This window comes from Humulus lupulus, chromosome 9 (assembly GCF_963169125.1).
Source record: "Humulus lupulus chromosome 9, drHumLupu1.1, whole genome shotgun sequence".
NCBI classification, from domain to species: Eukaryota; Viridiplantae; Streptophyta; class Magnoliopsida; order Rosales; family Cannabaceae; genus Humulus; species Humulus lupulus.
The window spans coordinates 130298290-130370378 of record NC_084801.1 but is presented as its reverse complement, the minus strand read 5'-3'; the positions used below and the strand labels follow the sequence as shown (position 1 = coordinate 130370378).

General features: G+C 40.2%; 2 long non-coding RNA genes across 2 annotated transcripts; both read right to left on the bottom strand.

Moving 5' to 3' along the window:
* Positions 1 to 37559: 37559 nt before the first annotated feature.
* On the bottom strand, positions 37560 to 38864 carry LOC133802061 (uncharacterized). Its single transcript, XR_009877132.1, has 2 exons — positions 38803 to 38864; positions 37560 to 37811 (listed from the first exon to the last, which is right to left on the bottom strand). It is a non-coding gene; the product is annotated as an uncharacterized LOC133802061 (long non-coding RNA).
* A 17198-nt stretch (positions 38865 to 56062) lies between these two features.
* On the bottom strand, positions 56063 to 56886 carry LOC133801849 (uncharacterized). The gene is made up of 2 exons (XR_009877022.1): positions 56501 to 56886; positions 56063 to 56368 (listed from the first exon to the last, which is right to left on the bottom strand). It is a non-coding gene; the product is annotated as an uncharacterized LOC133801849 (long non-coding RNA).
* Between the last annotated feature and the right edge of the window lie 15203 nt (positions 56887 to 72089).

Below are 72089 nucleotides of genomic sequence, written 5' to 3'. Positions count from 1 at the left end.
CCTCTGTATAAGCGTACCTAGCGCTGACCATCACTTAACGTGCTAAGTACGTTCTAGAATAATAAGTCAATACTAGGATATGGGACTAATAAGTCACCTCAGATCCCTTAGTCCTATCCTTTGTTTAAGTGTACCTGGCGCTTCTGGTTAGCCTAACCAAAATGACCAACTCTCAACGCGCTATTGCTTCCCTTGACTAATAAGTGAAGCCTTTCTCAATAAGATAATGTAAACAAGCATATATTATATGTCAAATATCTAGATACAAAAAATTCATCATGCTTAATGCATAATCACAAGCATAATCATAATCTTGCACATACTCATGCATTCATGCCCTATTCATGTTCCTGTTCAACAATTCGGGAATCACAAGCATAATAATAATCATGCATATTTACAGAGACTCAAGCTCTAATCAATTCTATATTCAACATTCAGGCCAAGCCATAATCACATGTATCATATACTGGGTGCAGTTTTCTTACCTTTAGTCCAACCATAGATTACCAATAAATGACCCTCAAACATGATCTTGTTTCCGAGCCCCTAGTGATAACCTAGTCACAACCATAATATAGAATCTCGTCAATAATGAGTAAATAAAGGCTTCTAGACCAAGTCCTAGCCTCCGAGACGTCGACTCCTACCAAACCAGGTAGTAGGATTGATCCCAAGCCCTTAGCTTTAAGTTCCCATCACTAAAATCCCATTTTGGCCATTTTCCCCTTTTGGGTCGCAACCCCAAAAACCTGAGCCACGGCCTACTCAAGAGAAGGGGCTAACCCCTTCTCTGTCTATGTCGCAGGCCGCAGCATGCCTAAAAGGTGCCACGACCCAAGGTGCCCCAACAACCAAACCCTCCTCCTTCTTCGAGCCTGGGCCGCGGTACACAAGAAAAGGGTCACAATCCAACCACAATCACAGCCAAAAACTATGTTTTCCCCCATTTTAAATCCTCCCAAAAACCTATCCAAACGTACCCAAATCTCAAAAACAAAGTTTCCAATCATCTCAATGGCACAAAATCGTCAAACCCCAAGCTTCAAATCATTCAAAATCTCCTCAAAACATAAAATCCAAATTCAAAGCTTAAAAACTCAAAAGCTTAAAACTTAATGCTTGGATTACCTCTGATTGAGTTGGTTCCCAACTAAATCCTCTGGCTAACATCATTCTAATCTTTCTTAGAATCGTTATGACTCTAACTTTGCTTGAATTCAAGTCCTAAAACTCGAGTTTCCTTCGAAAATGCAACAAAACGCCAAATGAGAGAACGAGAGAGTGAAAGAACCGTATGTTCTTTTTATTTCTTCTGTCAGGTTACTTCAAGCTTAAGTAACCTCAAGCAAATTCAAATGCTTGGGGTACCCAAAACGTCCTCGGGGGCCAAATAGTCAAAATCCCCAGAATTCCCTCTTGATCTCACTAACTCCAAACATATCATCAAATATTTTTTCCCATTACTCAATAACCCGATAATGTACTAAATACCCAGTATACCCCTTGTCTCACACCGAGTCAAGTATGGGTCCCCTTGTGACTTTCCCACTAGCTTGCTTCCTAGGATCATGTCATGTCGTGTAACCCAAATATACTCACATAATAATGTGGTCTCACACATATATCACATATATGCTAAATATACCCATAACAGGCCAAATTATGAAAATTGTCCTTTTAATCATAAATGGGCCACATGCATATTTAATTCACTTGAACATGCATATGAAGTCATATTATAATATAACTCACATAATCATATAATGATACACATATATATCACATAATCACATAATTTCTATAATTTGCCATCCTGGCCCCTTAATCAAGGCCCTAAGCCTTGATAGGTAATTAGGATGTTACAACTATCCTCTCCTTACAGAAATTTCATCATCGAAATTTTACTTGAATAGCTCGGGATATAGATCCCACCTATCTGATTCCAGTATCCAGGTCTCTCCCTCGACCTTATTGTTTCTGTATAATACCTTAACCAAAGATATAACTTCATTCCTGAGAACCTTGTTCTTTCTATCTCATATCTGGACTGGCTGCTCCTCACAGGATAACTCAGCCTCCAATTCCAAATCCTCATAACTCAACACATGAGTCTTGTCTAACACATGTTTCCTCAATATGGAAATATGAAATACATTGTATACGGCCAACAATGTCGAAGATAAGGCCAATCTATAGGCCACCTGACCGATCCTGTAACGCCCCAAAATCAGTAATACGGCTTAAGGGCCTTGATTAGTGTGCCAGGAGGGCATAATTGGTTTATGTGTGAATTTATTAGTTTAATGCATGATTATATGATAAGCATTCTTGAATGGTTATATGAATATATATGAAATGCATGTCTGCGAGTATTAGTATGCATGTAGTCCCCGTTTAGCTTAACGGGGTATATTTGTAATTTTAGCCCGTTGAGGGCGTAAATGTGATTATATGTTATAATTGTGAGGACCACATTATTATGTGAGTAAATCTGCAGCATGCGACTTGAGGCGATCTTAGGGAGCTAGTTAGCAGGAAAGTCACAACGGGACCTAATACTTGACTTGGGGCAAGTCAAGGGGTATTTCGGGTATGAGATGATTATTTGGGTTATCGAGTTATGGAAATAAATAATCAGAGATATATTTGAGGTTAGGAAGCTTAGGCAGGAATATTGGGGAATTTTACCATTTTGTCCTCGGGGACGTTTCTGGTACCGCGAGCCTCGGGATTGATTTAATTGCTTAAGGGTAGATAGATAAAACTTAGGAAACAATGGAAACATTAGGAACCAACCCTTTCCTCTCTCTCTCTCCTTCTCTCTTCTTCTCTCTCAAGGAAAATCACTGAAAATTAAGGGGGTTTGGCTGGAAATTCAGAGGTTTGAGCTGAGGATTTGGAGGATTAACTTAGTGGAATCTAGGGAATCAAACTAGAAACTAAGGTAAGCATTGAATTACATTTTGATCAGTTGATTATGAGATTTTGGGGCTGAATTCTAAGAGTTCTTAGGTTCTTAATTTCAAGGTTGAATTAAGGTAGAAAGCTTAGGAGTTAGCTCAGAATTTGCTTAGAGAAGTGGTTCAGCAATGAAGGTAAGCTTGAATTTATGATCTAATGTTTGAATTCTGGTGTTTTCATGGCTGGTTTTTATGTTCTTGAGCTTTTGGGTTTCATAAATGAAAATGGGATTTTGATGAGTTTCTAAGCTAGGTCTTTGCTGGATTATGTTGCTAGAATCATGTTAGAAGTTTTGTGATCAATGGGTTTTGGAATTAGGATGGTTTTGAGCAAGGTTGGGATGTTAAAAATGGTGGATTTTCTAGGCACTAGGGGCTGGGTCACGGCTCTATTCTAGAGTGTCGCGGCCTTGCGGAGCAAAGAAGAGCCAGGGAGGCTCTGCGGTAAGGAAGTGCTGCGGTGCCACAGGGTAGGGCCGCGGTGCGTGTCTGTGATTAGAGGGGCCTAGCCTCTGTTTTAGGGGGCGGGTCGCGGCACAAGTTTCTAGGACCGCAGCCCTTAAGGGTATTTTTGGTTATTTGGAGGTTTTAAGCGCGGGAACCTAACCTAGGGTGCCCAAGATCGATTCCACCACTGTGCTTGGTGGAATTCGATGTCCCAGAAGCTAGAACTTTACCCAGAAACCTTTATTCAAATATTAATGAAATCCCTTATCTTGGTTGTGATTAGGTAAAAGCTAGGGCCCGGGAGACGGATCGTGCTCAAGGGGCATTTCTCGTAATCGGAACGTTTCGAAATTAAAGGTAAGAAAAATGCACCCGATTGCGAATTTATAATGGGACTAAGGGTTACCTGTTTTGTATGCCTTATAGAGGATGGTATTATGCCATGTAAATAGTAGACAAATGGCCTAAGAGTACCGGAGTTTACATTAGCGCACAGGGCGTGGCTCGACCACTGGTAGCTGAGGACAGCTTATTATGCATTGAGCTCGGTTTAAGCGGGCTGGAGTCAGTGGGGTAAACAGAGGGTGCGACCTAAGGGTGTCGACCCTATTTATTGTGTGATCTGGTTGTTGTGGTTGATTTTTGAATATGATATGCTGAATGGCTAAGTGTTAGCTTGTGAATTCATGTTTATGCCAATGAGTTATATGTTTATTAGGGATTGCTAAACGTTTAAACATGCTTAAAGAGTTTATGATTATTATCAGTACTTGTGTTATGATATTATGCTTTCTTGCTGGGCCCTGGCTCACGGGTGCTTCGTGGTGCAGGTAAAGGCAAGGGCAAGCTTGATTAGCCCTGATTCAGAGAGCTCTAGGAGCAGAATGTACATGAACAACTGCTCAGCCGCCACGGTTGAGGGGAGACAGGTACAGGAGAACCATAAACCTATGGCTAGTGGTTGTTTGTGCTCTGGAAATTTTGTAAACTGATTTTTAAACGATGTTCCTTTTGGGATCCCATGTGTAAAAATGTTTAGTTATATGAAAAATATCTTTTGAGACGAAAACCTTTTAACCTTGGCGCATTAATGATTTTTGCAAACACGTTTTTTTTAACTAAATGACTTGATTAGCAAGTCCTGTACCTTTATAAGTACACAGTGTAGCAGTCTTGGCTATCCAGGGAGTTACAGATCCTATCCAAGATTTCAAACGGTCCTACAAATCTAGGGCTCAACTTGCCCTTATCTCCTCACCCCTTTCCATGGTGATACTCTAAGGAAGATATTGTCTTCCACTTGGAACTCCACGTTCCTGCTTTTCAAATTAACATAAATTTTCTATCTATTCTAAGAAGTGAGCATCCGAGCTCTACTCCTTTCAATAGTCTCAATGGTCCTCTGAACTACCTCAAAATCCAAATATTTCCTCTCACCCATCTCATCCTAATGAATGGGCGATCTATACTTCCTATCCTACAGCATCTCATAAGGTGCCCCTTCAATAACCAGATAACCCTCTCTAATTTACCATCAGACTTAGGATAATAAGTTGTACCAAACTCCAGCTGTATACTCATCGCCTTCTGTAACCTTCCCAAAAACTTGGAAGAAAAAAATAGGGTCCCCATCTAATAAGATAGACCTAGAATTCCATGAAGGCGTACTATCTCTCTCACATAGAGATCAACATACTACTCAACTATATTGCTCATCCTTACTGATAAAAGTAAGCTGACTTTGTATACCGGTCCATAATAACCCAAACTGAATCAAACTGGCCCATTATCCTGGGCAACCCCATCACAGAATTCATCATGATGTCATCATACTTCCACTATGGAATACTCAAAGGCTATAATGGCCTTACTGGTTTCTAATACTTTGTCTTGACTTGCTAACAGGCCAGAAACTTTGCCACGTACTCAAGTATGTCCCTCTTCATCCCAAACCACCACTATAAGACTTTTAGATCTTGATATATCCTCTTGGTGCCTGAATGTAGAGAATTAGGGGTAGTATGAGATTCATCCGGAATCTCCCGTTTAATCCCAGTGTCCATCGGATCCCAAGTCTGATCCTTATACCTCAAAAAACTCATGCCTGACACTATATAGTCCTTAGCTAATCCATCTAAGACATTCCCCCTAATCCTTCCCATCTGTGGGTTACTCAATTATTTTCCTTTGATCCTCTCTAAAATAGTAAACTCAAGGGTAATGCTGGCCAAGTGGTCCACCAGTAACTCTACTCTAGTTCTAGTCATATCATTCAACTGATGTGATGCATAGGCAGTCACCTTTTCTATCAATGACGTAACAATCCTTAAGAACTCTTTCACAAAACACATATAATACCCTGCTAATCCAAGGAAACTTCTTATCTCTGAGGCATTCCTTGGCCTTGGCCAATCTCTGGTTGAGAGTATACCAAAGTATCGTCGATACAGATGATCACAAAAAAATTCAAATAATCCTTAAACACCCTATTCATCTATTCATCAAAACAATTGGGGCATTAGCCAAACCCAAAAGACATGACTCAGTACTCCTAGTGCCCATATCTGATATAAAAGACAGTCTTGTGCTTCTCCTTCTCCCTGATCTTCAGCTGGTAATAACCAGATCGAAGATCCACCTTGGAGAATACCATCTTACTCAATAACTGAACCTTTAGTTCCTACAGCTCTACTGAAGCCATTCAATACAGTGCCCTACACCTAGTTTCGTCCCTGACACCAACATAATCACCATTCTATCTCTTGGTGTAGAGGTAACCCTGACAAACCCCTGGAAATACATCCAAAAACTCATAGACTAATCCAGCCTGTTCTGGTACCACTGGCACGACCTGAGTGGTATCCACCACACTAGCTAAGAGTCATATGCATCCTCTTGAAATAGGTCTCTAACTCTAAGTACAGATGTCACAAGTATATGGGATCCATGCGCAGTGCCAACAAATACAAGGGTTTCTCACCCTCAAGTCCAAGGGCTACTATCTTTCCCTTGAAATCTAACACTACCCCATACTTGGCTAACCAATCAATATCCAGGATCATATCAAAGTCAGTCACAACAAACTCTATCAAATCAACTAATGAGTCCTTTTCCACAATAATCTAACACATCTCTAAAATTACCAATAGGGTACTAAATTCTCATCACAACATAACCACGTAATCTTCATATAAAGTCTATGTCTCTACTAAATGCAACAGAACAAAGAAAAACATGGCACCAAAACCAATCATCATAATACAAGAATCAGGACTAGGAAGATGACTTGCCACTGCTGAGGTACCAGCCTCAGTTTCAGTCTCTGACTGGTCAGAGCGAACACTCAAGCTAGAGTTGAGCTGTCCGTCCCCTTTAGCTTATCCTTCCTTAGCCCTGGGAATTCCCTCTTGAAGTCCCTAACCATCCCACACAAGAAACATTCCTTTGCTTGGCATTCTCCCAAATGACGTCTCTTACACCAAGTGCATTTTGGGTAGACTTTCCAATACTCATCCTCGCCTTGATGGTCTATCTGAGCACTTTGGATCCCCTTTTCTAATCCAGAGGTACCGGATACTTAACTTTTCTTTCCTGATCATTGGGGCCTCTTCCCCTGCCTGATCCAATAAATGGAGGTATCACTACCTGAGCTTCGCGCTCTCCAACATTCTTCTTCAAAATCTCATTTCCTATGCCCTCAACAACAAGGGCCTTCCCTACCACCTGCGCATAGGTAGAGATCTCATGTACTGGGGCGATTCTAACACCTTGAACTATTCTGGGATTCAATCCCTGGGTAAATCACTCATTCTGAGCCACATCCGTGGGTACCATATCAAAGCAAACTTGGCCAACCCATCAAATTTGTTAACATGCTCTGTTAATGTTGCATTTCCCTTAACTAGGTTCAGAAACACATTTGTCTTAGCAGTCTTAACATCATCATAGTAATATCTCTCATTAAACAACTCCCTAAATTCCTCCCAAATCATTTCATTTGTATCTCGTGTCTGGGATACCACTTCCCATCACATTCGAGCATCTTCCCGTAACACATATATAGTATAGATCACCCTATCGTGACGCACCACCCTCATACCGCCAAGGATGGAACTGATCATGCCCATCCAATGCTCAGCTCTAAATGGATCTAGGCCTCTCTAAAAAGCTGGAGGGTAATATTCCTGGAATCTTTCACATAAAAATTCCCACCTGTTCTCAACCCTAGGCTAAGCTAAAATTGATGCCACTCCTGGCATAACAAAGGAAGATGTGTTTCCTGATAGGAACCTGCTATTTTAAACACCTAATCTCCTCCTCTTGCCTCTGCAATCTTAATTGCATATCTATAAACACCCACTGCCAATTCTGAGGGGCAGGTGGAGGGCTCAGGCCCTGGCTGTAATTCCCAGCCTCAGTATAAACACCACATGATCCCATTAACTGCCTTGGGTACATAACCTCTGATTTAGTCTGCAATCAATAACTTGATCCATTAAACATGATCATCACATTTACGAGCCTTCCCATGGAAAATAATTACACAACACCACATTCATATACCGTTGTAGTGCAAAATACAAGCCCATAAAATTCATGCATCAATCAGCAAGCTCTGCTCTTTCCAACAAACATATCATGCTCTAAACTCCAGCATGCAGATAACACATTCACATATTCATTGACCAGGTAATAACATAATCATATCAATAGTCAAGAGCCAGGTCCTATTAGAATATCTCCTGCTTCCTAATAAGGCATGTAGGTAAAGCATATATATCTTATTTAAGCAGTTAAACACATAACCACATAAATAGTCACCATACCCTCAGTGGAGCTTGTCTTTAGTGACGAGCGTACATGCCCATCTTATCTTCAGGAACCCTTAAACTTGGCACGCTCTGATACCAAGTTGTAATGCTCAACTACTTATGGACTGTTACACTATGTATTTTGAATAGTGCAAAACTCGCTAAACAAGTCATTTGGCCATAATCGTGTAACTAAACGTGATTAACAGTTAGGGTTAAAAAATTTGGTCAAAGATACAAATGATTCACTAAAATGTTTACTGTATACATGGGATCCCAAAATACATTTAAAAGGTTAATACAATAAAAGAGTTACAACCTGCTGACCTAAGCGGCAAGATAATGTTTAACCCTAGTTCCTCTTTAAACCCTCGACTGTGGTGGTCGAGCAGCTGCATATGTACACACCGCCACTTAAGCTCTCCAAGTAAAGGATGGTCCAACTTTGTTTTCTCTTTACCTGCACCATATAGCCCCCATGAGCCAAGGCTCTGCAAGAAAACTTAAACATGCTTATAAGTAGTTATAAGATATTACCAAATCATAATAAGCATGCCTAGCAGTAATAAAACTACTCGTGCATGTATACCATTCATATAAATGACTACAATGTCATATGGGGCCAATTTCCCTAGATAATTGATCAATAAATCATATCGGGGCATAATGCCCAAAATACATGATTATGGAATCATACTGGCTCAACGCCCTAGGATATGGGACTAATGAGTCACTCCGAGGCCCTTTGCCCTGTCCTCTGTATAACTAGCTTTAGAGCTGATCTAGCATACCTGACACTAACTTTTTCCTCAACCGATAGGTCAGTCAAGCGTATAAGCGCTCCTGGTTAGGCCAAATCATATGGACCAGCGCTCAGTGTGCTATCGCCATGCTTGAATAATAAGTCAACGCCTTACGACCAACACTTAGTGTGTTAATGTTGTCCTTGACTAATAAGTCAATGCTTTACAACCAACACTCACTGTGGTAATGTTGTCCTTGACTAATAAGTCAATTCTTTACGACCAGTGCTTGACGCAATTGTCGACCTTGACTAATAAGTCAATGCTAGGATATGGAACTAATAAGTCACCCTGGGGCCCTTAGCCCTATCCTCTGTATAAGCGTACCTGACATTGACCAGCACTAACCGAGCTAAGGTCATTCTTGACTAATAAGTCAATGTTAGGATATGGAACTAATAAGTCACCCCATGTCCCTTAGTCTTATCCCATGTTTAAGCGTACCTGGCGCTTCTGGTTAGCCTAACCTAAACTACAAGCGCTTAGTGCACTATTGCCGCCCTTGACTAATAAGTCAAGCCTTTCTCAATAAGATAATGCAAACATGCATATATCATATGTCAAATATCAAGATACAAAGCATTCAGCATGCTTAATTCATAATCACAAGCATAATCATAATCATCCACATACTCAGGCGTTCATTCCCTATTCATGTTCCTATTCAACAATTCAGGAATCACAAGCATTATAATAATCATGCACATTTACAGAGACTCAAGATCTCATCAATTCTATATTCAACATTCAGGCCAAGCCATAATCATATGTATCACAAATTGGGTGCAGTTTTCTTACCTTTAGTCCAAGCACAGGTTACCAATAAATGACCCTCGAGCACGATCCCTTTTTTGAGCCCCTAATGATAACCTAGTCACAACCATAATATAGAATCTCATCAATAATGAGTAAATAAAGACTTCCGGACCAAGACCTAGCCTCCAGGACGTCGAATCCTACCAAACCGGGTAGTAGGATTGATCTTGAGCCCTTAGGTTTAAGTTCCCATCACTAAAAACCTATTTTGGCAATTTTTCCCCTTTTGGGTCGCGACCCCAAAAACTTGAGTCGTGGCCTGCTCAAGAACAGGAGCTAACCCATTCTCTCTCTGTGCCATGGGCCGTGCAATGCCTAAAAGGTTATGTGGCCCAAGGTTCCCCAACAGCCAAATCCTCTTGCTACTTCAAGCCTAGGCTGCGGCACACAAGAAAAGGGTCATGGCCCAACCACGAACATAGTCAAAAACTCCTCTCTTTTTTTCCCATTTTAAATCCTCCGAAAAACCTATCCAAACATACCCAAATCTCAAAAACAAAGTTCCCAATCATCTCAATGGCAGAAAATCGTCAAAACCCAAGCTTCAAATCATTCAAAAACTCCTCAAAACGTAAAATCCGAATTCAAAGCTTAAAATCTAAAAAAATTTAAACTTAAAGCTTGGATTAGCTCTGATTGAGTAGTTTTACAACTAAATCCTCTAGCTAATAAGCTTCCAATCTTTCTTAGAATCGTTATGACTCTAAACTTGCTTGAATCCAAGTCCTAAAACTCGAGTTTCCTTCAAAAATGCTATTGAACGCCAGATGAGAGAACGGGAGGGAGAAAGAATCGTACGTTCTTTTTATTGAAAAGGGGGTTTCTTCGTTCTTTTATCTTTTGATGTTATGTTAAATAATTTTATGTTTTCTGTTTTCTGTCTTATTTTGTTTGTTCTGTTGTTGATGTCTCTGTTCTTGTCAGTATGTTTTGGTTGTATTGAGAGGATTATGTTTGTTTAGTAGTGCTTAGCATAGGGCTCGATGATGATCACTTGCATCCATATTACTCCATCCTCATTTCCTTTTGTCATTGCATCTTCCACGCTTTTCTTTGGTGTTAATGATGTTGCAAAGTGAATTGATTGTGTTGTTTTCAATATTATGTGCATTACCTTCTCCCATATTTTCTTGATCCTCTAGAGCTAGTTAATGTCTTATGAAAGTTTAAGTTTCTAGAATTGCTTAGTGTGGCCCTTGAGGCGAAATCCTAGATGACACTACACCACGGACATGATTTAGGCCATTTTTGGACATTTGAGCCTTTCCAACTAACCCATTATATTTTTGTCCCTAGTCACCCCTTTTGAGCTTATTTTCCTATTTTCTTGTTCACCCATGATCATCTTCCCTACAACACCTAATCCTTCATTTACCTCCCTAACCATCTCAATTTATTTAGGATATACATTTGAGAGTAGGTGAGTGGGGAGTGTGAGCACTTCAACTACTGTGGTGAGCCATTTCATGTTCTTATTCTTAGTGGCCACATTGGGGACAATGTTGGGTTTGAGTTTGGGGGGAGAGTGAGTCTCAGGTGATATTTCTCTTGCCTTGTGTATATATTTTGTCAATAACAGTTTTAAAAACAATCTGTATAAAGCAAAATATAAAGAGTGCATCCCCATTGAAAAAAAAAACAGAGAAAGAAATTTCGAAAAATATATATATATAAAAAAAAACAATAATAGGTTTTGAAACTAAGTTTGGGGGTGTAGCATCTTTGAAAAAAAAAGTGAAGAAGTTGTGTTGAAGTTTTCTTTATTTCCTAGTTGTGTGGAGTTAAATAATGGCAAGAGAAATATAAAAATGTCAATATTGTGGGTGAATCTTTGGGGAATTGTTTGTGAGCTTGTAATTGATCCTAGATAAATTGAGATGTTAGGGTATTTTGAGCCAAAGATACTACCTTTTATCCTACCCTACCCGAAGCCAAACATTATAAGCTAGTTAAAGTCCTATTGATCTTGGGTGTAGTGTTAGTCTACATTAGTGGAGAGGGTCTCACTAAGTCAACATATGGAAGCAAGCATTAAGCTTTAGGATCGAGGTGTAATCTTTTCTAGGGAATCAAGATTGTTTGGGAAGGTTTATGCACATTCTATTGGTGGGAACAATTGACATATGCATTTGTGGCATCATTAGCACTCGAGATTTGACTGAGAGCATTGGCAAGAGGCACACTCATCACTATCATCATCATATCCCACCATCATTTTAATAAATTTCTGAGAGCATTTCCTTTGCTAAGCAAAATCCTAAGATAGCATATCCTCTCGATTGTGTGTGTTGTTGTTGAGTCGGTTTTGTTGTGTGTCTTTTCTTTCTTTCTTTTTGAGTCATCACTCGAGGGCGAGCAATGTTTTAAGTTGGGGGGTGTGATAACTCTATGATATAGAGTTATTTATTTGACTTTTACACTTAATTATGCATAAAAAGAGTGATGATTTTGGTGTTTGTTTGTTAATTTTAAGTTGTTATCTATCTATATAATTAGTTGATCTAATATTGGAGTCTTACAATATTTTGGGTTTAAATTGAAATTAAATAACTAATCTTGTTCTAGTTTTCTGTGTAAAAAGGGAATCAAGCGATCCATGGAAGGATTGAAGAAGAAAAATTGGAAGTTTGGTTTGGAAGCAAAAGCTGAAACTTTCCAGATTGCTAAAATTCATGCTGGAGCTCACTTGCTGATGTGGAAAATTAAAGGCAGCTGTGTCATTTCCTTTTAATTCGTGACCAGGTGGCATAGGTCCATAAATGGCGCCAGCTGGAGTTATTTTGGGCAGAAAAGTGGTCCAATTTAGTGGGCCTAAGTGGAGGAAAATAAGGTGGGCTTTCTAATTGGAGACATGATGTTTTGTACCCTAATTTGGGAAAAAAGGAGAGTACCAGCCGTATCACCTAAGAGCAGCCATTGAAGAACTATCATCAGAAAAAGAAAAAAAAGTACAAAAAACAGAGAAAAAAAGAGAAGTACAATTGTTGAAGGGGAACAAGAAGGACAAGGAGGATTCACACACCAACTATATCAGATTTGTCCCATTTACTCTTCTTCTTTGATTTTTGTATTTCCTAATTTTGAATAGTTATTTTAGAACTCATGGATATCAATTTTCTATTTCAGATGTTGGACACTAATTTAGCTATGAGCTAAGCTTTTTTGAGACTTGAATGGTTAAAGAACCCTATGTCGTAGTTATTAAAGTTTAAATGCATATTTACGTAAATTCACCATTGTTCATTCAAGTATTGTTCATGATTATTGTTTGTTGTTGTTTGGCCAACAATGGCAGATTATTAAGCTAGATTTAATTCTGGAAAGGTTGAATGTAGTAGTTTGTACTTGAATGATGCAAGAGCATAACCATTGTTAGGTTGTTCTTAGTGAGTAGAATAGGAATATTTTACTTACCTTGCATAACTTTTGAGAATTGGTGATGTTATTTGTGTTCTTAAGTCTGATTTGATATAGGAATATATTTAATTGGATGGTAGAACTATATTCACGAGTTTTGGAAAAATCTCGTGAGCATATTGGGAATTCTAGTTAACTTTGGTGCAATTTGCTAAATTTAATGCTATAGCATTCTGGGCAGTTTTTGACATAGGGAGATTTAGCTATTCAAGTCCAATTTTTCCATTGATAATTCTTCTTGCTGTTATTTCTCTAGAACTTGTAGTTAATTTTAAGCATATTGTAATTTCTTTCATTTTATTTTAGTTTCAACAACCACTCAATTCAATTTCTTAAATTTCTAAGTTGTAATTAATTGGTGTTTACATTGAACTTTTTAATACCAATCCCTGTGGACACGATTCACTTATCATTATATTCCTTGTGTTGGACTGTGTACACTTGCACATATAATTTTCACAACACCAGTCAAAAGACTGAGAAGGTAGTGACCAACAGGAAAGAGGAAAAGACCGCCTAGTTCATCATGAGAAATCGCTGCCACATCCCAACCAGTAGTGTAGTGGAAAAGAGCTGATCCCACACAATAAATCGTCTTAGAAAGAAAAATTGAAAAGTAAAGTGTTCGACCGGCTAGGAGGACATGTCGCCCGGAAAGATTTGAGAGATGTAATTTGCAACAAGAGGAAGATCGTCCAGGTCAAAGGGCAAGATCTTACCAGCCCTGGCGATCAAGTAGAAATACTTAACGAGAATGCCCCAGATGGAAATTCCTAACCAGGAGGTCAAAATACTGGAACCTCATCAGTTGCACCAGCCATCCTAGCCCAGCTTGACCCACTAGCAGCTGTGGTGGAAGGCAACAATCATCCGGGCTAGAAGAAGTAGATCATATGAGTCGCAGTCCCTTTTGTGCTCGGATTGGAATGGCCCAGCCGCCAACAAAATATAAAGCATTGGTGCTATTGGTATATACATAAAAAGAAGATTCGATTAGATATGTTGGAAAATTCAAGGATTAGATGGAACTGCTCAGGGTGAGCAATGATTATCGTTGTAGAGTCTTTCCGACTACGCTGTCAGATACTGCCTAGGAATGGTATTGGAAGTTTAAACTAGATTCCATTACCTCATGGGAAACCTTCAGGAAAGAGTTTTCTTGAAAATTTAACGCTACCTGGACCCCACCAGTCTATGCAAATCACCTCGCAGACATCAAGCAAGGAAAGGATGAATCTCTGAAGAATTACATACAGAGATTCATGAGAGAAGCCAACAAGGTGACTGCTGTAGGTGATGAGGGAATGATGGTTGCCATCTCCTCTGGAATCACTTACCAAAGCCCTTTGTGGGATAGTATTCATCAAAACCAAATTTCAATACTTCAACAATTTCATGGCCGGGTGGACAAATATATGAAATTGGATGATTCAATTGAAAAAGAGGAGATTGGCATAAATAACTCGGGCGGATCATCTGATCCCCCCAAGGCTGGTAGGAACGACCAAAATGGTGGAAAGAAACATTGGAACAGCGGATCTGACCCCCATGATGAGAAAAAGGCAAATTCAGGACCAAACGTCAAGCCAACCAAGTATGAACCTCGGTTCACAAATTACACAACTCTCTCAGCTAGCCAGGCAGAGATTTATCTCATCACTAATCAGGGAGTTCCCTACTGGAAACCTCCACCTATCAAAAGAGAAATTAGTAAGAGGGATATGAATAAGTTTTATCATTTCCATGGAGATTATGGTCATGATACAAACAAATAAAATCACCTCAAAGATGAGATAGAATTTCTTCTCTTGTTGGGCAAGTTGAAAAAGTTCCGGGCATAGAAAACCCAAGGAGGAGGAAGCACCAACATTCCTGGGTTTAAATGACAACGATCTCCATCCTTACAAATCAAGCCTGTGAACTTTACCTTAGACACTATATGTGGAGGACCACACCGGTCGGTGATACTAACAAAGCAAGGGAATGGCATGCTCGGACACTTTGGCATTAGATAGATGCATCATCAGATGTCATGACTACTGAGGAGTGATCTCTAAAGAATCCTCAGTACAAAAATGAGGAACTCACTTTCTCAGAGGATGATGTCAGGCACGTTAGGTATCCTCACAATGACCAGCTCGTCATTACGGTAAAAATCGCAAAAATGAAAGTAAAAACAGATTGTTTTGATATGGGAAGCTCGGTGGACATTATGTACAAGTCATCTTTCAAAAAGATGAAGTTGTCAATGAATGACTTGAAGCCTTGCTCTCAAGTTATTTATGAGTTCACTGGGGAAGTTTTATCACCATTCGAAACAATCTAATTGGCGGTCACAGCTGGAGATGCTCCTAGGCATGCAATAGTAATGACGAAGTTTTTGATAGTAGACTGCTCATCGGCATACAATGTGGTGATTGGTCAGCCACTACTCATGGCTCTACATGAAGTGGTGTCCATATGGCACCTTTCTATGAAGTTCCCAACCAGTGCAGGCATGGGATGTGTCCAAGGAAACCAAAGGGAAGCTAGGGAGTGTTACATTGCTTCAGTGGTTAAGGCACGAAAGGGGTAAATATGATTGTGTGTGTGGAGAGAGAGAGAGAGAGAAGAAGTAGTTGAAGAGATGGATGTCAACCAAGATGACATTGTGAATGTTACCAACTAGGAAGGTATTTTTAAAGTTACCGACAAGGAGAGAACTCCTGGTGTTACTAAGCAGCAAACCTCATCTGGTGAGGAAGCCACCAAATAGGGTGTTGCCCAAAGCGAGGGAGTAGACATTGATCCTTGCTTTGGGGATTTGGATAGTGGAGTAGGACCTATTGAAGACTTAGATGAAGTCCCAATAGATGAAAATGGCCCAACCAAAGTGATCAAGGTTGGAAAGAATCTAAAGGTAGAAGTGAGAGCATAGCTGGTAGGATTCTTGCAAAGGAATCAAGACGTTTTCTCCTGGTCTCACAAGGATATGGTGGGTATCTCACCAACTGTGATCAGCCACGTGCTCAATGTAGATGAAAACTACCAGTAGTACAATAGAAGAGAAGGTTGCTTAACAAGGAGAGAGTAAAAGCTCTAAAGGAAGAATTCAAGCGCCTAAAGGAAAATGGGTTCATCAGGGACACTTACTACCCAGCCTAGGTTTCTAACCTAGTGTTAGTACCCAAGTCCAATGGAAAGTGTAGGACTTGCATGGACTTCACCGATCTGAATAAAGCATGTCCCAAGGACTATTTTCCTCTGCCCAGGATAGACCAGTTGGTTATGCAATTTCTGGTCATGAAAATTTGTCCTCCATGGACGCTTACTCTAGGTATAATCACCCTCCCGACGAGGAGCATACCAGCTTCCAAACAGATATAGGATTATACTATTATAAGGTTATGCCATCCAGCTTGAAGAATGTAGGTGTCACCTACTAGCATTTAGTGAATGGCATATTCCATGACATGATCGACAAAAATATGGAGGTATAAGTCGATGACATGCTGGACAAGTTAAAAGAAGCTAGTGGGCATGTACAAGATCTAGGGGAGTGCTTTGCAATACTTAGAAAGTATCACATGAAGTTGAACCCCCTTAAATGCTCATTTGGAGTAGGTTTTGGAAAACTTCTTGGGTTCATTGTTAACTCACGTGGGATTGAGGCCAATCCTAAGAAGATTATGGCACTCATAGAAATGAAGTACTCGACCAGAACTAAAGATGTACAGAGTTTGACTGGGCGAATTGTTGGTCTAAGTATGTTTATTTCCAAATCAATGGACAAGTGTGTCCCATTTTTTACCTTACTAAGAGGAAGCAAGACATTTGAATGGACGGAGGAATGTGAGCAAGCTTTCCAAGCAATAAAGAAACATTTGGCTAAACCTCCAGTTCTCTTAAAACCAATAGATGGAGAGGATCTCTTCATTTACTTAGCAATCACAGAGCATGCTATCAGTGCTGCTCTAGTACAAGAAGAAAATAAAGTACATCATTCGGTCTACTACGTCAACAAGTGGTTGATAGGAGCAGAATCAAGATACCCACTGATTGAGAAGTTGGCATATTTTAGTGCTCGCATCTCATAAATCACTACGATACTTCCAAGCACATCCCATTAAAGTGCTTACCGAACAGCCCTTACGACAAGTTTTGCAAAAGTCGGAAACCTTTGGTCGGCTTCTTAAATGAGCTGTTCAATTAGGCCAATTCAAAATCAAATATCAACTTAGTCAGCCATTAAAGCACAAGCTTTGGTGAACTTCATTGCTTAATGCATCAGAATTTTTATACTCCTGACCAGCAAGAAAATGTAGCAGGGCAAAGGAAAATTTTTCTTGCCTGGCAACTGTTTGTGGATGGATCCTCGAATGAACATCATTCAGGAGAAGGTCTTATACTGATCACACCCAAGCAACATCAAATCCATTGCGCGTTAAGGTTTAGATTCAATGCTTCCAATAATGAGGTGGAATACAAAGCCTTCCTAGCGAGATTACGACTGGCCAGAGATGTTCATGCCCGATCAGTCAAAATAAATAGTGATTCTCAACTGGTGGTCCACCAAATTTTGGGGGAGTATCAAGCCAGAAGTCTGCGCATGGTGGCCTACTTGAATAAATACAAGGACTTGCTAGCACAGTTTGAAGAGTACACAATCAAGCTGATACACTGAGAGCAAAACTCCAACGCAGATTCCTTGGCAAAAATTTTCAGTGTGAAAGATGCTGACACTTTGAATATAGTACCTATGACAGTCAGAATCCTGTGATCCACAGGGGGAAAGACTGGGTAAAATTTTGTGTAATCCCACATCGCCTAGGGAAGGTCAAGTGTGATGATTCTAAGACTGTGTAGGTATGGGACTACATAATTGAAGAGGGCTTAAATGAATTGATGGGTACTACCTATGCCAACAAGATGCATCTTCTTTTTGGTAACCCGTCACTTGAGAACTCCAAAGTTAAGCATGCTTGACCTAGAGTAGTCTCATGATGGGTGACCTCCTGAGAAGTTTTCCTAGGAGGCGTGGGAGTGAGGACAAAGAACGCTGGAAAGACTCGTGTTGGTTTGCATGGTCAGTCGTCATTCCAGGAAGCAACCATAGTGACGTGGGGCATTATAGTACCAGTCGAATACTTGGCAAAACCAAGTATCACTAAGCAAGAAGCAATGCCCATCACAATATTTAACACTTGGATGACACCCATCATCACATACCTTGAACAAGGCACCTTACCAGACAACTGCAGTGATGCAAAGAATATGATGAGACAAGCTGCCCGATATGTCATTATGGATAGAGTGTTATATAGAAGAGGGTACTCTATGCCGTTACTTAGATGCATGACACCTGACCAGTCAAAAAACTTGCTAGCTGAAGTGCATGAAGGATATTGCAGAGATCACACTGGGGGGCAAAGTCTTTCTAAAAAGATTTTGCGACAAGGATTTTTCTAGCCTACAATGAATGAAGATTCCATATAATATGTGAAACGATGTGATAAATGTCAGAAATTTTCTAAGATACCCAGAGCAACTCCAAATGTTTTGAAGCAAATGCAAAGTCTATGGCCTTTTGCAGTATGGGGAATTGATCTGATCGGGAGACTACCCAAAGGAAAAGGAGAAGTACAGTTCGTAGTATTGTTGTGGATTATTTCACTAAATGGACTGAAGCTGAACCCCTAGTAACAATCACCTCAAAAAACGCATTAGATTTGTAGTGAAAATTATCATATGTCTCTATGGTCTACCACAAAAGATAGTGTCTGAAAATGGCACTCAATTTGATAGCAACTTACTTACTGATTTTTGTACTAGACATGGCATCACAAAGAGTTTCTCCTCAGTAGCTCACCCGCAAGCGAATAGGAAAGTTGAAGCAGTCAACAAGACGTTGAAGGATACTCTAAAGAAGCGCCTTGAACAAGCCAAAGGCTCCTGGACAGAGGAGTTACCAGAGGTCCTCTGGTGGTACAGAACCACTGCCCGGACAGCAATTGGTCATACTATTTTTTCCTTGGCATATGGATATGAAGCTATGTTGTCAGTTGAGATTGACCCCCCATCCCAATGGAGAAGCACATAAGAGCAGGAAGAGAACCACCAATTGCAAGTTGAATCTTTGGACTTTAACAAAGAAAAATGAGAAAATGGGAGATTGAGAGTTGCTACCCATCAACAAAAGGTGGCCCGCTATTTTAATTCTAGAGTTAGAGATCAAAAGTTCCAGATCAGAGATTTGATCCTTCGAAAGGTGCTCATTAATGACCCAGCAGCTGGAGTGCTAGGACCAAACTTGGAAGAGTCATATCAGATTGTGCAAGTTTTTCCACCCAACACTTAAACACTTTCTTGATTGTGGAGAGCTAATCAAAAACTATTGGAATGGCAAGCACCTGAGGAAATATTATCAATAAATATCGCTTACAGAGCAGTAGCTTAGTTTGAAGTATTTTACTTGTTATTTAAGTTTGTTTATGAGCTGGGTATTAGCTGAGCAGTCATTTATTTTCTTTGAAATTTTTTTATTTGTTTAAAGACTCGTTATTAGACACGTTTTTTTCCTTTTTTAATTTACGAGTAACAAAAGAGATCACGTGCAGCGTGGTCAAATCTTGCTACAATTTATGCATATGTGTCGATTATTTTTATACTTGAACATGTTCAACTAGTTAGTTAATTCGAAAAATTGTCAACTGGTCTAAAAAACCAAGCAGTGTTTGACTGACCGGTATTCACTTGGTCAAGCAGACTGACAGTATTTAACTTGTCATGTATTCTAGCAATGTTCAACTGCTCGGATGTTTTCCTTATATTCGATGTGTTTCACGTGCACTGCTCGAACAGATTCGGTCAAGTAGGAAGTGACCAAGGATCTTTTAACCCTCGATCACTTGGGGGGAACATGGGGTATACTAGTATATAATTCAACACAAGCAATTAGAGCACGAGTTAAAATATTTGTTTGTAGGCTCACTAGTAAATTTTTGAAGTCAAAAAAGGCCATTAAGCTAACTTGTTCGACAAAGCCTAAGTAACTTGGAATTTTTCAAAATTTGAAGTTAGAAGCAGATATTCATATGAAAATAAAAATTATGCTCATAAAATGTTAGAGCAATAAGAGTGTGAGAAAGTATATTAGTATGGACTTATGAAATGTCTATAATATCTAAGTTAGAAAACTAAGTACTCATGCAAAAATACAAGGCATAAATCAAAGTGACTTTACTATTCACAAAAGACTTAGAGTGCTTTAAGAAAATTAAATTAAATGCAAAACAGCTCAGCCGTACGAGAAAAATATCAAAGCTTCTAAGCAGCAATAGTCTTCACAAAAGCATAAAAAGTAAAGTATTGATCAAGTGCAAAGTTCTACTGGTCGGGTAGGAAGTTCACTGGTTGAGCACACTTGTCCCTTGCTAGTCAACTCCATCATCAATATCTAGGACCTCATCTGGTTGAAATGATAGAGCAGGAGAGAAAGGCACAGTGCCAGCTTAAAGAGCTACCTCCTCAGTGGCCTTGGCTTCACATTTGGTGAGCTCTTCGACCTTTGCCTCTTCAGAAAGAAAGTCAAGGTTGAGAGGCTTGTTTAGCTTCCTTGTCCTGTTTCAACTTTTCATTTTCTTGAGTCTTTTTCTCAAGCTGGTTGGTCAATGTCTTGTTGGCCTGGATCTGTTTGCAATTTTCATTAGCCAACTCCTTCAAAGATCTATCCCAGTCGGCAACTATTTTCTCTGCCTACTGAGTTTTTTCTTGGAGATCCTTTTCAGATTTAGCCAGGCTTTCAATCTTTGCCAGGGCTTCCACCAATTGATCATTCAAGACCTTGACCAGCTCCTTATAGTCGATTACTCAGCATTGAGCATGACTAATAGTCATGAGTCCTTGAGATAAATAATAGAAAATTACTTAGAATAAGATCAATCAACAAGGAAGTGTGTAATTTTTATGATAAGATACTTACACTCATTACTTCTGCAAGGCCTTTGAGGAGGACAAATGATATCGCCCAATAACTCCTAAGCGATCGCAGTAGTAATCGGGCTATGTCGTATCCACAAAGAGGTAAAATACAAGTAAAAAGAAAGATTAGTAAATCAGAAATAATAAACTTTGAAAAAGAATACTAACATTAAATAAACAAAATCGAGGAATTAGAATCAGAAAGAAAATATGGAAGGCATAAGCTTCATTCATGCAAACATATATATATTTTAATAAAATTGATTCATTCTACTCAACTATAATTCTACACCATTAATTATAGTTGGAAAATATATATAATAAAGCTCACCTTAAAATATGTTCTTTAATTAAATTATACTAACTTCTAATTTTAGAAACCCATCATATTATATACCTCAGAGCGATAAAATACCAATGGCAGAATGCAGTAAAAAGCATATAATATAACAAATATCCTAAATTAAATTAAGAGCCTAAATTACATAAGAAGAGCATGACTAGACTTATGTAAAAGACACTAATAAATTTAGAATAAAAATTAGAAGAAAATAAATTTAATAGTAACAAAGATATAGAAATGAAGAACAAAATAAAGAATCAATATATTAAAAATATAATGTGAAACATGAACTTAACTCTAGCCTTTCCACAAGAGAATTTAGCCTAAAATAGGCATTGTTTTCACTCATAGAAATATAAAAGTAAAATAGGAAAATTAAGAAATAAATGTTTTTCTCTCCAACAATACTCTCTACTCTTCCTTCCACAATCTGATACAAAATGGGACAAGTGGGACACGTGTCGACCTTGGATTGGCTTTGGAAAAGGCTGCAGGTTGAGTGGGGGACACGGTCAGAACGTGGCAGGCGGCTGGTCGAGCGCGTGGGGAGCAGCTGCAGGCGGCTGGGGGACAGAAGGCCACGTGGCGCGTTCTGACAGGCTTAGCAGGAGGCGTGGCAGCGCGTCAGGAGGTGGCAGGTGTGGCAGACGTGCGTCAGGCGGCTCGGCATGGCTCGTGGCTCGGCTCGGCTTGGCTTGGCTCGGCTGGGCTGCTGAATACTTTGGGCCCGGGCCGTTTGGGCCTAATTTTGTCAAAAATTTCATTTTCTTCATTATTTCTTCAATTTTAATTCTTTCTTTCTTCTTTCTTTTCCTTTGTGTCAAAATACATTTTATTTCCTTAAAATTAAACAATAATTAAATTAAAATTAATATTTTCAAATATAAAATATATGACAATAAATCCATGAAATTATTAATTAAAACTTAATTTATTTTAAACTTTAAAACTAATAAAATGATATTTTTGAGCACTAATCAACAACTTCAACGCTCTGTCGAGTAGAGTCTCAAAGGTCTAAGTTGACTTTTCATGGTAAAGAGTCTGGTCTAATAACTCTTTGCCATACTCACCAGCAACACGAAGGGGCTCACTTAAGACGGCTAGTTGGGTAGTTTTCTTTGGGTCAGAAGGTGGAATAGACGAAGGAGTCAAGCGTGGGATAGTAGCCAACTGGTCGGATGGTCTCCCCTGGTCGGGCAGGATAGTCCTCACAACCTTGCTTGGGGGATTCACGCTGTTACCCCTACCACTTTTCCTCTTCTGAGCAGAGGGAGTGTTAAATTTCCTTAACATGTATGGATCTGCAAAAAAGTAAAGCAAAAACTCGGTTAGTGAAAACAAGAAATAAGTAAACGAAAAGTGCTATTGTGACCACATGATTCTACAAAATCCTATCACAATCATTCTCAAAGTTATCTGGAACAAGATAAATTATGGTTACTTTTAGTAGAAAAACCTGACTTTAGAATTTCATCGAAAATGTCATCCTCATCCTCTGACGAGCAGCTATCTCCTCTAAGGACTTCAATGCTTTTTCCTTTCCTAGACCTGGTAGGGAAGGCAGGTCGATGAGGATCCTCAAGAAGAGGTTCTATAATGATAAGGTCACCCAGTCGGTGTGGTTGGGGAGATGGTTCAGGAGAGAATCGGTCAGTTACTACTTCGGTATCCGCATTTGACTGGTCGGTCGTGATTACTTCATCAATAGTACTGCCCACAACAATGTCTTGGTTATTCTATAACAACCCCGCCAATCGAAGGTTATCCAAGTTGACCAACTGCTCAACATCCTTCTCCTCAATGGGCATGTTAGCAAGAAGCTTTGCCAGGTCATGCATCTCTCTAGTCAGGAGAGGTCGGTAAAAAGGTCCTACATGCGTAAAAGCCAAATTGTTGGCTTTAATATCTGAAGTAAGAAAGTATTCTGTATAGTACTTTCCAGGATTCTATTTATGGGCAATGCCATGAAGGTACTTAATCCCTTATTGCCTATGAAAGAGGTGGGAAAAACTTGTGTTCTTGTGGCTAGGATTAGTCCTAAAATCGAATAATTAATGTACCTCATGGGGAGTAGGTGGATTCCAGCCCTGGAAGTGATAAATAATGTACAAAGCATACAAGGCTTGTATCCTGTTTGGAGCTATCTAGAATGGAGAAACATTAAAGTAATCTGCCGCTGATCGAAAGAAAAAATGCAAAGGGATAGTGGCCCCTACATAGATGTGGTATCTAGACCAGGCGCAATACGCTCCTCCAGGATTATTGGCTCTCTGGTAAGGGTGCGGGCATATCACACTCACTCCTTAAAGGCCTAAAGTTTTGGTATACCTATCGAGCATTTTGGAGTTTAGCTTGGAAGCTTTAGCTACAAACCAAGACGGCACACGATCTTCCTCTTTCCTTGGTTTGAGTACATCAGTTCTTTGGATCTCTGTTGCAAAATTATGGGCAGCATTTTTCTTCGGTTTGCTAACTTTTTGGACTTGGCGGGGAGCCATTGAAGAGGCTTCAGTCTCGGCTTCTTCTAATAAATGTTTTCCCACAAAAGGTTCTCGTTCCACTACCTTTTGTGCTGCTCTACGAGCTACTTGGGGATCTTGTTCCTGGGAAGTCAATTGGACATTTTCACCCTCATTGGTTGGTGATGACGTTGTTGCTTAAGGAACTGCTCTTTGTGAAGGAAGTATAAAGCTGATCGGGGAAGGATTTTCTTAAGATGACGAAGACGGTCTTCAGAAGTTCATTTGCTCAGAGATTTGAAGGAAGAATCGCTGCTCGAATGGGTGTCACTTGACTCAGGAGATGAAGAATCGGAGTCTGTTTGGTTATCACCTCCCCTGTAGTGGAAATGATTCATCTACAAAAAATATGGGGAGGTGAATAAACCAAATAGAAAATGAATGCAAAGTGAAAACATTTTACTGTCCAAATAAAAAACATATCCTAGCAGTGATGACAATTTTAAGCAGTTCACATGAAAAAAATATTTGGTGTCACATAGCACATTTCAAGATTCCATGTGTTCAAGTGCATAAGGCCTAGCCGATCAGGTGTCATATTTTTGTGCTCGGGTGGTGCTTGGGTACCCAAAAATGTGCATAACCCGAGTGGTTGAGTGTGTGACCCCGAGCAGCTAAGGGTGAGTTCTGCCCAGCCAAGGCGTACTCAAGTGGCTGAGTGTGTGACCCCGAGCGGTTGAGTGTGTGACCCGAGTGACTAAGGTTGGGTTCCAAGGTGAAATCTGACTGTTATTGAACAAATTTGATCGGTGCCAATGTGAATAGGGGCTACTCATACGCATCCGAGGAGTTGGGTTGTAAAAAAAATAGTTCACTACTCAGAAAGAGCACAAACAGATTTTCCTAACTGTGGGGCACACAAACAAGATCAAAAGAGGAATTTCAATGGTTTAAAAAGTTTTTCATGAAAGCTTTAAAGTTCATATTATACCCATGAACCCAAAAATTCACAACAAGAGGGGAAATCATTTTTCCTCAAAATTCCATGAAAATGGAAGCAAAATTGGTTAGCCCAAAGCATAAACTACATCAAAACAGCCACAAAAGCACTATCCTACAAAAATTCATTGCGAAAATTCCAAGGTGTGTGTAACGCTCTACTGGCTTTGACTCGTTACCATGTGATTTATAAATGTGTCATTTGCTCGCTAATCGAGGTTTTAGGTTGAAAAGTGTGATTAAATCGAAATAAAGACTCATTTGACGAACGTCAATCATAAAAGATTTGGACATTGATTAAAGTCATAAAAGTTATACATTGGGATCCCAAAATATTGTTTCCAAAATGTATTACAATTCAAAAAGTTAAGATATAGTCGACCTAAGCAACAAAACCAACCATTTATAGTATGTTCCTTAAAACAGCCCCGACCGTGGCAGCCAGGTTGGCCAAACATGTACACGCCGCTCCACGCTCTCCAACTCATGGTTGGTCGACCTTTCCCTTGCCCTTACCTGCACCATAGAGCACCTGTGAGCCGAGGCCCAGCAAGAAAAATCAACACATAACATACAACAATTCAATCCAGTAATAAACAGCTTAAACTGTTAGCAAATTAAACATATAGCGGTCTATGCTGACCCAGGTGCTTTACCAGGCACTGGTTTCATGGTATTCACCGAGCGGGTGAGTACAACACCCTTAGAGGTTCTTTCCCTAGTGGCTTGTATTCAACATGCTTAATGTCGATCCCGGCCTTTACCGTCTCTGGCCTTCACCGTTTCTAGCCTTCGTCGTTCTCGTCCTTTGCCGTTTTTGGCCTTCGTCGTTCCCAGCCTTCGTTGTTCATTCACAATCATACAAACATGGCATATAAAGTGATAAATCATTAAACACAGATAATCAGGCCATGCCTTGCTCTACTGGCACAAACAGTTTTTTTACTTGTGTCTCGAGCTAGTTGATTAATGTGATCCCGAGCACAATCCCCTTAACCCAAGCCTTGACGTAAAACCTAGTCACAATGCATCAATAAACAAACATCCGTCAAGCCCTAACCAATTAAGAACTTCAGATTAATATTCTTGCCTTCAGAACCTTGAACTCTACTAAATCGGGTAGTAGAATCCTTCTCGAGCCCTTACATTTGGGTTCCCGAGCTTAAAACCCTATTTTGGCCAAAATCCCATATTTGAGACACGGCCCAACCCATTAGGGTCGCGGTGCACTACATGTCAAAGAGCATTGGAGCTCTCTTCTAAGAGACATGGGTCGCGGTGTGCCTCAGCCTGCGTCGTGGCACCTAGACAATCTCAAAGGCCTTAAGGCCTTTTGGGTTCATGCGTGTCACAGCGCCTGAAGAACAGGGCCGCGGCTCAAGCCCCAAAACCCAGAAATTCCATCATGTTTCAGAATTCTAAACCTCCAATAAATCGATCTAAACGTGTTCTAAAACCAAAATTGAGTCCGAAAATACTACCACTACACCTAGAGTAGTACATAAACCTGAAAACTTAACCAAAACCTCATCCCAACCTAACTTAAATCTCTTGAGTTCAAAACTTCCAAAATACTAAGAAAACAACCCCAAAAGTTAATTAAATCAAGGTTAGAGCTTACCCCAGCTATGAATTGTGACCCTGAACTTCCTCAGGCTCCCTCCTAGCTTGATTTCCCCAAGTCCCCAGCCTCAAATCCTCAACTTCTGGGTAAATTTCTTCAAAGTTCTCAAAACTCCTCCAAAGACCTAGAGAAAGAGAGTGAACGTGGGAGAGAGAAAAAGCTAAGGTTTACTTAGTTCCTGGTTGTTTCTTAAAGCCACCTAAGCCTATCCCTTAGTATCAAAAGGACCAATTTACACCTATGCTAACCTTAGCCACATAAATGCCTCCGAGGGTAATCTCATCATTTGCCTCATCCCCCTAATTCCTAGAGTGTTCCTATAAATACCCATCTAATCCCGACATAACCAAATAATCTCTAAGTAGCTACTCATTACCCAGTATCCCCGAACAGGTACTACATTCCAAAAATACCCCTAGACTCACCCTGAGCTGGGTATTCGACCCTGTTGTGACTATTTTGCTATTCGACTCCCTAGGACCGTCTCGGATCACAAATCACAAATAAATCTCCACAATCTTGTGGTCTCAAGCACAACACACATATAATTTACATTTATTCCCTCAACAGGCCAAAATTACAAATATGCCCATATTAACCAAAATGAGCCCACATGCATATTTAATTTACATAAACATGCATTTCGAATCACATAATCATTTAATCCATGTAATAACATAATTAAATCAATTATTGCCCACCTGGTACGCTAATCAAGGCACTAAGCCTTATTAGAAAAATTGGGACGCTACAACTACTCCTTCCTTACAGAAATTTCATCCTCGAAATATACTTAAATAACTCGATATATCAATCATGCATATTAGTCTCAAGCTCCCAAGTTGCCTCTTACACTTTCTTGTAACTCCACAACAATTTTACCAAGGCAATGGTCTTATTCCACAAGACTTTATCTTTACGATCTAGAATCTGAACCGCTTCTCCTCATAAGTCAAATCTTGATCCAGCTCCAAGTTTTCACAACTCAGCACATTCGTAGAATCTTACATGTACTTCTGGAGCATGGACACATGAAATACGTTGTGAACCCTTGATACACCTTTAGGTATAGCTAGTCTATACACTACCTCTCCAACTCGTTCCAAAATCTCTAAGGGGCCAACAAACCTAGGGCTTAACTTGCCTTTCACTCTAAATCGCTTTACTCCTCTCAAAGTAGCAACTCTAAGGAACACATGATCATCGACTTGAAACTCTACACTCCTACGTCTCAAGTCTGAGTAACTCTTCTGTCGACTCTGGGAGGCAAGTATCCGAGCTCTAATCTTTTCAATAACCTCGTTGGTCCTCTGAGCAGCCTCAGGACCTAAGTACTTCCTCGCACTCATCTCATCCCAATGGATGGGCGATCTGAACTTCCTCCCATACAACATTTCATAGGGAGCCACTCCGATAGTCGCATGATAGCTGTCATTATTCAAAAACTTAATAAAAGGGAGATAGTTACTCCAAGATCCCCCAAAATCCAACGCACAGGCCTGTAACTTATCCTTCAGTATCTGAATCCTCCTCTCAGACTGTCCATCTGTCTAAGGATGATAGGTGGTACTAAACAGCAAATGCATACCCATAGCTTTCTCCAAGCTCTCCCAAAACTTAGAGGTGAAGGTGGGGTCCCTATCATATACTATCGACCTCGGAGCCCCATGAAGTTGCACAATTTCCTTCACATATACCTCAGTATACTGTTCCACCGTATAAGTTGCTCTAACAGGGAAAAAGTGGGATGCTTTGGTGTACCTATCCACAATCATCCACACAGAATCATATTGTCCTACTGTCTTCAGTAATCCAACCACAAAGTCCATGGTGATATCCTCCCATTTCCACTCCGGAATCCCTAAAGGTTGCAGCAACCCTGCTGGCCTTTGATGTTCAGCCTTCACTTGCTGATAGGTTAAACACTTGGCCACATAATACACTATGTCCCTCTTCATCCCTGGCCACCAATACAGAGTCCTCAGATCTTGGTACATCTTCGTCGTACCTGAATGTAAGGAGTAGGGAGTGATATAATACTCATCTAGAATCTCTCGCATGATACAAGAATCCATCGGAACACAAATCTGATCTTTATACCTTAGTAAACCCACCTTTGAAATAGAAAAGTCTCTAGCCAATTCAATTCCTACTCTGGTCATCTCTTCAGCTAACCTCTCTGATAGCTACCTCAATCTAAATAACTGCCCTAGGCCCTTCCGACTCAATGCATCGCCACCACATTGGCCTTCCCTGGATGGTACAAAATATCATAGCCATAGTCCTTTACCAACTCCAGCCAACACCTTTGGTGCATATTCAGGTCCTTCTAAGTAAAGAAATACGTTAATAGGCTATCACCTTTCCAACTTGCATCAATACACACCTCAAACCCTGCCTCAAAGCATCGCATTAGACTACAAACTTTTCATTGTCTGATGGAAGACTCAATACCGGAGCGGTGATCAATTGCCGCTTCAAATATTTGAAACTGTTCTCACATCTATTTGTCCAAACATACTTGGTCATCTTACGCGTCAGCTTAGTCAATGTTTTAGCAATTCTGGAGAATCCCTCAACAAACCACCGATAGTACCCTGCCAATGCCAAGAACGTCCTAACCTCTGATACACTGCTCGGCCTGGGCCAATCTCTCAATGCCTCAATCTTGCTTGGATCCACCAGAATCCTTTCCTTACTCATAATGTGGCCCATAAATGTTACTTGGGGCAACCAAAACTCACATTTGTTAAACTTAGCATATAGCCTATGCTCTCTCAACAGCTGCAATACCAAATGAAGATGTTACTCGTTCTCGGTCTCTGATTGGGAATACACCAGTATATCATCGATGAATACGATCACAAACTTATCTAAATAATCTTTGAAGATCATATTCATCAAGTCCATAAAGGTTGATGGGGCATTGGTTAATCCAAAGGACATGACCAGGTATTCATAATGTCCATACCTCGTACAAAATATGGTCTTTGGTATGTCCTCCTCCTTATTCCTCAACTGATGATAGCCAGATCGAAGGTCGATCTTAGAGAACACCGAATTCCCATGTAGCTGGTCAAATGAATCATCAATCCTAGGTAGGGTATACTTATTCTTCATGTTTAACTTATGCAACTCTCTGCAGTCGATACACATCCTTATAGATCCATTCTTCTTCTTGACGAACAACACTAGAGCACCCCATGGCAAAAGACTGGGTCTGATGAATCCTTGATCCAGTAACTCTTGCAACTGAATCTTTAGTTCCTTCAACTATGCTGGAGCCATTCTATAAGGTGTCCTAGATACTGGCTACACCCCTGGTCCAAACTCTATGACGAACTCGATCTCTCGGTGTGGTGGCAACCCTAGCAGGTCTGCTGGGAATACATCCAGAAACTCACACACAAGTTTGGTCTCATCCAGTCCAACTGAAGCAATCCTAGAGGTATCAACTATGTTTGCTAGGAATCCTATGCAACCTTCGTGCATTAGGTCTCTAGCCTTCAGTGCAGAGATCATAAGTACTCGTGGCCCACTCACTGTCCCCACCAATACAAAGGGTACCTCTCCTTCCGGTTCAAAGGTCACCATTCTTCGCTTGCAATCTATCGATGCCATGTTATTGATAACCAGTCCATTGCCAAAATCATATCAATGCCATAAATCACTAGCTCAATCAGATCCAAAGACAACTCCCTACTGTCTATCTCTACTGGTAATTCTCTAACCTGTGGGGTTTTATGCTCTTAATAAAAGCATATTTCTTATGTAATATGTTATTATTATCAATAAAAGAAGTAGAAATCATTTTGTTTATTCAATCGCATTGTTCGCTTGTTTTATTACATGATTATTCAATTAATACAAACATTCATAAAATCCCAACCATATGGATAATTACAATTATAGTGACTAGGTCACAATGGATTATAGCTGTAATTATATGTTCAAAAGAATGAGTCCTAAAAATTAGATCAGTGCATTGGATTTCCATTTATTAAGAAATCTACGATATGATCAACTTATACAATAGGGATGTGATGTCTTGTCCAAGGCATTGACCAAATAGATATGATCAGATGTATTTGGTTACATCGGACTAGGACTGATGTTGATTATTGATTGATAAATAAGTATCGTTGTTATCGAATCTAATCAATGTCACAACGTTGACCATAGGTTAATTCGATCTTAATTCTAAGTGATAATATTCAGCTAATTATATTATTTAAATCTTTTGACTTGTTCATTACCAGCTTACATCTTGGAGATTTAGCAGTGTAATTGAGTGGGAGTATTATTCATAGATATGAAATCTATAACTTTTGTATGAGAAGTGAAAAAAATGATTTCCTTAATTGCTTTGTTCAAAAGGTTAAATGATTGAGATCTCATTTCTGTGATTAAGTTCACGCAAATATCATTTATAAGGAACTTAGTAGGAGTTAAGGATAAAATATTGATGAGGGGTAAAACGGTAATTTGCACCCAGCTCATTAGTAAGTCATCGATAGAGGATTGACTAACTGTAATGGCTATAACAATGGATAACATATTTATGGTTTGAAAAGTACGTTCTATGAATTCAAGAGTTCAATTCCGAGTTTATAGTAGAGTCACGAGGAATTAATGAGGTAGTGAAATTATTCGTAAATAAATTCACGGTAACTTATTGGAGCTTGATTTCATGGATCCATGGTCCCTACATCACCTTTATATAAATCATCTAGAATGTCTCAAATAATTGATTTAATTATCAATTAAGATTTTGTAAAGTTGACTAGGTCAATTTTGGAAAATTTATAGAGATATGAGATTTAGATAATAAAAGAGAATCTTTGGGTAAATTTGTTAATATTGATAAATTGTTTTCGATATAAATAAATAATATTAAATCAAGTTTCAAATTATAATTAGCTAATTTGAATAAGGATTTAACTAATTAATTAAAAAATAAATAAAAGGTTTTGAATTTAGACCCAATTGGGATTTGAATTCAAAATACAGGTATTGGGCCCAAGTCCATTTGTAGGAGTCCAAGGCTTTTATCTTTTTGTTTATTATTTTAATTAATTTAAATTTAAATAAATTCGATTAAGTTGTCTCTATAAGTAATATGATATCTAGGGTTTTCATAAGTCGGTCTCAGTTATTCGTTGGATAAGTGAAAAGCTAGACACTCTAATCCTTTCTTAGCCACTGTCTCTTCTTCTCTTCTAGATCTCTATCTCATGTGTTGAGAACCAACCCACAATAGTTCTAGGTTGATCAAAGGCTTAGTGAGGAAGACTGTGTTGCTGATCTAGTTCAATCTCTTGATTATACTCTGCTACAGAAAGGAATCAAGGGTTAGATAGATTGAAGGAAAGAGTTGTTCCAGTTCCGCTACGTATTCGTAAGTTTCTACATTTTTGTGTTTATGTTAATTTACGAATATGATGTTCATATGTATGTCATGTTATTCTATGTTTCTATTATGGTTTTGGAAAAATAATAGGAAGCATGCATCTAGATTTAAATTCCATGATCCTACAAATGACCTCAGAGCCTAGGTTGCCTAGATCTAGATGTTAAGAATGTGTGATTATATGTCTTTGTTGACATGTTTAATTTTAAAAGTTTAATTGGATGGTACATGAAATTTGATATGCATGTTTTGAATGTTTATGTATCATATTGCTAATTTAAGTTGTCTTATGTTTCATGCATTTTGAGATCTTAATTGATGCTTGGTAGTTAGCACATTGAAAAATTGCACTTTTTTTTGTAGTTGGCGGCTGCCATTTTTAATTCTGAATGATATATATATTCATATATAAAAAAAACTAATTTAATTAATTTTTTTTATATGGCTGACATTAACCTAGTTAGTTAAGATATTTTTTTGTTTTTGTTGTGCTAAACAAATATCTAAGTATCCAATTTTAAAATAATTGAGATATTTTCTTTAATTACAATTAAATTAATTTTATGTTTGATTAATTATATGATAAGTTTTCAATTGGGAAAAACTTTATGGTAACTAATTAATAAATAAATTAATTTTGATAACTCAATTAATTGTTTTAGATATTGAACGATTTATTTATTTTAGCAATTAATTAATTTATTTTGGTAATAAATGTAATGATGCACAAAGTTGTGTAACATTTCATATAGGTTTTCATGTTAGGCACATCCAATTAATAAGAAAATTAACATATCTAGCATCATTATTAAGTTATTTTTTGTATTTGGGTTTTAAATATAAGTATCATGATGGCCTAATTTTTGTTTTGAAAAATGTGGGAAAACTCAAATAAAACTTTCATAAAATGTTAGGTTTTATTTGGGCCCAATTTAACATGTAAAGTTTAAATCTCCCTCTTGTGGGTGGTTCCACTTGTGAAGACCCATTTGCTTTGCATTACTAGATTGGGCTTAATCAATTGAATAACAATTAATAAAAGGAAGGTCCAAATTCCTGTCTTTTTGGGCTTTGTGTGGAAGTTAGGGAGCCTTAGTAGTGGGTTCGACATACTGAACCCAGCTCTCCTCCATGCAAGCTCGAATTGTTAAGGCCCATTTACCTAAGTTGGACTTAATTGTATTAGGTTTTTCTTTTTAGTTAGACCTAATAATTGGTTAGAAACAAATTAATTCTAATTTTTTGATTAATTTTTAATGGGTATTTTTAGAATTAATGGGAAAATTATAAACTATGGTTCATTGATTATTTTAATAATTTGGCAAACCCATGTTGATAATTTTCATAAGAAAAAAAATACTAAATCAAGAAAAATTAAATAATGAGTTTTTAAAATTTTGAATTTGATCTCCACTATTGATTTAACAAGGTTAGGATTTAGTGGGGTCTAATGGCGCTATATTTCGTCTCCCTACAGAATGTGTTCACTGGACTCTTAACATGGTTGAATTTCTTAGGATAGATGGTTATAGATGTACCTTCTATAGACTCATCCCTACGATGACTATAGGAATTAAGTCTAGGATAATCAAAACCGTGGGTCAAACTCATAAAGTAAGAAATAATTTATTTTCATTACTTTGATCGAATGGATAAGATATTAATAAGAGTCTAGGACATTTTATTAATTGAGTTGTTTCTTTATTTGACTAAGTGAATATTTGTGACTCTCGCCTACCAGGACACATAGGTTTATGGCTAGTTGAAAAACCTAAGAAATAGAAAGATAAGTTTTTAGTATTTACTTATCTTTAAACATTGTTTATATGTTGTGTTATTTCTGAAACTTGTATGAATGAATGTTTGTCGAACAATGATTTGATTTCTACTTTATTGATAATTGTAGTTCTATGGCCTCCAACCCCATTATCTCTCTTCTGTCCAAGGAGTTGTTAACCGATGAGAACTTCATGAAATTGAAGTCTAATATCAACATAGTGTTGATCGACGACAACTCAAAATTCGTGGTGACTGAAACTGAACCTAACTTTCCCGGAGAGAACGCCTCGAAGGCTGTGAGGGAAAAGTATGATCGTCAGACTACTGCCAACAACAAGGCCAAGGCCTACATGCTCGCCAGCATGTCAGAAACGCTAAGGACTAAGATGGAGAATGTCAAAAACTACTTACGACATCATGGAGCAACTCCAAGAAATGTTTGGGTACAAGTCATCGCAAGCTAGTTTCGAGGCTACCAAGAAATATGTGAACTGTAGGATGGCACCTGGCCAACATGTTTGTGATCATTTTATTAAGATGACGAACTACTTACAAGAAGTTGAGCTTCATGGAGAAACAATAGATTAGAAGACTCAAGTTGGAATCATTCTCAACAGCCTTGCACCCGCACCCAGTTTCCTTACGTTCACCACGAACTATTTTCTTAACAAGTTGGACTATGGAATAACTCAGTTATTGAATGAGATCTAGATGTATGAAGGAATAAATGGTGGATTGAGTAAAGGACCGTAGAAGAAGGCTGCTACTATCGAGGGTGCTTAGGGTGAGGCTAACCTGGCCTCATCCTCGAAGAGCAAGAAGAGAAAGACAAGGAAGGACAAAAAGAAGGTTAAGAAGAAAGCAACTGGAAAGGCACCGGCAACTGAAAAGCATGTTGGAGCAAAGCCAACTAGCAAGAAGGCTAAAGGACAGTGTTTCCACTGCAAGGAGGAGGGGCATTGGAAGCATAATTGCCCCGCCCTCAAGGCAACTGGAACCCAAGGTAATAATAATTTATTAGTCTTGGATGCATGTGTTTTAGAGGATGATTCTTCTGTTTGGATAGTTGATTCAGGATCCACTAATTATGTGTGTATTTCTTTGCAGCTACTTAGCAACTAGAAAGCGGTGAAGGAGGGCGAGTTAAAGCTTATAGTTGGAAATGGTGAATTCATGGAGGTCAAAGCGAAAGGAGAAGCCCGTTCAAATTTTGAAATAAATTTATGTTGTTGGATGATGTTTATTTTATTCCAAACTTTAGTAGGAATTTAGTTTCAGTTTCTTTATTACATCAACAACGATTTTTTGTTACTTTCACAAGTTTTAATATATCTATTTCATTTAAGGGATGTGGATTGTGTGTTGGATGTATGGAAAATGGCTTGTATATTTTGTGACCTAACGAATCACTCGCACTTGACCGCCAAACGACAGAAGATTCATAATGATCACGACATACCTTTGGAATCTTCGCCTTGGTCATATTAACTATGATAGGATTAAAAGACTTACAAAGGATGGGCCTTTGAAGGAACTCACAATGGGTGACTTACCTGTCTGCGAATCTTGTCTGGAAGGTAAAATGACTAAGCGTCCATTCTCTGCAAAAGGAGAAAGGGCCAAAGTACCCCTAGGGCTCGTTCATAATGACGTCTGTGGACCGATTAATTTTCAGGCAAGAGGTGGTAATGAATATTTTGTCACTTTCATTGATGATTATTCTCGATATTCATGTCTTTACCTAATGCAAAGGAAATCTAAAACTTATGACAAGTTTAAAGAATTCTTAGCAATGGTCCAAAACTAGTTAGGTAAAACTTTAAAGATCTTGAGATCTGATAGGGGTGGAGAATATTTGGATAATTAGTTCCAATATCATCTTATTAAATGTGGGATTCTGTCTCAACTCACTGCCCCAGGGACTCTGGAAAAAAATGGTGTCGCTGAGCATCGAAACTGAACGTTGTTAGAAATGGTTAGGTCAATGATTAGTTAGTCAACTCTATCACCATCTTTCTGGGGGTATGCCATTCAGACTGCTAACAACAATTTACATGTTGTATCATTTAAGGCTATCTCCAAAATGCCTCTAGAACTATGGAATGGATGTGAACCTAGTCTACGCCATTATAGAATTTGAGGGTGTCCTCCTCATGTCTTGAGAAAAAAGGAAGGAAAGATAGAATCGCGAACTGAGTTTTGCTTGTTTGTAGGCTATCTTAAAGGTACTCGGGGTGGTCTGTTTTATAGTCCAGATGACAAGAAAGTGTTTATTTCAACAAACGCTACTTTTCTAGTAAACGACTACATGAAAAGCTTCAAACCTAGGACTAAAATATTGTTGGAAGAAATGCAATCAGGAGGAAATGTTCATCCCATACCAATGCAAACCAACGAGAACGTGGAAGAAGAACAGACAGCTGGTCCAAGTCAGACAGTTACAGTGCCTTGTCGTAGTGGGGGGGGGATTTCTCGAAACCTGAAATACTAGGGATGGATGATGAAACCAATATGGTAGTAACCGACACTCGTGATGATCCATTGTCCTTTAAATAGGCAATGATTAGTTTTGAAAAGGATCTATGGCTCGAAGCCATGAACCAGGAAATGGAGTTCATGTACTCCAATTCTGTCTGGGATCTTGTATAAGTGTCGATGGTCTTTAGGCCAATTGCATTCAAGTGGATCTACAAGAAGAAAATAGGAGTTGATGGAAAGGTTGAGACATATAAGGCTCGACTTGTGGCAAAGCGTTATACCCAAAGAGAGAGAGTTGACTATGAGGAAACTTTCTCTCCAGTGACCATGTTAAAATCCATTCACATACTCTTATCCATAGCTACAGCTCTTGATTATGAGATTTGGCAAATGGACGTCAAGACAACTTTTCTAAATGGATTTCTTGATGAGACCATTTAAATGGATCAACTAGAAGGATTTGTAATAGCTGGACATGAAAAGAAAGTATGCAAGCTCAATAGGTCCATTTATGGTCTTAAACAAGCTTTGCACTCCTGGAACTTAAGGTTTAATGAAATAATTAAGACCTATGGTTTTGAACAAAACATCGATGAACACTGTATTTACCAACTGAGGGAAAAGGACGTGAAAGTGTTCTTGGTACTTTATGTAGATGATATTTTCTCATTGGCAACAATGTCAAGAAATTATCAGATACAAAGAACTTGCTCAGGACCAAATTTCAGATGAAATATTTGGGTGAAGCTAGTTACGTTCTCAGTATCTAGATCATTCGGGATAGGAAAAGCAAGATGTTGGCGCTATCTCAAGCAACGTACATAGATAAGGTACTTGAACATTTCTCTATGACAAACTCGAAGAAGGGATTGTTGCCATCTCGACATGGAGTTCATCTTTTGAAGAAGCAATCTCCACAGACTCCTTAAGAGGAAGAAGAGATGAAACAGATTCCCTATGCATCTGCAGTTGGAAGTCTTATGTATGCTATGTTATGCACTAGACCGAACATCTGCCATGCAGTGGGAGTTGTAAGCAGGTACAAGTCAAATCCTGGTAGACAACATTGGGCAGCGGTCAAGCACACACTGAAGTATCTACGAAGAACAAAGGATTATATGCTGGTCTATTCAGGAGGTTCACTGGACCCGATAGGCTACACTGCTTCTGATTTTCAAACGTATGTCGATGACAGGAAGTCTACTTCTGGAATGGTGTTGTAACGACCCGGATTTTCAAGACTCGATAATGCGGAAATATAAATGTTTTCATTTAACAAAATGTCTCAAAAACCCGTATAAAAAAAAACTTTTTTAAAAAGTCGTATGGCCATACTTAACATTTAGTTACAAACATGTTTTATAAAGATTAGAGTGAGCCTAGTTTAGGAAAATTACACAACATTTCCAAAAATAAAAAGGCTTCCCAAAAGGTCGGTCCACATGTACATTTGCAAGGAAGACTCCAGCGCTCACTGCTCTGCCTTGCCCTTGCTCTTACCTACAACATGAAACAACTAGGTAAGCGAAAACGCTTAGTAAGATCAACTTTCAAACAAAGCAGGTAGAGGAAATAGGGATCCAGACCCATCCGGACCCTACACAATCAATTTCAAGAACGCTAAAGCGTCCTGGCAAACTTATGGTCATGCCTGATAACCAAGGATAAATTAATTCATATCTAGATAAAAATCCTACACTCAGAAGAATCCCAGAACAAGCAGATATATTATATCACAACTATATCTTACCAACAATTATATCCCTACACTCATAAAATCCCAGAGCAAGCAGATATATTATATCACAACATAATTCGAGACCAACGCTCGACAATTTCCAACAATTCATGCGTAACGCGCCCTCCAACATAAGTGCTAATCTGTAAGAGAGAATCGAGTATCAACACTAAGATCTAGCCAATAAATATCCCCATCATGGGTAACTATCTTGTAACCTAGGGCATCTCTACTTATTCAAGAGTAAATTGAATTTACACGGTTTTACAGAGACTTCTGTGTTAATCAGTGGTGCTGGTGAGCAGCTGCCCCTAGGGTGTTCAACCTCACTCAATCTTGGCAACCCCTAGTATCTCTAGGCACTCTCACGGAATGGCCAATATTCACGGCTGCTATCCGGGAATAACTTATCAGAGCACTTGCTCGGATTCTAACCGTCCAATGATTAAGTAAGCATGAGGGCCCCTAGGTCCCATTTATCTTGGTGCCCCTAGGTTTAACCAGCTTATCCTCATCTCATGGCCACTCCTCGCGGTAATGAACCGGACATAAATAAAATCAAGCAGTGTGACGGGGATCAACCGTCTAGGATATGACGGACTTCTACCGTTCATATTTTCTAAATCAGCACTCACTAGACTAACGTCTCTAAGCAACTTTCTATGACAGCCTATGTATATGCATGTATCCCTATACTAACATACAAGACAATAATCATTTCATGTTGCAGCCATACAATATAAGTTGACTTACTTGGAGTCCTTAGCGCTCAGCAGGTTTTCACCCTCCAACGTTCAGTCCAGTTACGCTTAGCCAATACTGTAGTTATCTATACAGTATACTCGGATTAATTATGGCACTAATAATTCATTATTATTATTTTGGGTAGTTTGGTCATTTTAATAAAAGTCATTTGTAAGGATTTATAATCCTTATTTGGTTTTAAACCTATTAAGGAAAGTCATACAAAATATTCGAGACTAAACCCTAAGTCTCGGGGAGAACTATCCTAAGGTCTCGATACCTAGGCTCCGGTATCACAATGGTATTTCCCCACAACCCGCTAAAAATCTTATTCTTTCAAGGTATCACTATTAACCCGCGCTTTCGACTAGTCGGTTAAAATATGTAAGATTTTAGCCGGTATTATATCCAGAAAATACAAATAAATTCCTTAATTATTTTTAAAGAAAATAAACTCTTTAAATTTTCCTTTTATTTTTCTTAAGGTTTTACTATCTAAAAACTGTTTTAAGAAAATTGCCTAATTTGTCTTAATTAGGAAAACCGTTATAAATTTCTCCTCTTGACTAATTAATTTTCCAAAAGTAATTAATCAATTTTTACTTACTAGAAAAATAATTCATTTAATTATTTTCTCAAAATATAGGGTTTTAAACCCTCTTTTAATTTATTATCTATTAATAAATTAAATCTCTTATTTTTAGAAAGAATAAAAACTCTTTAATAAAAATAATTCATTTAAACTCAAAGGGTAAATTTTAGTGAAAATATGATTTCAAGACTTACCATTTTATATCTTGAAATAAACAGAATTTTACTTTTTACCTTATGTTCCAAAATCTCATTTTTACACTAAGTGTGAAAAACTTATTTTTCACATTTTTAACTACATACTTCGTTAGTTCATAACTTGAAATTTACTTACCCAATTGTTACCAAAATTTCTCAATTCCATTTTTGTTATGCCATTTAGGTCTTTGAAAAATCTTAGGTCAAAATGAGCATTTTTGATTGGTGAAATCATTTTCCAACAATGAGGTAAAAATGACCTTATTCTCAAGTCCTTATTTTTCCCAAACTTTGACAGTTAATAACTTTCAAAACGTTCAATATTTTCTAACCAAATTTTACAGTGGAATAATAGGTTATGCCAGTAATATGCCCACAAAATTTTAGAAAAAACTGGGTTCATTTTCCCTATACAGTGGCTGTCCAAACTTGGTTCCGAAAATAAGAATACGAAAAAACAGTTTTTTACCTAATCTTTGAAATAGCATAACTTACTCATTTATAAACATTTTTTAGTGTTTCAAAAGCTCAATTTTATGTACTCAATCTCAACAACATCACAGTACAATTTAACTTTACAAAAACAATATACAGTGGCTGCTTGACCCCTTGGAAGTCACAGCTCAAAACATGTTTTGTTTTAGGGTATCCTACAAAACCCTTGGGGGTTTTGGTTCCCATTTTCAAAAATCAATACACATGCATCATAAAAATTATTAAACAACTACCATAACCTTATTACATCACCAACAAGAAACTTTAAGCATTAAATATACAAAATAATGCTTAAAACTAAAAACCCTACAACAAAATCATCAAAAGTAAACTTTTTACCTCTTTGGTGTTCTTGCTTAAGGTTTGGGCCTTCCTATTAGCTTTGGCTCCTCCAAAACCTTTCAAAAACCCTAACCAACTTCCCCCAACAACATAGTTAATTAGCTATTTGAAACTCTAAGCTTAAAACTTTACAAAAGCCTAGATTAGTGAAGGTTTACCTTAGGGAAAATACTTCCTAGACCAAGACTTAGCCTCAAAGTTTCCTTGGTGTTCTTGGGCTTGAAAAATGGAGAGAACACTTTGAGAGGTCTTCAAAAATCAGATGAGTGAATGAGAAAGGGTGGTGTGGTCGGTTGGGGAGGGATGGAAGAGTTATATACTATCTAATTTATCTCAAAAACACTCAAGTGTTTTCCTCCCACTTGCCCACTTGACTTGACTTAGTTAAAATGAGATTTTATCTTTATTAAGTTGGGTTCACACCACCTAAAACACCACATGGCCGGCCACTCTTTGCTACACATATGATCATTTCATTTTTTTTTTTTAATAAAGGTTAAAAAAGGTTTCATAAGAAGAAAAGTCCAAATTGGCTTTTGACACTTTTTTCACTCTTATTAAGTTTTAATCACCAAACATAACATTAATTAATTAAATTAAATGTCTCTCACATTTAATTTAATTAATCACATAATAAAATTTAACCTAAGGTCCATTCATGGAATAAAATTCCCCATTTCGGTAGAATTAGGCATTTAACACAAAATGCCCTAAAATTTCCATTTTCTTTTAGGTTTATTATTTTTGACCAAACTTTAACTTTTATGAATGTATTTTATGCCCAAAATATAATTGCCATGATTTTTCGTTTTATTTTCCGAGATTTTTACCCGATCAGGGTTTTTGTGTCGGTCCAGGACCGAAAGTCTTATCTTGACTTTTAAAATCACAAAATTCATATTTGGCTAGCAATAACTCATGGACTACTTACAAACAAAATATAATATTATTTAAAATAATATTCTTAACCCGGGGGAAAAATCCCGACCCGAGTCGTTTAAAGGTACCCGAAATGCAGGACGTTACAGGTGTTTACTCTTGGGGTGGAGCTTTGATTTGGAGAAGTGTTAAGTAGTTTGCCATTTTAGATTCCATCATGGAGGCTGAGTACATAGCTGTGTCTGAAGCGGCTAAGGAAATAGTCTGGCTGAAGAAATTCTGCACGGATCTCGGTGTTATTCCAGGATAAACCACTCATATTGTATTATGACAATAATGGGGCTATAGAGAATTCAAAACAACCTCAAAGTCATAAAAGAGCAAAGCATATAGAGAGGAAATACCACATCATTAGGGAATATGTGTCCAGGGGTAACGTCAAGGTGATGAAGATAGCATCGGAAGACAATCTGGGGAATCCTTTTACCAAGACTTTGGGTGAGAGTGTTTTCATGAAGCATGTAGAGGGAATGGGTTTGAGAAACATGTCTTATTTCTTTTAAAAGGGCAAGTGGGAGTTTGTTGGGTTTTATGCCCTTAATAAAATCATATTTCTTATGTAACACGTTATTATTATCAATAAAAGAAGTAGAAATCATTTTGTTTATTCAATCACATTGTTCTCTTGTGTTTATTACATGTTTATTCAATTAATACAAGCATTCATAAAATCCCGAACATATGGATAGTTACAATTATAGTGACTAGGTCACAATGGAATATAGTTATAATTATATGTTCAAAAGAATGAGTCCTAAAAATTAGATCAGTGCATTGGATTCCATTGATTAGGAAATCTACGAGATGATCTACTTACACATTTGGCGTGTGATGCCTTGTCCAAGGCATTGACCAAGTAGATATGATCAGATGTATTTGGTTACATCGGACTAGGACTGATACTGATTATTGATTGATAAATAAGTATCGTTGTTATCAAATCTAATCAATGTCACAACGTTGACCATAGGTTAAGTCGATCTTAATTCTGAGTGATAATATTCTGCTAATTATAATATTTAAATCTTTTGACTTGTTCGTTACCAGCTTACCCTACAGTCTATCACATACTTACATCTTGGAGATTTAGTAGTGTAATTGAGTGGGAGTATTATTCATAGATATGAAATATATAACTTTTGTATGAGAAGTGAAAATATGATTTCCCTAATTTCTTTGTTCAAAAGGTTAAATGATTGAGATCTCATTTCTGTGATTAAGTTCACGCAAATATCATTTATAAGGAACTTAGTGGGAGTTAAGGATAAATATTGATGAGGGGTAAAACGGTAATTTCCACCCAGCTCGTTAGTAAGTCATTGATAGAGGATTGACTAACTATAATGGTTATAACAATGGATAATGTATTTATGGTTTGGAAAATACGTTCTATGAATTCAAGAGTTCAATTCCGAGTCTATAGTGGAGTCACGAGGAATTAATGAGGTAGTGAAATTATTCGTAAATAAATTCACTATAACTTATTGGATCTTGATTTCATGGATCCACGGTCCCTACATCACCTTTGAGTAAATCATCTAGAATGTCTCAAATAATTGATTTAATTATCAATTAGGATATTTTAAAGTTGACTAGGTCAATTTTGGAAAATTTACAGAGATATGAGATTTAGAAAATAAAAGAGAATCTTTGAGTAAATTTATTAATATTGATAAATTTGTGTCACTATAAATAAATAATATTAAATCAAGTTTCAAATTCTAATTAGTTAATTTGAATAAGGATTTAATTAATTAATTAAAAAAATAAAAGGTTTTGAATTTGGGCCCAATTGGGATTTAAATTCAAAATAAAGGTATTGGGCTCAAGTCCATTTGTGGGAACCCAATCTTTTATCTTTTTGTTTATTATTTTAATTCGTTTAAATTTAAATAAAGCCCATTAAGTTGCCTATATAAGAAATATGATATTTAGGGTTTTCATAAGTCAGTCTTAGTTGATTCGTTGGGTAAGTGAAAAGCTAGACACTCCAATCCTTTCTTAGCCACTATCTCTTCTTCTCTTCTAGATCTCTATCTCATGTGTTGAGAACCAGCACACACAAGTTCTAGGTTGATCAAAGGCTTGGTGAGGAAGATTGTGTTCCTGATCTAGTTCAATCTATGATAATACTCTACTACATAAAAGAATCGAGGGTTAGAGAGATTGAATGAAGGAGTTGTTCCAGTTCCGCTGCGAATTCGTAAGTTTCTACATTTTTGTGTTTTGTTAATTTATGAATCTGATGTTCATATGTATGTCATGTTATTCTATGTTTCTATTATGGGTTTTGAAAAAATAATAGGAAGCATGCATCTAGATTTCAATTGCAAGATCCTACATAACCCATCTCTTAGAGACTACCAGTTCCCCAGATGGCAACAAAGTCCTGAATCCCCTAACATACATATCACAAGGTATACACAAATGATCTATTACTCTAGTAGATACAAATGAATGGGTAGCTCCTGAATCAATCTATGCAGTAAATGAATAACCGGCACTAGAAATTTGACCTGTCATGATCAAGGGACTAGCCTCAACCTCGGTCTGGGTCAAGGTCAACACTCTGGCTGGAGTAAAGCTAGCACACTTCTTCGGTTCTTCCTTCCTGGCTTATGGGCAGTCTTTCCTCAGATGACTGACACTCCCATAAGTGAAGCATGCTCTCTCTCTACACTCCCTCAGATGTCGCCACTTGCACCGTGGACACTCTGGGAAGCTTCTCTAGTTCTATCCTCCGCCCTGATGGCCACTGAAAGCACCCCGTGCCCTCCTATCTATACCAGGAGGATCAAAGAAATCTTAGGCTTTTCTCTTTTTCTCACTGGGGCCACTACCCTGACTAGAACTAGTGAAAGGAGGCACCGTCCTCTAAGCATCACGCTTTGTGGCAAGCTCTCTCCATATCTGATCTTCACCCCCTCAACTGTAAAGGCCTTCTCTAAGCATAAGCGGTAGTCCTCGGATCTAATATTATCTTAACATCACGGGCTGTCACAATGTTAAACCCCCGTACAAATCGATCCCTTCATGCCATATCAGTAGGCACCGAGTTTGGTGCAAACTTCGCCAACCGGTTGAACTTCAGCGCATATTCTGTAACAATCATTATGTTCTTAGTCATGTTAATAAACTCATCCACCTTTGTAGCTCAAACTGCGACACTATAGTATTTCTCATTGAATACATCTCTAAATTCTTCCCAGGTCATAACTGTCACATCCCTTCTCTAGGACACAACTTCCCTTAAGATGTGGGTGTTTTCTCTCAACATATAATTGGCACAGGCCACCCTCTCGTTCCCTTCAACCCTCACGGAGTCTAGGATGGAAGAGGTCATATTCATCCACGGCTCTACCCCCAGTGGGTCTGGAACACCCTCAAAGGTGGGAGGGTGTTGCTTCCTGAACCTCTCGTATAAAGGCTCCCAACTGTTCTCCATACCAGGTTGGACTGGCACTGGTGCCACAGCCTGTGGAATCTATAACCTAATACCCCGAGGAAGGGCCTACTGCCTCAGTTCTCGGAGTTCATCTTCCGTTCGTTGAAGTCTTGCTTCCATTTCAGTAAACATCTGTTTCCAATTTTGTGGGGCAGGTTTAGGGTCCTGACCCTGGTTGTCATCTTTATCCATATTGTCGTGGAGTCTAATCGAATGACGATGCATAACTTCAATATGCCTGCATTCAATGACACCGCAGATCAGGCATGATAGAAACATCCAAAAAAAACCACCTCTTAGTTCCCTCAATCAAATACATACATCATATCAACACAATATACACATAACTTAACCACATAGCATTCAAAGGGGTCATGCCCTGGCATCATATATATACAAACAAATTCATCATGCTTTATCTATAATATCCACACAAGCAAGGAACTTAGACAAGCAATTAAACACATAATTCACTTCATATATGTTGACTGATGATTTAGCCAATGACACAGAGTCACCAAAATGATAAAGATTTGTAAGTTGAATGCAAGAACTAAACGACACTAGGATTTATAGTGGTTTGGCCCCAGATATTGGTAATAACCTACTTCTACTTAATGTTTTTATTGATGTATTATGAAACCTGTGATTAGCAAACTAGGGCTTATGGAGTTTCACAAGTTCCAAAAAAGGATACAAAAGTTTGTGTATATAAAACACTAATTCTCTGGGAATACAAATTATTCCCCCCTTTTAATGAGTCCCATGAGTCCTATTTATAGACTCAAGGATATACATATCGGCCAATGGGTCATGTCTACATTTTGATTCAAGCATATTCAAATAATAACAGAAATCATAATCTTTACATAAAAATAAGGTCAAATATCTTAGATATATCTGACTTATAATTGTATTTGAACTCTGGCTTCACTACCACGACCAAACCTGGTCGCATATGTCAGCAGATTTTCTACCGTATTGTTCAGCATCTTTCTTAAATCCATCGAGCAACGTCTCTTCTGGACACGGGTTGACTTGGATGTAATCACTAAGTAGTCACGTGCATCCCACGTGCGTACTAATTTTTCCACATCAGTAAGTAAGTATTTTTTTTGGTAAACATTTGCTCCCCAAGTTTATTTTAATGCGATCAACATTTAATAAACTTACTCGATCAGCAATCAATCTGACCTGTCACATCTGTCAGTACTTTTTCAAAAAAGCAAATAATTATGACCTTTACAGTTTCCCATAATTTTTTTGACGGTTATTGCAATTCCCCGTACATCGAAATCCCATTCCCATCCTTTTCATTTTTTATCCGAACCTTTTCTCTCTTCAAGAACTCAGACAAACCTTTAAGAAAACCCAGAGATTCCAATTTGATTCGAGACGTTTTCGAGCAACTCTGAGCAAAACCTTCATGATTTCTCCTACAATCTGTATCCAAGTAAGTTTTCGAATCCACCTTCTCATTGTTGTAGAAATTTTTATGTATTATGGTCTTGATTCACGAATTTTCGTAATTGAGTTTCTGCTGTTCCTGAGAAATTTTTGGGTAACCGGGTTTAAGCAAACATACATAGAATAAGTATGCTCGAATAAGGAGTTTAGGCAGTATAAAATACTAGACAATGTTTAAAAAGTAATGTGGGGTATAGGAATATTGACTTCGGGTCCAAAATTAAAGTGAAAATTCAATGTTGAGTATTTCAGAAAAACTGGGTTTTTCTTGCCTATTTTTGGAGTTGAAAAGTTTTTCTAAAAAAACTTTTCACATTCACTTTTTGATCTATTTTTTCAAACTATTGCATGTTTATTGTGTTTTTATCAGGATGTTGCTGGTCATATAAAAGTTTAACTTTTATACACGGGCAACGTTGTCCTTGCTTTTCTCTTTCTTCTATTGATTGGTTGTAGTTCTCACTTCCCCTTTGCTATTCTCAGATATTCATGCATGATCCCTGGGGAGGTGAGAGACCAATAGACGACGATCTTCTTGCTTTGCTGTTCGAGGATCAAGAACAACCTTCATTGCCTTCTCTTGAGCCTTCGGCTTCACAATCAAATCCTACGACTAGTCCTCCACACAACCAATCGAACATGGATCGTGTTAATACACTGCTCGTAGGAAGAAGAAAACAACAGATTCACCTTCTAACCAACCAGTAACCAACGCCGAGGGTCCTTCAAACAACCCTCAACCTTTAAACTTTTCACCACCAGACATTCCGCCCAATGCTCGTCCTCACGATGGCCCTCGAGCAGAGGTAGACTGGTGCATTGCCCCTCCTAGTGTCATATCGACCAAGATGGTGGAAAAATACCCCAAGAAGTATGGGATTTCCAAGATTACCCTTTACAAAACAACACCCGACAGGAGGACAAACATACCCGGAGGTGCCTACAGCGCCTGGTCGAGGTATCACATCGAAGCAGGGGAAGTCTTACTCTTGCACGATTTTTTCTGAGGGGTGGCCAATTATTTCGAGGTCGCCCCTTTCCAAATAACACCCAATGGATATAGAGTACTTTCAGCACTCTATATCCTATACAACCACAAAAAATGGCATGTGCCTACTCCACATGAGATCAACTACATGTTTGATCTCAAATCCAACCCCAACCAGAACAACACGGGGTTCTTCCACTTTTGTCACTAGGAATCTGCTCGCACATTCTCGAGTGATATTACCTACAAGTCCAATGTAGGAAGGTACTTCCAAGAGTACTTCCTTACAACCGACTTGGTTGCTGACAACCTAGCCTTCACACGAGGAGGTAAACTTTTAATCTCTGATCGACCTTTAACTAGTCATTTTTACGTCTTTCCTTGTCCTTAGTTGTCTTGTGCTACATCTAGGTCCACCAGAACCCACTCCAGAGATTGAGATAAGAGCCACAACCTTCTCCAGCATACCAATATAGAGAAAAAGCGTCAAGGAGTTGGTCACAGAGAGCAATTTAAGTTTGGTCGGTCTTTTAGCGCCTCACCAGGATGTGAGGGAATCCACTGCGGGGAGTGCCACTAGAGAGGTCACTGATGGACAAGATATCCCTGAGCAGCAGCAAGATGTTTCACGACCCCAGAGGCGGCGACCAACGGGAGTGACCATCCGAGAACCAACTCCTAGCTCTCGAGCTGCTAATACCCCTACCCAACATGGGAGGGGAAAACAAAAACTACCTGAATACACCGGCCCTATACTCGAATCTTCAAACAAGAACGATATAGATTTCTCACTCCTAGATAATTTTCCCATCCCTTGTCATTTATTCGATAGGGATGGGAACTTTAAATTTACAGCCAGCAGTTTTAGCTTGGAATTTTTCAAGGCAGATAGTGAGTGTAGCAGTAGTTCTTTAGATAATGTAAGGACCAGTTTTAATAGTTCGAGTATACTACTTAGAATTTCTCTTTATGTTATTCCTTTATTGCGCCAAACCTTTCTTAACATATCTGCTCGTTTATTTTTGTTTTGCAGTCATGTCATATGACGATGCTTTCGACATGTACGCCTCTACAGACACTCCTCCGAGCAGGAATAAGTCGAGCAGAAAACACCCTAGAGAAGGCGGTGGAAAGCCCTCCAGAAAAAGAGCTCGAGCAGAGGACCCTCTAGCCCCTGCTCCTTCTAAATCAACTACGCCTCCTCCTCCTCCTCGCACTGCTCCTTCCACCAACCAGGCAGAAAGATCTTTGGTCGCTGATTCATTGAGCAATGCTTATAACTCAACAAATGAAAAGCTGTAGATATTGTCCAAGAGGCCTTTGCCTGTCTTCCTACATTGAAACCCAGCCAGGTCCTTGTTCATGGGTTCAACGAACTGTTCAGTGTAAGTTTCTTCTATATTTTGTTTTAGTCGAACAACATTTCCTTTGATTAGCTCTAAAAAAATCATTCTTCTACTACTCGTAGGGTATCCTAATCATGAACAATGGCTGGCGTTGCGCTGAGGAGGTCGATGCAAAACATGCCGAGGGGATCAAAGCCTGCGAGGAGAAGGTTAAGGCGACTGAAGACAAAGTCACCAATTTAACCGAGGAGCTGAAGAGGAGCCAAGAAGAGCTGGCCAAATCCGTTGCTGCCAAGGAGAAGTTTAAAGAAGCTCCAGAGACTAACTATAAGGAAGCAACCAAGCTTCAAGAAGATCTGGAGGCCAGCATGTAGGAGGCTACTGGTCTGGAGGAACGAGTTAAGCTACTCGAGGAGACAAATTCCCAAAACCTTGAGAGGTTCCAAGGAGCTACCTTTAACTGCTTCTGCTTGTTTTGGAAGAACAATCCAGAGGCAAATTTCAACTATCTTCCCGAGAAAATGAGACAAGCTGAACTCGCAAAGTGCGCTGCTCGCTAAGAGAAGGAAAGGAATGCACAGAACTCCTCGGTTTCTCCTTAAATCTCTCTGGCGACAGGCATTGATGGTGTTGAAGAAGACGCTGGAACATCAGTCGACCAACAGTCTCAGCAAGACCTTCCTCCACCTGCACAGTAACTTTTTCATTCACTTAATTAAAGCATATGAACAACAATTCGTAATGTTAAGACAATTTTGCTGCCTAAGGCAGCTTCTTCCTTTTAATATTTTAATTACATCCGAGCAGCAATTGCTCGATGTGTAAAGACATTTCGTTGTGATATTATAATATACTCATTGCTATTATAACATCTACTGGTAGTATGCATTCCCATATTTTTCTCGTGTGTTTACATATGTCTGTTGATATGATTTGCTCACTTAGTATCTTATATGCCCCCCAAGTGATCGAGGAGCTTAAGGTTCTCGGTCACTTGCCATGAATAAGTCCTATTCGAATCTTTCGGCTCGCGTACTTTATAAACAATTAATGATAATATAGCAAAACAACACACGTAATGAGCAAGTACTTGTAATAAACACAATAATTGGCAAGAATAACTGGCTGCGCACAGTTCCTTTTATTTCTCGTAGTAAATGGACAAAATCTTGTCTGTACGAGTGATCAAAATTGATCTTACACTTGCAAGCGACCAGTCATTATCTGACCAGCCCTTGTTCACAAACTTGTAAAAAATAAAATTAATACAAGCCAACTCTTTAAAAAGAATTGTTCATTGATAATACTTCCCCAGGTGTTCTCCATTCCAATAGTGAGGAACAAGATCTCTATTTAAGCGAGCAAGTTTATATGTTCCTGGTTGAAGAGTTTCTTCAATTTGATATGGACCTTCCCGATTCGGGCCAAGTACTCCAGCATTCTGGTTGCGAGTGTTGAGAAAAACTCTTCTAAGTACCAAATCTCTCACGACAAACTTTCTTTCGCGTACTTTAGAGTTAAAATATCGAGCGACCTTTCGCTGATAAGCTGCAACTCAAAGTTGAGCCTACTCGCGAGTGTTTACAAAGATATTTACAATCCAAAATGGTCATTACAATACAAAACTTACAATCCGCCGACCAAAGCAGCAAAAATAAGGTTAAACCCTAGTTCCCCTAAGAAAACACATTGGCCGTGGTGGTCAAGCGGTCGCATAAGTACACATCGCCACCTAAGCTCTCCACTCAAGGCTAGGTAAGCTTCTCTTTCCCTTTACGTGCACCACATAGCACCCATGAGCCAAGGCTCAGCAAGAAAACTTATTACTGGATGTATACAAGTATAAATAAATAATCATTATGGGGCTTGCATCCCTAATCAAATGATGACATCTAAGTCATTCTGGGATCCTGCGCCCTGAATAGAAGACTAGTAAGTCATTTTGGGGTTCTGCACCCTGAATAGATTACTAATGAGTCATTCTGGGGTCCTTTTCCCTGAATGGATGACTAATAAGTCTTTCTAGGGTCCTACGCTTTAAATAGATGTCTAATGAGTCATTCTGGGGTCCTACACCCTAAGCCATGAGACTATCAAGTCAACTGAGCCTTTTAGCCCAAGCTCTGAGTAACTAGTCATAGACTAGCCAAGTGCTTTAGTTCTCTTCGACCAATAGGTCGATCAATCATTTAATGCTTATGTTGATTAGATCTAATCATTTCGGCTTGCTTTCAGTACACTAATGCCATTCTTGACTCATAAGTCAATTCCATATGACCAGCGCTCAATACTATTGTCGATTATGACTGATAAGTCAGAGCTTCATGACCAGTACTAAACACCATTGTCGTTTCAGACTAATAAGTCAGTGTCATTCACAAGTAAGCAATGCTGCCAAGTATTTACAATGCAACCAATGTCCATAAATAGAGCACTCAACATGCCTCATCAATAATCATGTATGTCACATACTGGGTGCAGTTTTCTTACCTCAGGTTTGAGCATAAAATAAATAAAGAATGACCCTTGAGAACGATCATGTCCTTAGGCCCTTAGCAGCCACCTAATCATAACAAAATAATAAATCTCGTCAATAAAATGAGTAATAAAAGGTTCATGGACTAAAACTCAGCCCCGGGGACCTCGAATCCTACTAAAACGGTTAGTAGATTCGATCCCAAGCTTTGAAATTCGAAAACTCGCACCAAAAACTAAACAAAACCCAGCTTGGCTTAAAGAGGACAGGCAGGCCATGACCTACCCCCAAGGGCCGCGTCGCGCCTCCCACACAGACAGCCCCTCTATCTTGGTACCAGGGGCAGGCCGCGACTTGCCTCTGAGGGTCGCGACGCGCCTGCCAGATAGAGCCTAGTGAAGGCTCTAGGGTTCACTAAAGTCACGACTTGCATGAACTCGGTCACGACTTGACCCTGCGAACCCAACTTCCCTGCATATTCCTCAATTCAAACTCAACCAAAACTCATCAAACAAATCCCAATATCACAACCAATCATTAATACAACATAACCACCAATCTAACAGCAAAACCCAAGCTCCATATCACTTAAAACATCAACAACCATCCAATCCTAAGACCAAAATATTAAGCTTATAAATAACCTTAAAAACAGAGTAAAACCTTAAATTTCAAGCTAAAATCCTTACCTCAAACATAGAATTGAACCCTTTCAGTTGCTAAACACAATCCTAAACTCTCAACCTTAAACCTTAAGCTTCATTCTCCTAACCTTGCCTCAAACACCAAATCGAGAGAGAGAGAGAGAGAGATGATCAAGAGTGAGAGAGAAAGAAACCTCTATTTTTAGCGTTAGTTCCTTCTACAGCCATCTAAGCTTAAGTATATCTAATAGCCTAAATGACCAAAATGCCCCTAGGGCCATTCTAATCTTTCAAAGCCACCCAAGGGCACAATTGTCATTTCTAACTACCCCGTTAATCATAATTAACGTCATCCAATTCCTGTCATTCCCAATATCCTCAAATAATTATCAAATCATATCCCATTATCCGCTCATTCCCGGTAATGTACTAGACACCAATTTACCCCTAGGTTCACCCCGAGCCCGGTAATTAACCACGTTATGACCAAACCGCTAACTTGCTTCCTAGGATCGTCTCATGCTGAATAGCTCAAACATATCCCCATAATAATGTAGTCTCACCCATATATTGCATACATGCACATAAATATACAAATATGCCATCAACGGGTCAAAATTACGAAAATGCCCTTCTTATAAGAAGTGGGCCCACATGCACGCAATTACCATCATATAATAATATAACTCACATAATCGTGCATATAATCATGTAATCACATATTAAACTAATTATGGCCCTCCTGGCCCCCTAATCCAGGCACTACGGCACATTAAGGAATTTGGGACATTACACTGGATGTGCGTCCAGGTACTCAAAAGGTGTCTCCACAAGCTCTTATCAAATGGGTTAACCTGCCAGCTTATGAAGCAACTTGGGATGATTTTTCAATCATCCAAGAGCAATTCCCACATTTCCACCTTGAGGACAAGGTCCGTCTTTGGGCAGAGGGTATTGATAAGCCTCCCCTCACTTACGCGCATTCAAGAAGAAGCAAAGGAGGACAGGTGGGAGCCAAGTCAACAATGAAGGATAAGCCAAGTGCCATGGCAGCAACTGATGCTGAGATAGTTAAGGGTTAGTTATGCGGGGAGTGTTATAGTGTAAGAAGGTGTAGATTGTGGGATTGTACACCCGAGAAGTAGAATAAGAGTTGAGGGATATTATTTTTAGCGTTGTTGAGTATTTTGTTGGCTATAGCCTTTTGGGAGAACCAGACTCTTGAACTTCTGGCACCTATCAATATACACAGATTTCTACTCTCCATTTTAGGTTATTTCTCTATTTACTAACCTTTCTCTAGGGAATTTCCTATCATATTATTAGTCATATCTCTTTTTTTCGAGAATATTACACCCCTTGAGAACACGAAAGAGCATTAGACTTGTGTAGAAAGAAAATATGAGCTTATCGTGTTTAGTGGAGAAGAGGAAAAAGGAGAGAAAAGTAGTAGTAATAATAATAATAATAATTGTTTTCCTCTCCAGATTGAAAAAAAAATGAAAAGAAAGTTCTACAAAATCAAATAAGAATAAAATTACTAAATTATCATCACAAATTTTTTTATATTAAAAGATAATATAATTATTTTACTATAAATCAATTTTCTTTTTTTCTTATACATAAAAATAAAAATATATATTTTCTTTTTTTAGTCCTTGTAATGTTCTCTCTTTTATTTTCTTTCATTTCTTCATTGTTGTATGTTATTAATTTGTCATAAACTTAGACAAGTAGGAAAGTGGTATGTAGAAATCTCGAGTCTAAATGGATTACCCCATTAATAAATGGGATATTATATTTGCACCTCAAAATTTGATTAAAATACTCTAATTTTATCAAAAATAAATATATAATATTTTTTTTCAACTTATGCTCACATTTTTAAAATTTTTTATTCTTTTTCATATTCTAAAAAATATATATAAATAATATATATTTTAAATGTTTAAATAAAATAAAAATTAAAACAAAAACAAAATAAAAAGACTTGTTAAAGTATGCGTCTTTTTCTAAAAAAATTATATATTATTTACAAAAAAAAATTATGAAAACAAGATAAAATAAAATTATTTAATTTTACAAAAAAGAAATTAAAGAATGTCAAAAAAAATATTGAGAATACTATTTGATACTAATCCACTTTTATTTTATATTTTGCATACTTTTTGGTTAGACAATCAGGTTAAATTGTAATCTTACACTTTTTCAATTTGAATAATAAAGTTTATTCCTGACGAATAAATATTGAGAAAATGTAAAAACAATGATTTTAAAAATTAATTTCTTTTAATTAATGGGGTACATATATATATTAGGGGTGTAAATATAACGACCCCTAACAAATTTACATACTTGATGGGCCAGAACTATTCTCTAGGTTTAATTCCAAAATCACACTTTCACAAGTATTGATTTTTAAACTATGATCCCCCGCCTAATCTTACAATATTTCGGAACAAAAAAATTATAGCAATTGCTATGTAAAGTGTTTAGGAGAGATTCGAATTTTAAACCTGGTTAGAACAAACCACATGACTAAAAATTTATACTTCTTTTGGGTACACACTCTTACTGCGAGACTCGAAAAAAGAATTTATATTTAACATAAAATAGTTTATTTTTCTTTCAGTTATCATGTGCTCTATTTTAACTGGGAACATTGTGAACAGGTTAGCACAATCTTCTTTATCCAAAGAAGCAAGTTGCTTGAAATATTATTGAGATTAAATTCATAGCTCAAGTTAGAGCACTCAAATCGACCATCCATGGACCCTATAAGGCTATAATAAGCAAACAATTTTATCTTCATGAAGGCATAACTCAAGCAAGAACATTCCCTTCCTACAAGCTTAAATAAGTCAAGAGAACTAAGATCCTATAAAAAAAAATGTGAATTTCTCTTATGAAAATGGTAACATGTTCCCTATTCTGACCCAAGAATAAAATTTAACGTAGTTGCATAACAGATAGACCAATTAAAGAAAGCAAAATCATTTGTAGATTAATCAATTTCACCCTGATGAACTTACAAATTTCATGGACCATCTTTAACTACAAAGTACAAGGACATTGGTTGTTCATATCATTACCAGTCCAGAAAGGAGTTTTGAATGAGTTCTATTGAATCCTTAAATCAATTTAGGAAGGAGAAAGCTATTAAGACAAACAGTATTGAGACTAAACGAAAACATGAATTTAACTATACCTATGTGGATTAACAAAAGTTTATATAATGTTGGAACTTAAATGATCCAACCTATCCCTCTAAGAACTTATAATGGGATGTAGTTTAGACAGTAAGATGTGTGAAAGTGTTTAGACAGTACATGTGGATAGTAATTGTAGAAAGTATAACCGCAGGGGTGAAAGGTCTAAGTAACATGGGGTTCCATCTTAAAATCAATTGGTGATGAGTGGAGTAACTCATGTTCATATATATTGTTGAAATTGAATATGCTCACACACTTTCCATGAGGCACACACTAATAATCCCTATTCATTAATAAAGGTTAGATAATGAACAATTGATGTTATCACACAATCATTAAGGGTAACAAAATCCAACAAGAAATTTTATTTTCTCAAATGAGTCAAGTGTTATAGCTGGTAATATTAGGAGTCAATGTGTCATCTGTTAACAAAAGAGTTGGTCTTGAATATACCGAGCCTTAAAGAAACAGCAGCAGTAAACATATTGGTATAAGGTCCTTGACAACATTGAAGAAATTAATATATGATTTATAGCTTCTACACTGCTCTTACATTATATAAATGTCATCTGATGAAGATCATGGTACTTCTAAGAGCCACTTCTGACATTACTTTGTAACTGAATGTTCAATAAAGCCTAAAGTCCATTGGCGTCATTTTCTTTCAATCTTATTCTTTTGCATTTCCCTTTCTTGTCTAACTTCTCTAATAGTTTGAAAACTTTATTATTTTGTATAAAAGCGTTCGATGTAATGTATCAAAAAAAAAACCATCTTTGACATCCGTGTTTCCCTTCTTTATATAGATCACATTTGATTTCTTTACCATTGGTCAATGTATTGAACCATTTAAGCTCCAAGTTCTTTATATAAAAAAAAACCCCTTTTATCAATGACCAAAAAAAAATAAACTAAGCACTACTAAACAAAGTGTTTCTCAAGCCCAGAGGAATTAAAGTACGCAAAAATCCTCAAAATTCATTCACTACTGAAGCCCAAAAAGATAGCTAAAATCTTAAATTTTTCCCACAAATAGATGCCACCTTCAGCTCTTTTCCTTCAATATACTGTACCTCTTAACCTTCTAAGTTACAACACAAGCCACAAAATCCTCAAACCATTACCATTCTGTGAAACCCTTTTTGTATTTGAAATAATATCAAGTTCAGGTCAACAATACACACAAATATATAAAATGTCATATCATCATCATCACCTTGAATGAAATTAATTACATTACAAAGCTCCAAAACCATCAATTTGTTTTTATTAATAACAGTATCTTTAATTTAAATAAATAAAAACTGGATATTATTTCAGTTCAGGGAGAGCTAGGGCTGCTTTTGTGGTTGCTGAAGCTTGGGATCCTGCTGTAAAACCATGGATTTGTTCTGTAAATCACGCCACTTGTTGATTCCAATCACACAAATGACTGAGGCAAATAGATTCACATTCAAATTTTATTCGATTCAAGCCAAATTCTTCTTATAGATTAGAACTTAAATGTGTATCTATGTATGAACATATATAGATAAATATATATTTAGGGAGAGAGAGAGCTTACAGGCGGCACCAACGAAGTATACGAGGCGAGTGAGCTTAGGGCCAGGGGGGCCTGCTAATTCTTCTCCAGTCATGGCGTCTTCCTCCTCCTCTTCTTCTTCTGCCCTAACCAGTAGTGCCACGGCTCAATTTTCAGTTCTGGGCTTGAACCTAACTTTAAGTTTTGACCCTTTTATTTTCATTATAAATTATACTTATTTGGAGAAAATGCAATTTAGGCTTTAAATTGAATTTTCTTTCAAATATCTCCCTGGTCAATTCTAGTCATCAAATTTATCTAAATTAATTAATTGGTAAGTTATTTAGTCCCTCACTGTAGAATGAGGTGTGACAGGAAAAAATTAATGTAGATTCCAGTTCCTTTTACTTTTTTGAGTGATAATTATAGGGTTGGTAACCGGTCTAAGGCGTTTGTAATATTAAAAAATAGTATATTAATTGGTGCATGGGATTCTATTTGTTTCTTTGTATATACTTTATTATTTGGGGGGCAAAATTGTAATATCCTAGTAGGGCGATATTGTGTTGATGTGTATTTACTTTAAAATGAAGATAATTGTATTTTGATAGAAGAGAATTGTATTTGAAATAGTGAGTGCACGAGACAAAAGCTATTGTGTGTGTGTGTCTACTGTGTCATCACTTTTTGTTTTCTTTTTTCTTTTGAGAGTTAGACATAACTTTGTTTATGTGATGCATTTTATTAATTTCTATTTATTTGCGTAATTTATTGGTTTGATAGGAGGGTTTTCTTTTTGCTAAGAAGATACGAGGCTATCTTTAAACTACATAATTTTACTTGTTTTATTTGTGATACAATAATATCTTTCTGCTTGTTGCAAAAAAAAAATATATATATATATATATGTATCTTTCTACTTAGCTTAAAAGGTCATCAAATTTAATCAAAGCTCAATAATATTAATTAATTAATTAAAATTAAACATTGTAGACATTAATAATTTCTTTCTTTCAAACTTCAATATAATTATATTTATATATTTATTATATGGAATAATTGTGTATTTTAAAAAGTCATTGTCCAAAATATTTCATCTTAGACACAATAAATATTCATGAAAATGTTAGTACATATATAAATAATAAATTATTATTGTAACAAAAAAATTAAATTAAAAAGATAGAAACTAATAAAGAAATTGATTGATGCCAATAACATCACTAACATTATTTTCATATATTTTAAGGTCAAGTAAAGTATTTTCAATGAAGGACGTTATTTGAAAAATAATAATTGCAACCAATAACTACATATATTCCTTAAGAAAAATATTGATACTACATCCACCTAATTTTCTTACAATTAGATGTAGATAAATTCATATAAAATGGACTTCTACATATCAAATTACTTTATGCCATGGGGTATTGAAGATATTAATATGACTTCTTTTAAAATTGAAATGGACTCCTGTGATTTTTTGCTATTAAAGTAATCTGCATTCCAACAAATTACATAGTATATGTTACTGTACTGCATTATCTAATTCTGATGGTGTGGTTTCAACAACTTGATTATAAACCAAGTTATACTAAATTACATGTCACACACATATATATATATTTACCTAAAAAATTTGGATATGACTTGTTTAGGATCTAAATTCCAATTATGTGTGTAATTCTATATGATTTAGCATGTTTTGCAAAACTCTAGTACATATACATTCTACAGCTAATGAACTCTTTGCATCAAACGAAATTGTTTCTACTTAAAAAAAAATTAAGAAGAAGAACTGATAAACTCATTTTAGGCCAAACAAAAAGTTGTAGCTTATAAACATCATTTTTGTACTTTCAAACTTCACATCAATTTATTTGACCACTATATATCATTAAAAAGATTAGACATTTGATGCAATGAACAACATCAGGTAAGAATGAGAAGTTGATTTTTTTAGAGTAATTAATGCAAAACCCTCTTATACTTACCTTCTTATAACTTAACCCTTCTTATAACTTAACCCCCACTTCTTTAATTTCGCCAGTGAAACCTCTCAAACCCACATTCTAATACCAAATTGATTGTTCACATTGATTCCCTCTGTTATGTCCCCAAACATTCCTACATGGCCAGTTGAAACCCTGTCCAGCTCACTCATAGATGCCCACGTGGATATTTAAAATGAATATTAACAAAAGAAAAGATTGAAATAAAAAAAACATAAAAAGCTAGAAAAAAAAACTAAATTAAATTAGAAAAAAAAAAGGGGAAAACTGCCCTCAACTCGAAGTCGAAGAACCATGGTTGAAAACTTAAACAGAAAAACAAGAAAAAAATTTATCCACTGAGAAGAGGAAGAAGAAGAAGGAGACGAGATAGTCGAGCAAGTCGAGCGTGGATAAATGCCATATTGGAAGCGCAGTGAAGACGAGGCTCCTCCTGACTATGGTAAGCACCCTAAGCTTCTTCCATTCTAGCTTCAGATTTTTAGGGTTTTAGAAGTTAAGTTTCTACCGCAATGTTTGCTGGTTTCATGGGTTAAATGAGTTAAATCCTTTAAGGGTGAGTTTTATAGGGTCACTGGTATGTGTTGTACCCCAAATTAAGCATGGATTCAATCATTCAGCTAGGGGGTACAGCTGACAGATAAACACATGGAGAAAGCATGCGGGTAGGACATCTGGCTAATTTTGATGTGAGTAGCTCGAGTTAAGGCTTCGTAGCATGATAACTAGATAATCTTCAGATCGCCTCTCAAGACAATAACCTAGTTCAGGACATGTGATGGCTAGATCGCCTTCTGGATACTCTGAACACTTGGTCTGAACTAAAGTATGTTCACTCTTCGACCTCCAGCTCGTGGAAACCTAGTCCTAACACACAGTGAAGGATCCCGAAAGACTTGGGGGTTCCTTATAAGCTCATTAATGCCCAGGTTGTATTACATATTTATTGCCCAAAATAAAAGATGTAATTTACATAGGCAATCGTATCCCTATGTAGATGGGAAATTATTTTGATTGATTGTTTACCATATATATGCATGCGGTTACCCAAACCTGTCTAGGAATATCCACTATAAATATCAAGGATAATGGACAGGAAAAATAACTGTTTTTTAAGATATAGAAACTCTGCAGAAATTGTAAGAGATTAATAATATTGTTGCATGGACTAGGTGGGTTTTAACCACTGAACCACGTAAAATTATGAGTGTGAAAAGTTGTTCATATAATTTGTTTACCGAGTTTTTCGGAAACGAATACAAACAGAATAATAAAAAGATAAGAACTGTAGAAGTGCAGGAATATAATTAGACAAACAGGTTTTTTACGTGGTTCAGGCGTTAACGAGCCCTAGTCCACGAGTCGATGTTATTATACTTGTAGAGAATTACAGTAAGATGGCTGGTGTACAAGAACTTCACACACTCACAGTGTTTCTCTCGGGTTCTCTTGAAGAAGATGAAGCTAGAGAGATTTTAGCAGAGTTCTTGCTATGTAATTTGTTGGCCGTCCCCTCTATCGTAAAATGAGGGGGTCTTTATAGCTAGGGTTTTGGATTAGGGTTTTTCTCTACTCACATGAGTCTTAATTACACCAGCCATAAATAGGGGATACAATTACCTTAGTCGCCTGGCTACCAGGCTCTATGTGGGTATATTTACGTGAAAGTATGGGGAATGCACAAAGGCAGCCGTCCTTTCCAAGTTGTCAGCGGAACAGTAGGCGAAATGATACTTTTAGGCGTGCTGGGATGTGTGCGGCCCTGACCTGTCGGGCGTGTCAGGCGGGATCCTGTGTCAGGCGGATATCATTCCAACTATGCCTCCTCCATGACTCGACCGCTTGGTCTTGTTCCGTGCGAGGCACGGAACTGTTTCCGCGAAGGCAACCTAAAGAGCTTCTCCTAGAAGGAGCTTCCTCGAAGGATATCCCTTCGGGATTCCGGGAGAGTTGACGAGCTTCCGTGTCGCGTTTGCTTGAAAGAGTAAGCCGGACACTAAACGGGAGAGGCGAAGCCTTTCTGTCCATCCGCGAGCTCTGGTCACCTTCCGTGAAAGACTTTGATAATTCTGCTTCACCGAGGATATCCATCTAAACGCTATCCGGAAATCTGGATAACATTTACCCCCCAAGGTCACGGAGCTTTGATAGATCCGAGAGCTTGTACAGTCCTCCAGGTATTCTGGTTTCTAGATTAGGCGAGGGGTCACCTCCTGTGTTCCTGGAAGGGTTCCTTCTTCCCGCCTGAGTGTTAGTATGAAAAAGAAAGGAAATTTCTTCTGTTTGAACTCAAGTACTCAAGTGTGGCAAGGGCCACGCGTCATGCCGGGAATGGCTCTGCGACCAAGACGTGTGCGTGAGGCGACTGGCTGAGTATGCGTGCGTCAGGCATCTGAGTAATGATTTGACGGTTTTTAATGGTACGCCGGGCCCGAGATGGTATAATGATGGGAAATAAATACTTTATTCCCATCCGAGGAGTCATAAATAGGATCGGCGCTTCATCTCCAGCCGTCGGATCTGATGCATGCGGTATGGGAAGATCAGGACCGTCCATGTGTAGGATTCGAAAGGACTTCACTCCTGCTATAAAAACCAGGGAACGGGCCTTTCTTCCTCTTTACGCTCTCAAATTCTCTATCTTTCAGATTTTCAAATTCCCAAATCTTCGAACTCTCAGGTTTCCAAGCTTCCATTCCTTCAAACTTGCCACTTCTCTTGTTAAGGAATCTAGAAACTTTTCTTTTGATTTGGCAGTGGGTTTGTTCGCCGAAGTTCAGGGTTTGAATCGTCGTTTATTTTTGCAGCTTTTACTTCTCGCGATTGTGCTGTATAGTGATCCGGTTACTCCTTCAATCTTCAACTACCCGAATACCAGTAAGTATTTCTACTTTGCTCTTTCCTCCCAAACCTTAGGTTGTTGGTAGTTGTTAGAGTTGAGTTTTCTGCCAGTATCGTCTATGTGCATGCGTGAATAGGGCTTTGATAGGCATGTGACTGATGTGAGTCAATAAGTAATCTTTTTGCATGCTTTGACGATTGGCGTTTGGAAAGTTGTTCCTCGTTTTGCTGTTTTAGGGCATAAGCGTGAACGCCTTTAGGGTGTCTTTCTCTGGAAAAACACTTCTCTCGGCGGGCTTAGGCTGGGAGTTTGAGTTTGGTTCCTTGCTGCCTTTCGGGTGGCCTGGTGCCAACCCCTCGGCAAGCTCAGTGGGAGCCTCTCCAAGCAGTTTTCGGGGAGGTTCTCCCCGACGCCTTTGATACCGTTAGGGTATGACAAGGGTGCTGACTGCTTAGAGTGTTTTCTTCTTTGTTTCTTTTGTTCAGTGACGAACACCTCCAAGGAATGAACTATCGCTGCGGTAGAGGCTGAACCCGCCCAGGAGCGAGGTTCCCCTGTCGCCGGCGCAAAGGGGAAAGGAAAGACAAAAGTGGTCGCGGCTAGCCCACCGACTACCAACAGCTCAATCTGGGAGATGGACCAGAAGCCGAACCTGTTCAGGAACTACGGCATGCTGGAGCTGTACTCCTCAGAGGCAGGCCTGAAGAACATCCCAGGCCTGATGTGGCACCGTCTGTCGGTGCTGGGTGAATCTGCTAGTCAGAGTCACGAGGGTTTTGGTGCCTGGAGCTGGGCACACATAGTGTGTGGGGCGCACTTGCCCCTAAGGAGTTACTTTGCCAATTTCTGTGTGAAGGCGGGGATTGCCCCCTTCCAGTTGATTCCCCCCAGCTATAAGCTCCTAGCGGGGTGGTACATCTTTTGCAAGTCCCGGGACCTGGAGGCTCCTACCCCGGAGGAGGTGCTGTACTTCTACGGGTTGAAGTCTCAGCCCATGAGAGGCCATCCAGACAAGGTGGGATTTTACAGGCTGGAGAGGCACCCGGACGTGATGTGTCCCACCTGTCACACCGTGAGGGTTCCAGATCTCCGGGAGTACTGGTTCCTGACGACTGGCTTCCCACTGAAGAGGGTGCCAGCCCTATCTTTGGACTTCAAAGTCCCTGGTAAGTACTCCTTCCTCTCCTTTTTAACTTTGCTTCTTTACGTTTGGTTTGCCTTTCGGGAGGATCTCTAATACTCATGCCTGAATTTTGCAGAAGCCATCCCGCGGACGCCTCGCTGTGCGGAGATGATAAGGAGGTCGCAATTCTACGAGGGATTCTCGGAGGAAGAGCTGAAGGTGGAAGGACTTGTGACCACCGAATCTCTGAGAGAGTATGGGCTGCTCGCCTCCTTCCAAAATATTGGGCCAGTGAGTGGCAGGGGGCAAAGTCAGGTGTCCGCTGACGTCCGGGAGAAGATTGCCCTGGAACTGTCCAAGGTGATCTGCCAGGCAGTCCAGGACGAGAATAATTTGTCCCCCAGTTGGGCGGAGAGGTTCCCCGACCCCCAGTCGGAGGAAGAAGAAATTGAGGCTCGCTACGCCGCGGCTTACCCCAATGAAGGGACTCCGGGAGCTGGCACCTCCGGGATAGGTAAGGCTAGCTTTCGATTGATTCACACCCCCAGCCTATCTGAGGTTTCCCGGACCTCTCAGATGGGGTTCGATCCTCGCTTCCTTAGACTAGATCCGCGTAGGATACCCTTTGACAGATATTGTGATAGGGTAGATGAGCTCCTCGGATGTTTGGATGACGGTAGTCTGCAAGAAGGTGTCACCATGGTTGACCCTTCTTCCCTCAGCATGTCATTCCCAGACTTCAAGGAGTACGGGAGCTTCCTGGAGCAGGAAGCGGTGTCTTGTTTCGCTCGGGGAAGGCCATCCACGTTTCTCGTGCATGGTCGTCCCTCTCAAACGTCTCTCTTTTTTATTCCTTGTTCTCTGCTGGCGGACTTGCTTGTGCTTTTATGTTGTTGATTGCCTTGTCTTCTGCTTATCTTCTTTCACATTGCTTGCTGGTTCGTTAACCTTGTTTCGTACGTTTCTTGCAGAACATCCCGAAGCGAAAATGTTGGGGAGAGCTACCTCGCTTATTAAGAAGGCTGCCACTAGCCAAGACCTGTCCAAGGGGAAAGGGCGAAAGGCCAAAGCTGGTAGGGGAGGTAAAGCTGCAACTCCCAAGAAGACAAGTGGCGAAGCGCAAGTGTCTCCGGGGGTAGAGAAGTCTCCTGCCGATGGGCCTTCCGAGACCATGATGGTCTCGAGTAGCAGCAGCGATGGGGAAGGTCTTGTGTTCCCCGCGAAGAAGGCCGGGGTGAGCAAACGCCCCGGAGGGGAGGCTGAGGGCGACAAGAGAAAACTCCTTAGACATTCTCCACCTGGAGGTGATGGAGATCTCCGGACTGCGCGCAGTCACCACCAGACTACCCCCACTCAGCAGCAAAAACAAACCCAACAGCAACAACAACAACAACAACAACAACAACACAGGCAACTAACACCGCCACAACAGCAGCAAAATCAACAGCAACATCAGCTGCAACAACAGACCGGGGCGGTAGTGTCTTCGCTACCGTCCCTAATACCCCGTCTTCCTCCTCCTCCAGCCCAAAGGGAGTCCACCCTTTCGGGGTCTCCTTCTTCTCAGCAAACAAACCTTCCTCTGCCTGGCCTGAAGTTCCACTTCCCTCAGAAACCAACCAGTTTCCCCGCTACCCTCCTGGAGGGTGTAAGACGGGCCGATAATTTTTTGAAGAGGCGATTGGAGGCCGAGAAGGCTGTTACTCAGGGAAGGGCAGACAACTTGTCTGCCGTGAAGAGAGCTGAGCTGGCCGAGGGGGTGAGATCCCTTCACCCGGCTGGAGCGGTTTTGGATGGCCCAGCCTTGGAGAAGAGGCTGGTGCCTAGGCTCGGACGTGCATTGGCGTCGTTCGGAGCGGAGATGATGGAGGACATGGCCCTGAGCTTGTGCGAGCTCAATTCTGAGAAATGGGCCATCAGCAGCAGTAAGGATCCGCTGTTGCTGACACATGCCGTGAAGCAGCAACTGTCCGGGGTAAGCCGTCAGTTGTTGTGTTTTGGGATCATCTGTCTTAGCGCATTTGGTTCTGCTTAACTTATTCTGTTGTCTTTCCTTGCAGGCCTCTCTCATCGCGGAAAGCTCGTTCCGGGAGGTGGGTGCAGTTCTGGTTCAGCTGGAGGAGAGCCAGGTGGCTCGCCAGGCCTTGGAGGCGGAGAAGCAGAAACTGACCCAACAGGTCGAGAGCCTAAGGGGGGAGGCTTCGGAGAAGACTGACCGGGCCCGGCGCACAGCTGAGGAAGAGGCGGACAAGAAATATCTTGCCAAATATCGAGAGTACCGGGCCAGCGCAGAGAATGAGTTCAAACAGCGGTCGGATGTCTTGAAGGCCGAAAACTCCAAGCTCCGGGAAGAGCTGTCCCAAACCAGGGTGGAGAAGGATACCTTGGAAGCCCGCTTGCAATCAAAAAATGATCTCCTCCTTAAGCAGCAAGAGGAATATTCCACTCTTCAGAATAAGCTGCACGAGGAGGAGCAACTTCATAAGAGGAGCAGGGATCTCGTGTCTATGCTGGAGTTGGGGCTCGCCGAGAAGGATAAAGAGATCGGAGCCTTGCAATTCACTGCCAGGGGGCATGTGACCGAGAAGCAATCCGTGCTGAACCAAAATAAGGAGCAGCGCAAGGAGATTGATTCTCTTAAGGGAGAGCGGGATGCCTCTAAGGCCGAGATGGAAAAACTGAGGGCTCAATTAGCTGTCGCAGAGGCAAAGCTGGCAACCTCCGAGGCGGAGCGCTTGAAGGAGAAGGAGGATGCCGAGGTGGTACTGAACAGGACGATTAATATATCGCATGTGGTCCTCATGCATCAACTCTGGAAAGTGAACCCGGAGGTACTAGGCTATCTGGGAGAGGATGCCGACGCCATGAGGGAGAAGCTACAGGTGTGGGATCAAGGCCCAGAGGTGTACGTCCAAACTTACAACATTGACGAGCCCGCTGGAGCCCCTGAGGCAGAAGTCCTTGAAGAGGCGGGGACCTCTGAACTTGCCACTGATGACGTTCCATCTTCCAATGAGCTGGCTCCGCTAGCCCCAGTTGAAACTGCTGTCTCCGAGACCCCGGTCGAGGATGCCACTGCCACGCCCAGTGCTTGAAGGGATCTTATTTTCCGTGAAAAATATTCTTTGCTAATTATTATTTTTCATTTGTGTTTTTCTTTGGGGCGAAGCTCCCTGTACTCTTTTCTCATTGCAGACATATTTGCCATAATTATAGCATTCTCCTTTCTTTTCTGCCGAGTTCTTTGTTTAACTTTGCGTTTAGGGTAGACTTTTATACGGTAGAAACTGCTGTAGGGGCGCATGAGGTTTCGGTTCCAACGGCCAGAACCTATGCACTTCCAACTTGAAGCTCCAACGGCTGATGTCTTTTCCCACGTAGTTTCTAGGTTACGAAGGTTTCCTGGTTCCAACGACCAGACTCCTTTCACCGTATTTCAGCTTTCCTAAGGCAAATAGCCAATCCCGGGACTTGTAGTTATACTGTTTGCTGGGATTGCTAAGGTGCGCCGTTCCATGGTGCTGGAACGGGAGTTCTTTTGGTGAGCGTCGCTAGACTTAAGGTTAGATCTTTGCGAAGCAAAACTAACTGTCGTTGCGAACCTCATGGTGGCTGACTTCAGGGACCTGGCATGGAGCCCTGCGAGGCAAGGCTCGTTGCGGTCGGGGAAATTGCCACGCCCACCATGTGCGATCCCGGAGCAGGGGCTTTGCGAAGCAAGGCCTGCTGTGAGTGGGGGATCGACCATATCTGCTCCTGGAGCTGAAGCTTGCAGTGGTCGAGGAGCTCGCCATGCCTTATTTTGTGAGATCCGGAGCTGAAGCCTGCGAAGCAAGGCTTACAACGGTCGCGGATCTTGCCATCTTTCGCCTTGCGGGACTCGGAGCTGGAGCTTGCGAAGCAAAGCTCTACAGCGGTTGCGGAGTATTTTTTGAAGGACTTGCCCGGAAGTTGGGGGTGTTTCGGCGTAGCTCTCTGAATGTGCCTCAACCCCCAGTCCTGTTCATCGCTGGGCTACACAGGAGATAATTTTCATGATGCATAATGGCAGACATTTCAATGGCAATTTTCACATTAACACATAATGCACACATGACACATAATGCAAGCATGTTCATGGCAACAAATTAACCTAAGCTTAACAATTTAAAATTTTCAAACACAATGCTAGCACATAAGTGGTGTTCTGTGTATGTTTTGTTCAAGGGGCGTATGGCTATGCCTTAGCCATGTATACCCCCCCAAGTGAGCGTGGGGTCCGGACGTCTCCGGACCGCGTGGTCACTTGTTAAAACGTAGCTTTGAACACAGGGATAAGAAATGCAGTAAAAGCGGAGTGAATCTCTCCGTGTTTCATTAAATTAGCCTGTTAGGCACGTGTTTTACAGCAGGGAGGATTATTTCCACATTTTACACTTTTGCTACGTCCACCAAGGACTTTCGACTAGATAGTCCGGGGCCTACTGATAGTAACGGCGGAGGTGCTCCGCGTTCCAGGCGCGTGGGACTTTAGTTCCGTCGAGTCTCTTTAAGTGATACGTCCCATGGCCCACTTTTTCTTGTACTTCATAGGGGCCTTCCCAGTTGGGTCCGAGGACTCCCACCCTCGGGTCCTGCGTAGCAGGAAATACTCTTCGTAGGACAAGGTCTCCAACTTCGAATGTACGGCTCTTGACTCTTGTGTTGAAGTGTCGGGCTATCTTTCCTTGGTACATTTTGAGTTGGACCTGTGACTGCTCCCGGAGCTCTTCGATCATGTCCAGGGACTCCTGGAGAAGGGCGTGGTTCCGGGTAGGGTCGTAGGTGTCCTTCCTGTGAGATGGGATCATAGTTTCTACTGGGATGACGGCCTCGCAACCGAAGGTCATGGAATAAGGTGTGTGCCCCGTCGAAGTCCTCTCTGTCGTGCGATAGGCCCAAAGTACTCGCGGAAGCTCTTCCGGCCAGTGAGCCTTGCATGCTTGGAGTTTTTTCTTCAACGTGGTCTTTAAGATTTTTTTTACTGCTTACACTTGCCCATTAGCTTGAGGTCTGGCGATTGCGGAAAAGCTTTTGATGATTCCATGCGAAGTACAGAAGTCCGTGAAATGTTCACTATCAAATTGCTTCCCGTTGTCGGACACAATTTTTCGTGGAAGCCCAAAACGACACACTATATTCCTGATGATGAAGTCCAGTGCTTTCTTAGACGTGACCGTGTTCATAGGTTCAGCTTCAGCCCATTTGGTGAAGTAGTCTACCGCGACTATGGCATACTTCACTCCACCTCTTCCAGTCGGAAGGGAACCTACTAGGTCAATGCCCTAAACGGCGAACGGCCAGGGGCTGGTCATTAAGGTAATTTCTGTAGGCGGCGCTCGCGGAACCTTGGCGTACCTCTGGCACTGCTCACATTTTCTGACATAATCCACACAATCCTTCTTCATGGTGGGCCAGAAGTACCCTTGACGAAGGATCTTTTTGGAGAGGCTCAGCCCGGAGGTATGGTCGCCACAGAAGCCTCCGTGAATCTCATGGATGATGGCGCTGATTTCGGTTCCGGCAACACACCTAAGGAAGGGTATGGACAACCCCCTGCGGTAAAGCTTTCCATCCATAACCACGTATTGGGGAGCTTGATACTGGAGCTTTCTTGCGTCAGCTTTATCAGTGGGGAGCTCTCCAGTGGTGAGAAATCTGAGGATGGGTCCTATCCAGGAATGGGAATGGTCGATGATGGCATTGACCCTCTGTGTCTCGGTACTAGGTGCTTCTAAGTGCCCGATGGGCACCAGGCCATATTGTTCAATCTTCGGGTCTGTTGCAAGCTTGGCCAGCGTGTCCGCGAGTGAGTTCTGGTCCCGGGGAACCTGGCGGATTTGGTAGCCTTTGAAATGCTGCAGGAGGCCACGGGAGAGAGACACGTAGGCAGCCATTTTTTCGCCTTTCGTCTGGTATTCCCCGGATATTTGGTTTACCACAAGTAGGGAGTCGCTGTATACCTCGATTTTTTGGGCTCCGACTTCTCTGGCCAGTTGTAATCCAGCTAGCATGGCTTCGTGTTCTACCTCGTTATTGGATGCTGGGAACGCGAAACGGATGGCGCTCTGGAGCTGATGTCCTTGGGGAGAAATTAGGATAACCCCTGCTCCAGCTCCTTTTTCATTTGAGGCTCCGTCTACATAGACCTTCCATGTGGGAAGTTCCAGGACGGGATCTTCCGGGAGGTCATTCATTCCCGAGCATTCCACAATAAAGTCTGCGAGAGCTTGTCCTTTTATGGAAACACGTGGCTGGTAGTGGATGTCAAACTGGCTCAGTTCCATGGCCCATTTAAGCAATCTGCCAGAAGACTCGGGCTTCTGCAAGACTTGTCGGAGAGGGTGGTTGGTGAGTACTCTGATGGTGTGCGCCTGGAAATAGGGCCTTAGCTTCCGCGAAGCGATTAGCAAGCAGAGGGAGAGTTTCTCGATCATTGAATATCTGGACTCGGCGTCCAGTAACCTCTTGCTTACGTAATACACAGGGAGCTGGATACGGCCGTCTTCCCGGACGAGAGCGGCACTAACGGCGTGTTTTGTCACAGCCAAGTATAAGAACAACGCCTCTCCTTCGACAGGTTTGGACAGAATGGGAGCTCGGGTTAGATGTTCCTTGAGGTGTTGGAAGGCTGCTTTGCATTCGGGGGTCCACTCGAACCTCTTGTTTCCTCGCAACACATTGAAAAAGGGGACACATTTGTCAGTGGCCTTAGATACGAAGCGGCTGAGAGCAGCTATCCTTCCGGTAACGCTTTGGACATCCTTATGTTTCCGGGGAGAAGGCATATCTATGAACACCTTAATTTTCTCAGGGTTGGCCTCCACTCCGCGGGAGCTGACAATGAAACCGAGGAACTTCCCAGACGAGACCCCGAAAGTACATTTCTTCGGATTCAGTTTCATTCCATACTTTCGGATCACGGCGAAAGCTTCCTCAAGGTCGTCACTGTGGTCCCCGGAGGTCTTGTATTTTACCAACATGTCGTCTACGTACACCTCCATGTTCCTCCCCAGCTGGTCCTTGAACATCTTGTTTACTAGACGCTGGTACGTCGCCCCAGCATTCTTCAAACCGAAAGGCATGACCACGTAACAGTAGACACCCTTGTCTGTGAGGAAGCTGGTGTGTTCCTGGTCCGCGACATGCATCTTGATCTGGTTGTATCCGGAGTATGCATCCATGAAGGATAAGAGTTCATACCCGGAAGTAGCGTCTACCATCTGATCGATTCGCGGAAGAGGGAAACAATCTTTCGGGCAGGCTTTGTTTAGGTCCGTGAAGTCAATGCACATTCTCTAGGACCCATTGGGTTTCAGGACCAGAACTGGGTTGGCCAACCACACGGGGTAGTGTGACTCCTGGAGAAAGCCTATGGACATCAGCTTGTCCACTTCGGCTTTGACGGCTTCGGCCCTCACTGGGTCTAACGGCCTCCTCTTTTGGCGAACTGGAGTTGCAGATGGGTCTATGTTGAGTGCGTGGCACGCAACATTAGGATTAATCCCCGTCATATCAGCGTGGCACCATGCCAAGATATCCTGATTATTCTTCACAGTGGCCACGATCTTTTCTCGAATGGCCGACGGAAGGTTTTTCCCCACCTGAATGACTTTGGTGGGATCTCCCGGGTTGAGGATCACCTCTTCGACTTCCTCCATCGGTTCTATCGCTCTCTCGACCCCCACTCTAGGGTCGAGTTCGTCAAAGCATGCCCATTGAGCACCCCCAGTTTCTGGTAATTCTTTCGTCAAAGGAACGGCAGCAACCGTCTCCTGGACCGTGTAGACGGATCGGACGGAGACGTTATAACAGCTTCGTGCACTTCGTTGGTCTCCTCGGAGGGTGCCGATACGCCCATCGTCGCATGGAAACTTCAAGCATAAGTGGCGTATCGAGGTTATGGCCCCACAATCTATTAGGACCGGTCGGCCTAGGATGGCATTATACGCCGTGGGGCAGTCGACCACCACGAATGTGCAGTGCTTGAAGGCACAAGCGTCGCTTTCTCCTCTGAGGGTGACTGGAAGTTGAATTTTGCCTAATGGCATGAGTGCATCCCCATTGAACCCTTGAAGCTGGATAGGGCATGGGGTCAGGTCTGTCTCGATTAATCCGATCGCGTGGAAGGCAGCTTTGAAAAGGATGTTTACGGAGCTTCCGTTATCGACCAAGATCCGGGAGACCTTCTTATTGGCAATCTGGGCTTCCACCACGAGGGGGTCGTTGTGGAGGAAGTGCACATGTCGGGCGTCATCTTCCGTGAAGGTGATGGGTAGGTCCATCATTCGGGGACGTTGAGCAGGTGATTGAACCAAGGCGCACATCTCCCCGGTGTGTTCTAACTCCCTCAAGTACCTTTTCTGGGAGTTGTGTGTGCTTCCGGCAAGGTGCGGTCCTCCGGAAATGGTGGCTACGTGTCCGTCAACGGGTGGCGGAGCAAGGCCGGGCGGATATGGGTTGCCTGGTCCTGGAGCCAACAAGGCAATGGGTGCCGGAGAGGTTGGAGCAGGAAGCGCTGGGAACTGAGACCCAGGAGCTTGGGGGTGACCAGCTCCAGGAGCGCTAGCGGTCCCCCTCTGTCCCGGGGAATATGCAGCTCCGTGGACTACTCCCTGTCCGGGATAGATTATGGGTATCCTCACCCATTGACCGAGGTGTCCCGCCCTTGCCAGGGACTCGATCTCATCCTTCAGTTGAAGACATTCGTTTGTGGTGTGCCCCACGTCTCCGTGGAACTCACACCTCTTATTGGAGTCTCGCGGACGCCTTCCTCCGTGAGACACTTTCGGGGGCTTCCTGTAGTTGACCATATTACAGGTCGCCCGATAGACATTCTCTCGTGAGTCTATCAAACTGGTGTACTCTGTGAACTTGGGCTCATAGTTCTTCCGGGGTTTCTTTGAATGGTCCCCCCGGTTGGAGTTTCTTCCGCCTCGTTTATTCCGCGATTGGCTCAGATTTTGTTCTGGGCCTTCCGCTTGCGGTTGCGACGGTCCGGGAGCGATACTACATCCGGTTTGTACAGCTCCGTACCCAGAGAAATGGGTTTGACTTGGCGTCTGGGCAGACGCGGAAGGCCCATACACGCTTGGAGTGAACTGGGCTCCTGGAAGCGTGAGGGCTGGTGCGGGAGCTTGCGAAGCAAAGCTCGGCGCAGTCACGGAAGGCGTCGGAGCTGGGGGAACTCCAAAGGCCTGCTGGTAGGCATCCTCAAGGTTGATGATTCCCTGAGCTTTTGACATGAACTCGGACAGCGTTTCTGCCCGTCTCCTTTGCATTTCCCCCCATAACAGGGAGCCGACAGTAAGGCCTGATTGAAGGGCGATCAGCTTCATGTCGTCGCTGACCTTGGTCTTAGCAGTATCTTCCATCATTCTCTGAATGAAAGCTTTGAGGTTCTCATTGGGTAGCTGCTTGATGTTGGTTAAGGAGCCAACCTCCATGTCGTGGTCTCGGGCAGCAATGAACTGCCTTCTGAATGCGGACTGTAGCTCCTTCAAACTGTGGATGGATCCGGGAGCTAATCTTTTCCACCAGTCCTCCGCGGACTTGGTAAGGGTGAGTGAGAAGCACATGCATTTGGCGTCCTCACTGACGCGCGCCACTTGCATCATTTTGTTGTATTTAGCTAGA